Raw genomic sequence first — 72,089 nt, 5'->3', positions numbered from 1 at the left:
TCCCAAGCGCAACGACCAGGGCTACGGCCGAGGAGGTGGACGTGGTGGAGGACGTTGGGATGATCATGGGCCCCGCCAAGAGTGGCGTGACCAGCCTCGCGAGGATCGTTGGCAGGACCAGCCTCGTGAGGGTGCATGGAGGGACCAGCCTCGTGAGGACCGTCCTCAGGGAAACCCTGGTCTCCCTTTGCTGCCGCCACCAAGAAGGAACGACAACCATCAACAGGACGAGGGGGTTGGGGGCTTCCAAGAGCCATGAGCTATCGCCTGCATCTTGGGTGGAGCTCAAGCCCCAGCCTCTCAACGAGTCTTCAAGAAGTTTGCTCAGTCCTCCCCAGGCTCGAGGTCACACGCCCGCTCAGATGATCCAAGTACGCCATCACCTTTAGCTCGACGGACCAGCTCAAGTGCGCGGCAACGGCCGGCATTCTCCCGATGCTTTGTTCACCCGTCATCAACAATGCCCAAGTCACCAAGACCCTCATCGACGGCGGCGCAGGGCTCAATGTCCTGTCCGTCGAGACATTTGACAGCCTTTATGTGCCATACGATCAGCTCCAGCCTACCAAGCCTTTCTCAAGAGTGACTGACAGCTCTACCACCCCGATAGGGCAGGTTCGCCTCCCTGTCACCTTCGGTCAGCGCGACAAGTACCACACCGAGCTCATCAACTTCGACGTCACCCACATCCGTTTGCCGTACAATGCCATCCTCGGGTACCCAGCGCTGGCCAAATTCATGGCAGTCACCCACCATGGCTACAATGTCCTCAAGATGCCCGGAAGTGGTGGAATCAACACCGTCCCTGCGAAGAAAGAGACGTGGTGTGCTTCCTTGAGCGCGCCTTCCAAGTTGCATCAATCGAAGACCCCGACAGCAATGCAGCATAGTACCCTCCTGAGGCCAACCCCAAGAATAAGAAGCAGCTGCTCCACACTGGACCTCAAGGGAGCAGCACCTCCGGCGGCACCACTTCAGGATCTACGCCCGCGCCTAGGGCGCCTCTCTCCCTCGCATAGGGAGGAGCGCCCGATGCCGTCCTCGGGCAGGGCTCAGGGGCTCTCTTCTGGAGGGCCTCAAACCTGGCCAGCATCGTGAGGGAGGCGCTCAGACACCACGTGGAGGTGTGCTTCGCGGCATGTTTCCCTCAGGAGGACACCGGGCGAGGAGCGCCCGGCGCTCTGGAGTTCACCACCAAGGCATCTCAGGAGCTTCAGGAAGCAAGAACAATACACGGTGACCGCCGCCCACCTGGCGTTGCTCTCCACCCAGACGAGGGTGGTGAGCTGCGCATCTGCATCGACATCCCAGGGCTCAACCAGGTTGCATCTCAGGAGCGCTTCTGGCCTTCGCGTACAGGCCGGTGTGAGGGCCCGCCTCACAGCTATGTTCGCATGCTGCTCGGCCTGCCGAGCGTGGCTGCCGCCTTCCAGCGCAACCTGCGGAGCGTCATGGCAGGTCAGGAGGACATGCATCACGCAGTCCTGGCAGAGATGGAGACGGTCCTCCAGAGGCCGCCCAAGCCTCCCGAAGCTCAGGGCCTCGACTACTCATGAGGAGCGACTTCTTCGCTATGCGTCTTCAGCTACCCCAACACTCCTTCGGCAACCAAACCAGGTGACATCTTTCCAGGTTCATTTAGCTGGGAGTGCCCCCTAGGCTGCATCATCCCCAGGCCACGTGGGTCTGTCCCTGCGGCATGTATCTGCTTGCATCTTCAGTTCACTCTGCTCGGAGCGCCCCACAGGCAATATTAACCCCAGGCCGCTCGGGTCCAACCCAGTGGCATGTATCATTCTCGCATTTACCTAAGCTAGTTGCTTTTCATGCGTAATCTACCTATGGATATCACCTGCTCGATTGTCACCTACCATGGGAGTCGTGCACCGATTGTCTTTCTTCAGGATCCTTCGCATTAGAAGGCTAGGCACGGCGTCTGTGCTCGGGCCCGTCCCTGCAGCGTCGATAAATCCAACAGATGAGCTCTGTCTGGCGGGCCGACCCCGTTCATGTCACCTCCTGGGGTCGTTGGTGCTTGGCCTTCTCGTGCGATAGCCTCAGGAAATCCTTTCGGCACAGGTTGTCTAACCATCTCGCAGGAACACCACCGCCATCAAGAATCAATACCAGGCGCAACCCGCCTTGAGGTAGGGCCTCGTGAGTCCCGTGCTGGCTCACGAGCACCCAAATACACCTTGCCTAACCCTGCCGTGCAAGCCACATGCCAGGGCGGGGCTGTACACGCCCCGGGGGCTCTCTGCATTAGGGAGTCCCCTCCCACAAGCCAGCAACAGACGGGCGATCACCGCGGCGATTTGTTCCCCTCCTCGCGCTGACCTGCAGGAACTTCCTGAGGACTACAACGGGCGGTATCGCGGACTCTCTCTCTCTTCTCCCATGCAATTCGCTTGCACATTAAAAGGGGGGCTCCTGAGCATCGCGCCTCAGTAGCTCTTACTGGCTCTCCAGCCCTCACCCCCTGGCCTTGACCATGGCATCGCGACCTGGCATACCAGCGGCGGCTGAGCTCGCTCGAGGGCCGGGACCTAAGGACGTAGAGCACCAGGAAGAACATGGAGAAGAGGGGGAGGCCCACACGGGCCTAACCTAGCTACCTAGCAGCAGCCGACACCCAAGTCTGGTGTGGCACGGGAAGCCGGCTCCAGAATGCCAAGATAAGTCTTGTACCTGGACCGACCCAGCGCCACGACATAAGATTCTCGCCTTTTCACTGCCCTGTTGTGGCAACATCGCATCCCTTTCCCATCCTCGGGTAGCTGCTTGCACGCTAAAAGGGACCTCTTGAGCATCGCGCCTCAGGAGCTCTTACTGGACCTTGGGCCGCTCACCTCCTAGCCTTGACCACGGCATCACGACCTGGCATACCAGCGACGGCTGTAGCCTACCTGGGGACCGGGATCTGTCAGCATAGAGCACCAAGCTACTGCGGGATTGGAAAGGGAGAGACCGAGCCTCAGCAGGACATGTGCTCGCAAATTTTCACAATAAGGATGATATCAACAAAAGGCATTACGGACGCTTTACACACCCCCGCGGGGTCTGTTTCGATTCCTCGCAGGGAACAAAAGGAAGGGAATTCCTAGGAGCTCTGTCTACATGCGTCGGTGACGCCATCATCAACAGTGGGCCACGGAAGGCCGGTGCCAACCCCATCCAGATCAATGGCGGCGGCGGCCAGACGCGGCAACCTTGCTCCAGGCCTGACGAGAGCTCGGGGGCACGTAGTTGTCGTCGCTTGTCTTCGGAGACTCCACGATCTCGGGAGAGTCGCTGGACCACTAGGAGTCACCGTTGTCGCTGGAGGAGCTGCGGGCGAGGCCAGCAGCAGGCCCGGCGCCCGGCGCTACGCCGTTGTCACACCCTAGCTAGTCATGCATTAGAGTGTTGCATCATGTTTACTCATTCATCAGAAACTTGAAATGGGGATGACAGAACCCCCAGTCCCCTCTGAAACTAACTAGGGTTTACTAAAATAATTTTCAATGAACCTGAAATGCCCTTCTAAAATGCCCATCATTTTTGTCTTGGTTCAGAACCTCTGCCAAAAGTGGTGCACATTTTCCTAGGCCATCCTAGGGTTTTTGAATTAAATCATAACTATTTGAATTTGGGCATTTAAAATTATATAAAATATTTAAATGCTCAAATATCTCCAAACTAAAATGTTTCATGTTGGAAATAATCCAACTATGGACCAGGAATAGTTTGGTGATTTTTGAAGTGGCCTAGGTATTTTATTTAATTCAACAAAGTTGCAGATATATTAAATAAAAACAGAAAACAGAAAAGAAAGGGGAAGACTTACCTGTGCGGCCCAGCCAGCTGGCCGGCCCAGCCAGCAACCGACCTAGCCCAGCACTGTAGCTCCCCGTCGTCTTCCTCCCCTCGCCCCGAAGCTGCTGCGTGCTCGCGCGCGCACGGCCGCGCGGCCACCTCCTGCTTGCCGACGCCCTCCTGGCCGCGTGGACGACGCCCGCAGCCCGTCCCGATCCCCCCTGCTCTCTCTCACTCTCCCCGGCTCTCTCTTCCTCTCCCTCGCTCTCTCTCTCACACGGCCGAACACCACCGTCGCCACCGTTCGCCATAGCAGTCGTCTCCGACCACCCCTCGCTCCCCCGACTAGCTCAGAAGCTCCGCCACAACTCCCTCTTCCTCCCCACCGCTCCACAGCTCCCCGGAAGCCCTGCATCGCCGCCACGTCGCCGTTCCCCTCTTCGGACTCCGACCACCGTCGCCGTCAAATTCGTCGTCTCCGGCGCGTCCCCGAGCCCGCTTCGACGCCCACTGCAACCGCGGTGAGCCCCCGGAGCGTTTCCCCCTTCTTCCCTGGTCTCTCCCGACCTCTAGGCCCTAGCTCCACCTCGACCGAGAGCTCCACGCCGCCGGCGATGTCGCCGTCGTGGCCACGGTCGCCGTAGCGCCCAACTGAGCACACCAGCGTGCTCCACACATCACCAGGAGCACGTAGAACACGCCAACGCCTCCCCAAACCCCCTGCAACACTGATCCCGACCGCACCCGAACTCCGGCCGCCGCAGCCGAGCTCGCCGCCGTCAACTCCGGCCACCCCGAGCCCAACCACCACCACCAATAGACGCGGCTCAACCTCAGCAACACGTAGATGCCTTCCGCCGTCCATTTGGTCGCCGGAATGGCAAAAAGCACTCTCGCCGCCGTCTCGGATCTCGCCGGCGTCATGTCGCCGGTGGGGTTTGACTTGACCGACCTGGGGTTTGACCCCCCAGGGTCACTGACGCGTGGGCCCTGTCGGCCAGATGGTTAGGTTAGCGCTAACTACTGTTAGTCAACCCCCCTGACACTGACAGTGGGCCCCAGCGCCACTAATTAGTAATTAGAATTAATTTAAATCTGTTTAACCCCCCCTGTCACTGACGTGTGCCCCCCACACGTCAGGTTTGACTTCAGCCAGCCGCAGTTGACCTGCTGACGTCACACTGACGTCAGGCTGACGCAGTAATTGAATTTCTGGATTTAATTTAAATCAGGAAATTCCAGAATATTAATTAAACTTCAAAAATTCATAACTTTTATTCTGTAACTCCAAATTGGACAAATTATATATGAAAAATGATCAGAAAAATCCAATCTATCCATCTGTACCATTTCCATGCATGATCAAACAAGTTAAGTTGATGTTTTAATCAGAACAAGAAAAGGCACTTTAAAAGGCCATATTTGAATTTGAAATTTGAATCCTTGATTCAAATTTGTTCAAACCCTTCTGGTTTTAGTTGCATTAGCCCAACACACTCATATTGCCATGTTTCATGCATGCATCATATTTTTGCATATTGTTTGGTGATGTTTGTGTATCGATGTCCTTTGCGACAGGATCTGTCCCCGAGGAGTACCGTGATTACCCTAACGAAGAACCGTATCCGTGCAACGAACCATCAGGCAAGCAACCAACCATTTGATCATATCGATACAATCCCATGTTCTCGCTCCTGCTCTCTTTTACTGCATTAAGACAACGCGATTCAAACTGCTGTGTGCTACGGTAGTTGAACCCATTTCCTCTGCATGACCTGTCATTGCCACAGTAACTAGATGAAACCCACTAGCATGTGTAGGAGTTGATTGAGCCATATGTATGTGTTGTTCCTACCTTGCTATGCCTGCTATGCTTAGAGTCGTGTCAGGTCTGGTTCATCTGGGTGATGGGCTAGAGTGAAATGATTATGTCGGTAATGAGAGTGGTGTGGTGAACACGATTTGGTAAAGGTATCGATGAGAGGCCATGTAGGAGTACATGGTGGGTTGTTTCATTGAGGCCGACCTTAAGCACTGAGATCTGTATGTGTGATTTAAGAATCAGCTACTACCATGCATTGGGCCCGAAACCAATGGACCCTCTCGACTTCTTATTCACCCTAGTTCTCCGTCCAGGAGTTGCAAGTAGTTTCTGGTGTTTGTAGCCTACTGGAGGCCGTGGACAGCGCTGACCGTAGGGGTGGGCTGTGATGCGGTAGGTACGTGGCACGGTGTACCGAATACCCGTTAGGTATCTCGGGAACCCTGTTCACATCGTTCGGGGCCGTATGGGAAACCTCGGCCGGACTCCCTGCGGATGGAACCTGAATAGGCGATAAACCTGGACCGGAGGCTTAGGTGATTAGGTAGGTCGTGGCCGACACCCACGTTGGGCTTCCGCTTGAAGGTTGCCGAGTACATGTCGTGTAAGCGACGGTAAGAGGTGAGAGCGTGTATGAAGAAGTACACCCCTGCAGGGTTATCATGATCTATTCGAATAGCCGCGTTCGCGGTAAAGGACTACTTGGTTGCCTATACAGTTCATAGACAAGTAAATGGAAACTGTTAAAAGCCTCAAGATAAGTGTGAGTGCTGAGGATGGCTCTTCCGTAGGAAGACGGAGGTGGATCCTCGGTAGTGTATTGAAGTGGTGAGTAGTGGACTCGTGTGCGCAAAACTATTTCAAGTTGGAGTATCGTAGGATAGTCTAGCCAAGAGTCAAAGCTGGCTTGCTGCAATAACTCCACCGACCCTTCTTGATACTATGCATGTATGTAGGATCTGATGTAAGTCTTGCTGAGTACCTTTGTACTCATGTTGCTATAATCTACATTTTTACAGAAGACGCTGCAACCCCTTCTGATGGGTTCTATGTAGACGTTGACATCAACGAGTAGGCTAAAGACCCAGGTGGTGACCCTGAGCTTGTGATGGACCACGTAGTATAGTTAGGCTTCCAAGCCTCTTTTATTTTACTAGTTGTCTGTACCCGGACAAAGTACTTCCGCTGTTGGCTTGTATGACTGTATGACTTGTATGTTGGGTCGTGAGATCCGTACCTTTGTGTATGATATGTATGGCTCCCTGAGCCTTAAATAAAGTACTTGTGTCATAGAGTCATGTTGTGATGCTTCGTTGTATTTGCACATATCGAGCATATTGTGTGTATGATTGAAATGCTTGGTATGTGTGGGATCTGACTATCTAGTTGTTTATCTTTAGTAGCCTCTCTTACCGGGAAATGTCTCCTAGTGTTACCGCTGAGCCATGGTAGCTTGCTACTGCTCTGGAACACTTAGGCTGGCCGGCATGTGTCCTTCTTCGTTCCTGTGTCTGTCCCTTCGGGGAAATGTCACGCTTTGAGTACCGGAGTCCTGTTAGCCCGCTACAGCCCGGTTTACCGGAGTCCTGCTAGCCCAGTGCTACAGCCCGGACCCACTTGCGGATGACCGACACGTTCGAAGCTGGGTCATGGATGCCTGTCCCTGTAAGTCTGTGCCACTTTGGGTTTACGACTAGTCATGTCAGCCCGGGCTCTTTATCATATGGATGCTAGCGACACTATCATATACGTGAGCCAAAAGGCGCAAACGGTCCCGGGAAAAGGTAAGACGACACCCGTGGGGATACCGTGCGTGAGGCCACAAAGTGATATGAGGTGTTACCAGCTAGATCGATGTGACATCGAGTCGGGGTCCTGACAGCGTTGGCATCAGAGCCGGACTGCCTGTAGGTTCTCCAAGCCAAACTGGTCGATGTTGAGTCTAGAAATTCTTTAGTTATATGTAGGGGAATTGTTTGTGGGATGGAACGTAAGGCTCTTTTTACTCCTTATACCTAATGACTTTCTGATCTGAGTCAGTCCATTCTTCCATCGGGGGTTAAGGAATTAGGATCTGTTCTCTCTATCAGGATCACGTGTTACTAATCAGTAGTACCTTATAAGTTTGATGGTTACAAGCCTAGTTCAGTTCTACTACCACATTATGTTGTTAGAATGGTTCCAGAACTTTGATGTGATGATGTTGAGTGTGTACGAAATCCTTTGTCAAATGTCTCAATATCCTTTTTGAGCATTTACAGCTGTTATGCTGCCGAAATTTTGCTAGAAATTCTAATGCCTTTGCATTATAACTGTGCTTTCAGATGGCCACCCGCGACCTTAATCAAGTGGTTCGCCTGACTCGATGCCTAGATGTACCCGGCCATACTGCTAAGTTGGTCAGGGTAATGACTGAGGCTGGATATCGCTGGTATCCCGAGTACACGGTCGAAGAGCAATTCCGGGACTTCAATCAAAGCCAGTATCTCTGCACTGTCAGGATATTTCCATCTTATCCTGGATCCACTGAGCCTCTTCACTGCTCCTATGGACTCGGGGTTACTATTGAGATGGCTGTGCAGGATGCCGCCTACTCTATGATGACCATTATGCGAGTCAGATCTGGTTTATTTCGGGACTCTGATTTCCGGTATATGCCAGGATCACTTCCGGGAGCACAAGGGTATCTCCAGGCTATCTATGCTGACTCCACTCAGGAGGATTCACGGACTCGCACCACTGCTGAGATGCTCGAGGATAAGGACCGTGAAAATCGGGCCTGAAGGTTAGAGCTCTTCAATACCCGTGCTGACCACTGGGCCACTTTGACTCGGTTCGCACCGGCGGTGCAAGCTGGATATTCAGATATGCGCGATCTCTATCCTGTGAGATCTGCTCTGCCAGACGTGATGGTTTGGCGTGATGTAGGAGGCATCACCCCACCTCGCGGTCCCCGCAGGCCACCGTTTGTTGGTCCAAGGCCTCATCCTAGCCCCTATGGTCCACAAGCTCCGCGAGATCGTCTGTTTCCGGATGAACATGTTGAGCTTCCAGGCTATGGAGGTGACTTCTACGAGGACTACTATGGATCGGTCTGAGTTAGTGATAGTATCCCTAGTTCGCACTAGCTGTGTCGTCTATCATTCCGCGTGACTCGTGGGATATGACCTAGTTTGTACTCCTTCCGGAGATGTAGAAAAATAATGTATAGGAGCTTGGAATGCCTCCGATGAGATGTAATCCTTTTCTCACCGTAATAGTACTTTGTTTGGTCTTGTACTAAACCTTGTATGGTGTGTATGACGATGGAATAAAGAAGCAGTTTCTGTATCTACCATGTCATACGGATGATCATCTTGCATTCCGAGTTATTCCTTACCTTATGTATCCTATGTCGGAATTTTATCATTCTGACTAAATCATTGTCTTGTTTACCTAGGATGGTCAACACGCGCGCCAACCCTGCTTCCCAAGAGCAGGCCGAAGGCAGTGAAGCCAGGAATGAAAATCTGCCTCATCCTCCTTCACTAGCCGAGGTGATGATGGAAGCTGAGAGAAACAAGCGGGAGACAAACCGTTTGTTGGAACATATTGAACAGAATACAGCACACCATCAGAGGGCTAACGTGGTGTCACTCAGTGATTTTATCAAATTACATCCACCCACGTTCCACCACTCCGTCGAGCCTCTCGACGTTGATGACTGGCTTCGCAGTATCTCTCACAAGCTGCGTTCCGCGCTGGTAGCGGAGGCTGACAAGGTCACCTTTGCCGCATATCATCTTGAAGGCCCCGCCAGTCTATGGTGGGAGAATTATGGAGCTATGCGCCCAGCGGGCCATGTCACTACTTGGGCTGAGTTCAGCGAGGCTTTCCGTGAACATCACATTCCGGAGGGTCTCATGGACCGTAAACGTGAGGAATTCTGCAACTTCACCCAAGGCCGACTCTCTGTGGATGTCTATAGCAGAGAGTTTGGTAATCTCGCCCGATATGCAACTGAGGAAGTGTCTACTGACGCCAAGAAGCAAGCAAGGTTCCGTAAGGGCCTTAGTCCTGAGCTTCGCCGCGACCTCCGTCTGCATGAGTGCACATCTTTTTCGAAACTTGTCAACAAAGCCATCAGTGCTGAAACTGGTCAGACTGACTATGACGCAACACGCAAGCATGGACGTGACATGGGTTCCTCATCCGGTGCTGGTCCTCAGAAGCGCCGCGTGTGGGTACCCAACACCGCCCTGCCACCCAGGTTCACACCGAGGCCATCCTTCCAGGCGCCTCGCCCTGTTCAACAGTCTGCACCAACCAAGCCCTATGGGGGTCCAACCAATAATGCTCCTCCACGTACCAGTTCCGTGACTTGTTTCAAGTGTGGGGAATCTGGTCACTATATGCGTGAATGCCCCCAGACCAACCCCAATCAATCTGCTAAAGCTGTTGGGCGTGGCAAGCCGACAGGGAAAGTATTCCACGCTAAACCGGTCACCGCTTCACGTGGCCATGTCAACTGTATCTCTGCCGAAGAAGCTCAAGAGGACCCCAACGTCGTTCTCGGTACGCTTCTTGTTAATTGCCACCCGGCATCTGTTCTTTTCGATAGAGGAGCCTCTCATTCTTTTATATCTGAAAATTATGCTCGTTTGCATAACGTTGCATTCTGTGACTTGCCATCCTCTATGGTAATTCAAACTCCGGGATCCAAATGGCAAACTTCTAGAGTAAGCCATGGAAATGAAATCCAAGTCGATAGACTTGTTTTTCTCGCATCTTTGATAGCCCTTAAATCTTCAGATATTAATATCATTTTGGGTATGGACTGGATGTCAGCTCATCAAGCCAAAATTGATTGCTTCTCTAGGACTGTTCAACTCACCCATCCTTCGGGAAAGATAGTCAATGTCTTGACCCGAATAGCCAAGCGACAATTATATTCTCTTAACGCCAGCCCCTTGCCAGACCTTGAGGACGTGCCGGTAGTCTGTGACTTCCCGGATGTCTTTCCAGAGGAATTGCCAGGTGTTCCACCTGACAGGGATGTTGAGTTCGTAATAGACCTCATTCCAGGAACCGTTCCGATTGCTAGAAGACCTTATAAGATGGCACCCCTAGAACTAGCCGAGCTTAAGAAGCAACTCGATGAATCCTTGAAAAAGGGTTTCATCCGCCCTAGTTCATCTCCATGGGCTTGCCCCGTCCTATTCGTCAAGAAGAAGGATGGTACGGACCGAATGGTTGTAGATTACCGACCTGTCAATTTGGTCACAATCAAGAACAAATACCCGCTTCCCAGGATCAATGACCTGTATGATCAGCTCGCTGGATCCTCAGTCTTCTCCAAGATGGATTTGAGGTTGGGCTACCATCAAATCAAAATCAGAAACGGGGACATTCCTAAAACGGCCTTTGTTACTCGTTATGGCCAATACGAGTACACCGTCATGTCCTTCGGTTTAACCAACGCTCCAGCCACCTTTTCTCGGTTAATGAACTCAATCTTCATGGAGTATTTGGATAAATTCGTCGTAGTTTATCTCGATGATATACTCATCTACTCCAAGAACAAGGAAGAACATGCCGAACATCTAAGGCTAGTGTTGAAGAAACTTCGAGAGCATCGCCTTTATGCCAAATTTTCAAAATGTGAATTCTGGTTGTCAGAAGTGACCTATCTGGGTCATGTAATATCTGGTAAAGGTATTGCTGTTAACCCTGAGCGAGTTCAAGCCGTCCTTGATTGGACTCCACCCGAATCGGTCAAGCAAGTTCGGAGTTTTCTAGGCCTAGCGAGCTATTGCCGTCGCTTTGTCGAGAACTTCTCCAAAGTTGCTAAACCTCTAACTGAACTCCTCAAGAAAGCTAAGAAGTTCAAATGGACTCCACAATGTGAGCACAGCTTTCAGGAACTGAAAAGACGCCTGACCTCTGCTCCCGTGCTGGTACCGCCAGACTTCTCCAAGGACTTTGTTATCTACTGCGACGCCTCGCGACAAGCACTAGGTTGCATTCTCATGCAAGATCGACACGTAATTGCTTACGCTTCACGGCAATTGCACCCACATGAGGAGAATTATCCTACTCATGATCTAGAGCTTGCAGCCGTAGTCTATGCACTTAAGACCTGGCGACATTACCTCCTCGGTAATCGTTGCGAAATATTCACTGATCACCAAAGTCTGAAGTACATCTTCACCCAACCGGATTTGAATCTCAGGCAGAGACGTTGGGTTGAGTTGATCACAGACTTCGACTTAGGAATAACCTATACCCCAGGGAAAGCCAACGTCATGGCTGATGCGCTAAGTCGTAAATCTTATTGTAACAACCTGATGTTACAACAAAGTCAACCGCTTCTCCATGAGGAATTTCGGAAGCTTAACCTTCACATTGTACCTCAAGGTTTTCTCTCCACCTTGGTGGCAAAACCTACCCTTACGGATCAAATTATCAAAGCACAGAAGGTAGATCCGGGAATCTCCCGCATCAAGAGAAACATTCAGAAAGGAATTGCGAATTGTTTCTCCGTTAATGATCAAGGAGTCGTATACTTCGGGGATCGACTAGTGGTTCCCAAAGTACGCAACCTAAGGCGTTTAATCCTTAAGGAAGCTCATGAATCTCCTCTCACCATTCATCCCGGTAGTACTAAGATGTATCAGGACCTACGCCAGAGGTTCTGGTGGACTAGGATGAAAAGAGAAATTGCTCAGTATATTGCTAATTGCGACGTCTGTCGTCGTGTAAAAGCAGAGCATCAACGGCCTGCTGGCACCCTTCAACCCTTAGCTATTCCTGAATGGAAATGGGATAAAATTGGTATGGATTTCATTACCGGGTTTCCCAGGACCAAGAGAGGGAATAATGCTATTTTCGTCGTGGTCGATCGTCTTTCCAAAGTAGCTCATTTCTTACCTGTTCGTGAGAGTATAACCGCTAGTCAACTGGCAGACTTATACATCTCCCGGATAGTGTCCCTCCATGGTGTCCCTTTGGAAATCAATTCGGATCGAGGAAGTATTTTCACCTCTCGATTTTGGGAAAGCTTCCAAAATGCTATGGGAACCCGTCTCTTCTTTAGCACCGCTTTCCACCCTCAGTCAAGTGGTCAAGTGGAACGCGTCAACCAAATTCTAGAAGACATGCTTCGAGCCTCTGTCATTTCATTCGGAATGGACTGGGAGAAGTGCCTTCCATTTGCCGAATTCGCTTACAACAACAGCTATCAATCTAGCTTGGGTAAAGCCCCTTTTGAAGTTCTCTATGGACGACGATGTCGAACACCCCTTAACTGGTCAGAGACCGGGGAAAGACAATTCTTTGGCCCGGACATGATTCAGGAAGCGGAAGATCAAGTTCGTATCGTTCGTGAAAAGTTGAAAGCAGCCCAATCCCGTCAAAAGAGTCAATATGACCGAAAACATAAGGCTATGACTTTCGAGGTTGACGAGAAGGCTTACCTTCGGGTCACCCCTCTGAAGGGAACCCATCGTTTCGGTATCAAAGGCAAATTGGCTCCTCGTTACATTGGACCTTTTCGCATTCTTGCCAAACGAGGAGAAGTTGCCTACCAGTTGGAACTACCTCCGCACCTCTCCAGAGTTCACGATGTCTTCCACGTTTCTCAACTCAGGCGTTGCTTCTCGGATCCTATCCGTGAAGTGGACCACGAAACGCTTGATCTCCAAGATGATCTTACATATCGAGAGTACCCCATTCGTATCTTCGATCAAGCCGAACGTACCACGCGACGTCATAACATCAAGTTTCTCAAAGTTCAATGGTCGCACCATTCTGAAGATGAAGCAACTTGGGAAAGGGAGGATCGTCTTTGACTCGAGTATCCCGCCTTCTTCTCGGAGGAACCCAAATCTCGGGACGAGATTCTTTTGAGTGGGGGTGAGTTGTCACACCCTAGCTAGTCATGCATTAGAGTGTTGCATCATGTTTACTCATTCATCAGAAACTTGAAATGGGGATGACAGAACCCCCAGTCCCCTCTGAAACTAACTAGGGTTTACTAAAATAATTTTCAATGAACCTGAAATGCCCTTCTAAAATGCCCATCATTTTTGTCTTGGTTCAGAACCTCTGCCAAAAGTGGTGCACATTTTCCTAGGCCATCCTAGGGTTTTTGAATTAAATCATAACTATTTGAATTTGGGCATTTAAAATTATATAAAATATTTAAATGCTCAAATATCTCCAAACTAAAATGTTTCATGTTGGAAATAATCCAACTATGGACCAGGAATAGTTTGGTGATTTTTGAAGTGGCCTAGGTATTTTATTTAATTCAACAAAGTTGCAGATATATTAAATAAAAACAGAAAACAGAAAAGAAAGGGGAAGACTTACCTGTGCGGCCCAGCCAGCTGGCCGGCCCAGCCAGCAACCGACCCAGCCCAGCACTGTAGCTCCCCGTCGTCTTCCTCCCCTCGCCCCGAAGCTGCTGCGTGCTCGCGCGCGCACGGCCGCGCGGCCACCTCCTGCTTGCCGACGCCCTCCTGGCCGCGTGGACGACGCCCGCAGCCCGTCCCGATCCCCCCTGCTCTCTCTCACTCTCCCCGGCTCTCTCTTCCTCTCCCTCGCTCTCTCTCTCACACGGCCGAACACCACCGTCGCCACCGTTCGCCATAGCAGTCGTCTCCGACCACCCCTCGCTCCCCCGACTAGCTCAGAAGCTCCGCCACAACTCCCTCTTCCTCCCCACCGCTCCACAGCTCCCCGGAAGCCCTGCATCGCCGCCACGTCACCGTTCCCCTCTTCGGACTCCGACCACCGTCGCCGTCAAATTCGTCGTCTCCGGCGCGTCCCCGAGCCCGCTTCGACGCCCACTGCAACCGCGGTGAGCCCCCGGAGCGTTTCCCCCTTCTTCCCTGGTCTCTCCCGACCTCTAGGCCCTAGCTCCACCTCGACCGAGAGCTCCACGCCGCCGGCGATGTCGCCGTCGTGGCCACGGTCGCCGTAGCGCCCAACCGAGCACACCAGCGTGCTCCACACATCACCAGGAGCACGTAGAACGCACCAACGCCTCCCCAAACCCCCTGCAACACTGATCCCGACCGCACCCGAACTCCGGCCGCCGCAGCCGAGCTCGCCGCCGTCAACTCCGGCCACCCCGAGCCCAACCACCACCACCAATAGACGCGGCTCAACCTCAGCAACACGTAGATGCCTTCCGCCGTCCATTTGGTCGCCGGAATGGCAAAAAGCACTCTCGCCGCCGTCTCGGATCTCGCCGGCGTCATGTCGCCGGTGGGGTTTGACTTGACCGACCTGGGGTTTGACCCCCCAGGGTCACTGACGCGTGGGCCCTGTCGGCCAGATGGTTAGGTTAGCGCTAACTACTGTTAGTCAACCCCCCTGACACTGACAGTGGGCCCCAGCGCCACTAATTAGTAATTAGAATTAATTTAAATCTGTTTAACCCCCCCTGTCACTGACGTGTGCCCCCCACACGTCAGGTTTGACTTCAGCCAGCCGCAGTTGACCTGCTGACGTCACACTGACGTCAGGCTGACGCAGTAATTGAATTTCTGGATTTAATTTAAATCAGGAAATTCCAGAATATTAATTAAACTTCAAAAATTCATAACTTTTATTCTGTAACTCCAAATTGGACAAATTATATATGAAAAATGATCAGAAAAATCCAATCTATCCATCTGTACCATTTCCATGCATGATCAAACAAGTTAAGTTGATGTTTTAATCAGAACAAGAAAAGGCACTTTAAAAGGCCATATTTGAATTTGAAATTTGAATCCTTGATTCAAATTTGTTCAAACCCTTCTGGTTTTAGTTGCATTAGCCCAACACACTCATATTGCCATGTTTCATGCATGCATCATATTTTTGCATATTGTTTGGTGATGTTTGTGTATCGATGTCCTTTGCGACAGGATCTGTCCCCGAGGAGTACCGTGATTACCCTAACGAAGAACCGTATCCGTGCAACGAACCATCAGGCAAGCAACCAACCATTTGATCATATCGATACAATCCCATGTTCTCGCTCCTGCTCTCTTTTACTGCATTAAGACAACGCGATTCAAACTGCTGTGTGCTACGGTAGTTGAACCCATTTCCTCTGCATGACCTGTCATTGCCACAGTAACTAGATGAAACCCACTAGCATGTGTAGGAGTTGATTGAGCCATATGTATGTGTTGTTCCTACCTTGCTATGCCTGCTATGCTTAGAGTCGTGTCAGGTCTGGTTCATCTGGGTGATGGGCTAGAGTGAAATGATTATGTCGGTAATGAGAGTGGTGTGGTGAACACGATTTGGTAAAGGTATCGATGAGAGGCCATGTAGGAGTGCATGGTGGGTTGTTTCATTGAAGCCGACCTTAAGCACTGAGATCTGTATGTGTGATTTAAGAATCAGCTACTACCATGCATTGGGCCCGAAACCAATGGACCCTCTCGACTTCTTATTCACCCTAGTTCTCCGTCCAGGAGTTGCAAGTAGTTTCTGGTGTTTGTAGCCTACTGGAGGCCGTGGACAGCGCTGACCGTAGGGGTGGGCTGTGATGCGGTAGGTACGTGGCCGGGTGTACCGAATACCCGTTAGGTATCTCGGGAACCCTGTTCACATCGTTCGGGGCCGTATGGGAAACCTCGGCCGGACTCCCTGCGGATGGAACCTGAATAGGCGATAAACCTGGACTGGAGGCTTAGGTGATTAGGTAGGTCGTGGCCGACACCCACGTTGGGCTTCCGCTTGAAGGTTGCCGAGTACATGTCGTGTAAACGACGGTAAGTGGTGAGAGCGTGTATGAAGAAGTACACCCTTGCAGGGTTAACATGATCTATTCGAATAGCCGCGTCCGCGGTAAAGGACTACTTGGTTGCCTATACAGTTCATAGACAAGTAAATGGAAACTGATAAAAGCCTCAAGATAAGTGTGAGTGCCGAGGATGGCTCTTCCGTAGGAAGACGGAGGTGGATCCCCGGTAGTGTATTGAAGTGGTGAATAGTGGACTCGTGTGCGCAAAACCATTTCAAGTTGGAGTATCGTAGGATAGCCTAGCCAAGAGTCAAAGCTGGCTTGCTGCAATAGCTCCACCAACCCTTCTTGATACTATGCATGTATGTAGGATCTGATGTAAGTCTTGCTGAGTACCTTTGTACTCATGTTGCTATAATCTACATTTTTACAGAAGACGCTGCAACCCCTTCTGATGGGTTCTATGTAGACGTTGACATCAATGAGTAGGCTAAAGACCCAGGTGGTAACCCTGAGCTTGTGAAGGACCACGTAGTATAGCTAGGCTTTCCAAGCCTCTTTTATTTTACTAGTTGTCTGTACCCAGACAAGTTATTTCCGCTGCTGGTTTGTATGACTGTATGACTTGTATGTGGGGTCGTGAGACCCGTACCTTTGTGTATGTTATGTATGGCTCCCTGAGCCTTAAATAAAGTACTTGTGTCATAGAGTCATGTTGTGATGCTTCGTTGTATTTGCACATATCGAGCATATTGTGTGTATGATTGAAATGCTTGGTATGTGTGGGATCTGACCATCTAGTTGTTTATCTTTAGTAGCCTCTCTTACCGGGAAATGTCTCCTAGTGTTACCGCTGAGCCATGGTAGCTTGCTACTGCTCTGGAACACTTAGGCTGGCCGGCATGTGTCCTTCTTCGTTCCTGTGTCTGTCCCTTCGGGGAAATGTCACGCTTTGAGTACCGGAGTCCTGTTAGCCCGCTACAGCCCGGTTTACCGGAGTCCTGCTAGCCCAGTGCTACAGCCCGGACCCACTTGCTGATGACCGACACGTTCGAAGCTGGGTCATGGATGCCTGTCCCTGTAAGTCTATGCCACTTTGGGTTTACGACTAGTCATGTCAGCCCGGGCTCTTTATCATATGGATGCTAGCGACACTATCATATACGTGAGCCAAAAGGCGCAAACGGTCCCGGGAAAAGGTAAGACGACACCCGTGGGGATACCGTGCGTGAGGCCACAAAGTGATATGAGGTGTTACCAGCTAGATCGATGTGACATCGAGTCGGGGTCCTGACAGCCGTCCTGGCGACCCCCTTCAGGGCAGCACTCCAAGCGGCGGCCTTCCTCATCGAAGACCTTGAAGAACAACGTGGAGGCGCTGTCATACTCGAAGTGGATGGCGAGGGCGCCGTTCGCGCGGCAGGCTCGGGCGACCTCTCCCCAGCCTCGAGTCATGAAGATCCTCCCGGAGGTGACGGCTTCAACTTCCGCTCTAGTTGCTGGGGCATCGCAGTCGGCGTGCTGCAGCCAAAGCTCGAGGGGGCCCCTCGACGGCATCTCGGCGGCGAAGAACTGCGGGAAGCGAATCCAAGTGCTTGGAGGCATCGTCGCCCACAGCACAAATTCACGCGATGAGTCCACGACGTGCACTCCTCGGGCAATGGCGTGTGGCACCATGGCACGGCAACCATGGCCCTGGCGCGGGCAGCGACGCTCATCGCCCCTTCCTCCGGGGCCCTCGACGCGAGCGTACAAGGGCAATGGGTACCCAGGAGGTGGCCTCTCATACCACGGCCACGACACCACCGGCCTCATGGCCATCTCGCGACGATGGGACCTCCTCTTCTTCGGTGGGAGCAGCTCGGGCTCGTTGAGGGAAGTCTTGCCCTTCTCTGCGGTTGAGAACCTCCGTATCGGCGCCATGACCGCACCAGCAAGGAGTGGAGCAAGGAAGGAGAAGAAGCAGGAGAAGCAAGGAAGAGATGGGTGATGGGGGCTCCACCCCCACTTCCCATTTATAGCCAAGGGGAGGCCAACCGCCGGCCTCCACGATCCAAGGTAATAATGATCTTTTCTGCATGCAGCAAGGACCCGTCAAGTTGGGCAGTTGTTGAGGCTGTATGGGGAAGCGGAGACGCCCAAGTCTAATCAGTCGCCACGCGTCGACCAGGGCCGCAGGCTGTTGGGGCATGCGGTGCTCCGCACTTGCCCTTTGGCTTCGCCTCGAAGCCAAGCCCGGGCGCGCCTTGGGCCCGGGGGCTACTGTCGGCATTCTGGGAACGGGGGTCCCCAGAATTGCCTGCCTGCGGCCCGCAACGTGGCTCCTCCAGTGGCCTCGTACGACCCATCTTCACCAGCAAACACCCAAGACCCTCGCGAGGGGCCAAGCCTCATGAGGCGGACGAGGCAAGACCTCCTCAGGGGCGGCCTCGCCAGGCTGGCTCATGAGGGGCGGAGAGATCAAGGCAAGGCGAACCTCGCGAGGTTCCAGTGACGTAAACCATGACGATCAAGACTAGGCAGGCGCCAGCGAGCACAGTGTCCTCGTTCCCTCTTTGGTGTTAAGGAGGCAAGCGCAGGCGAGGAGTTCTGAGGCATCGGTCAAAGATTTCCATATCGGTGCAACAAGACCAAGATCAGCAGGACGGCAGGACGGAGGTCACCATGGAGCCCAAGACGACGTCACCACCAGAGCCTTTAGCAGGCGAAGACTACTTTTGTTAGGATAGCTTGTACTAGTTGTCCCCTTCAAATTGGCCATTGTGGGATCTCTTCCCACTCAATATTTGGAAAGAGGACCAGGTCCTCTATAAATATGACTAGCCACCACCATAGCTAGGCATCTCATCTTGGATCTCATCTTGAATCGGAGCCATTCCATCCATAGCCTCGCACAAGTTCATCAAGCACAAGAACACCTCTCCTCAGGAGGCTGTTTTTCCTTGTAACTGTTCATTCTCAGCCCAAGAGGCAATCCACCACACCACACTGAAGTAGGGTATTACACCACAACGGTGGCCCAAACCAGTATAAATCTTGTGTCTTATGTTCGTTGGGTCCATCAAACTAGGCTGTGAGATTGTTGAGTGTGCGAGCTAAAGAGGGGGGAAATCTTCGTGCGCATCCCAGTGTTCGCCTCAAGGGTTTGCCGGAATCCGAAATCTGACAGCTCTACTAGAGATTCTCTTATAGTAGTAGGGATTGAGATTACCGTTGCAGAGAAACGACTGAATTGAGGGGACTCAAAATCATACTCTCATTCTGTTTAGGTTTCGACAGAGGGGGGCAAAACAACAAAGAAATACAATACCCCATGCCCAACTGCATGTGGCAAAAAAAGCTTGGGGAGCGGCCATCAACGTCCCCTGCTTGCTAACGCTGCCGAAGCTGGCGCTGAGCCCGTGCCTGAGATTTGGTGCTTTAATTTTTTCTCATTTGTCCTTTTGCCAACAATAAAGCTTCCTTCCGGTAAAAAAAACAAAACCAAGATAGCCTTCTTCAAGTGAGCCGTATATTCGACTTATAACAAGATCAACACATGACAGGGAGCTAGTAGCTCTCTCAATTTGGTCGTCCCAACTTGTTTCCTTCAACTAGTACTGTATAAGAGAAATCATAATGACAGTCATGCATAGTTCAGAACAATTGCGCCGGAACTGCAGAAGCGGAACCAACATAGTACTACAACCAGGCGAGAGGTGGACAACACGCGGCTTCTCCTGTCCAACCACACAAATATATAAACTACACTGTACACTACTCCTGCCCCCTGCCACTGCTACAGCTACAGGCCTTTGTAGACTGGCAACTGCTGCTGCACCTGACATTGCGTGCAGCATGGAGGACACCGGACTCGTCCAACTATCTTTTGGGTTCAACGGTCAAGGCATGTCTGGTTGCCACATCTTCTTTTCCGATGCCAACTTGCCAAGACTTGTGAGTTGTGACCCGTGTTGCTCTAGCCTCTACGCATTGTGTACGTTATCTATTCAAACACGAAAACGAATATCAGGAATAATTTTTGTTTTTTGGACACATTCAGGTATAACATACAGCGACCATGTTCAACACTTGGATTACTTCAAGTGAGCCTTATCATCACAACCTACACATGACCATCCAACCACAATACCACATCTTGTTGCGCATTCCACCTTCTTCATGCATCCGGTATATTGTCAAGAGTATACATTTTCCTTCCCATCCTACTGAGGTGGTTTCTTTGAGATCGATCGTGACCTCATTATTGGACTGGTTTCTCCATGGACTTTGACAACACCAATATTCGCAACTGGGCATGGTGCTTTGGCTCTCGGGAGAATTTTGCTCCTGCATGAATAATAAATTTAAAAACTCTGTATTTTCTAGATGTTCATGTTAGTGTTTGAAGCGTGTTTGAAGCGTGCTTGAAGATAAATTTAAAATCTAGTGCATAAGAATCAATATGGTTTTCTGAACAACAGCTGCATTCAAGATTGCTTGGCCTGGGCTTATGAGTATGTGCATTGGTGTTTCCAAAGCAGAGAAGAGCTTTTCCTTTTAAAATTGGATTTTGAGAAGGCTTTTGATATGCTAAGCCATGATACTATTATTCAAGTCCTTCAGGCTAAAGGTTTTGGACACAAATGGATACAATGGATTAAGATGATTTATGGTTCTGGTTTTTCTTCAGTCCTGCTCAATGGGATCCCTGGCAAACAATTTGTCTGTAAAAAAGGTGTGAGACAAGGAGATCCTCTCTCTCCATTGATATTTGTCCTTGTTGCTGATATTCTATAGTCAATGCTTAATGAAGCCATGCGCAATTCTATTATCAGCTCACCATTAAGGCACACCTCAAGCCTAGACTTCCCTGTTATTCAGTATGCAGATGACACCATTCTGCTGGCTCAGGCAGACATTAGACAAGCTCAACAAATCAAACATTTACTCAACTTTTATGCTGAATACACTGGGCTCAAGATTAACTACTCTAAATCCACTTTGATATCCATCAACACTCCTCTTGAGAAGATGCAACAGTTATCCACTCTGCTGGGTTGTAATATTGGTACTCTCCCTCACAAATACCTTGGTCTGCCCCTCTGCACTGCCAAACCAAGAATTGAAGATTTTGTGCCTCTACTAAAGAGAATTGAAACCAGACTGTTAGGCTGCTCCATCTTGCTTTCCTCTGGTGACAAACTTACTCTCATTAAGTCAGTGTTCACCAGTATGCCTACTTTCTTCATGTGCACACTCATGATTCCTAAGACTGTGATCAAGCAAATCAACTCCTACCTCATGAACTGTTTCTGGAGGAACTATGCTACTCGGGACAGAGGTGCTACACTTATATCATGGGAACAAGTCTGCAAGCCTAAATCACATGGAGGGCTAGGTGTTCTTGACTTGCACACCCATAATAAAACGATGATGATGAAGTCCTTATACAAGTTCTTCAATAGAGCTGACATTCCATGGGTGAATATTATCTGGGAGTCTTATTATCAACACTCTTTGCCCAATGAGAGAATGATTGGATCTTTCTGGTGGAAAGCAATACTCAAACTTCTTCCACTTTCAGGCTCCTTCATACTTGTAAAGCTGGGACTGGGGATACAATTAAGCTTTGGGCAGACAATTGGCAAAACACCCCTTTGCAAACACAATATCCAGAACTATTCTCTTTTGCAATCAACAAAGAAATCACACTTGGAAATGTTTACCAGCTTGATGACCTCATCCAGTTGTTCCACCGTCCTTTATCCCTAGAAGCTTTTAATCAGTTCAATGTCATTGAAGGGATCATCATGAATAGATCAGACTCAGCTGAAAGAGACTACTGGTTTTCTGGTACTACCTCTACCAAGTTTTCATCTATGAAATTATACAAAGTGATCATGGGACCAAGCACAACTCACATCATTTTCAAGAAGCTCTGGAGTTCGGCGTGTAGACTCAGACATAAAATCTTCTTCTGGCTCCTTCTTCATGATAGGATCAGTACCAGAAACATGCTACAACGCAGAAGCATGTATCTCGAGAGTTACAATTGTGCCCTATGCGGGGATGGCACTAAGGAGACTTCTCTGCACCTTTTTTGGGATTACCCATTTGCATGGACATGTTGGAATATTCTTACTCCCTCCAAAGTCAAAGGCATTTCTACATATGATGAAATACTTCTCACGCTGGATCAGCTACCGACAAATATTGCTATGGAAATTGTGATTTTAGGTTGTTGGAGCATCTGGCTTACCAGGAATGATAAGATCTTTAGGCAGGCACCAATCCATCTAGGTACTTGGAAATTCTACCTCAAGGAAAGTCTAGAGATCACTACTCTTAGAGCAAAGCATGAAAAGGCCACGATGATCAGTAATTGGATACCTCTCTATTTGTAATATCTGCGATGTTTCATAAAACCGGCCTTGGTTGAGGGTCTAGGATGGACTTGTATTTTTTTGTAAATTTATGATATATTAATGAAAATTACCGTAGAACTATTGTTCTACGGTTTCGGCTCAAAAAAGCGTGCTTGAAGATTTTCAGACGAAATAGAATGGCAACGTAATGTTTTGTCCATTAAAAAATATCTAGTGGTAAGAAAATGCCAAAAATCAATGCTCTCTGGTCGCAGGGTCGGCGTGCTGCTATCTGCCTCATGTGGGGCTGATGGCGGAGTGGGTGAAGGGAAAGGCTGCGGCGCAGGAGGGGACATCGGCGACCATGGCTTTGAAGTTCGCGGCGGCGGCGGCTGTCACGCCGACGAAGAAGACGGCTGGTTCTGCTAGCCGGGGGCTATCTAAGTCTCCGGTGGAGAGCAAGACCCCGGATCCTGCAGCGATTCTCCCAACAAGGCTTGGGGGGATGGTTCTCTTGGATAAAGAAGCTGATGGCATCGTTTTTGAGGAAGAGGATCAGGCTCACCCTATGGAATCCAGGTGGTCTGCGGTTGGGAAGGTATGCTCATCAAAACCTCTGAAAAAGTCTGCTCTTGAGCGTATTCTACTGCGAGCCTGGGGACTGCATAAGGAGGCAAAGTTTCAGGACATGGGATCCAACATATTTGTAGTCCACTTCGGATGTGAGGGAGATTGGAGGCACGTTCTTCAAAATGCACCGTGGCAATTTGATTTCAACATGCTAATCATGAAAGATTACGAAGGGAAAGTGAGGCCGTCTAAGATGGTGTTCGACCGGATTGATATGTGGGTTAGGGTCAGTGATCTGCCTCCGAACAAAAGGACAGAAGTGTTTGGCAAGGCGCTAGGTAACTAGCTGGGATCAACTGTGAAGGTGGATACTGATAGAGATGGGATTGCTAGAGGCCAGAATATGCGTATCAGAGTTTCAATATCTGTTTTTGAGCCTCTGATCAGATGTTTCAATTTGAAGAAGTCGAAGGATGATACAGAAGGCGTTTGGTTTGATTTCCACTATGAAAAGATTCCTCATTTTTGCTTCGACTGGGGCAGGCTTGTGCATGTTGGTGGAGTGTGTGACCCTCTAGTGGACTCCTCGATTCAATGGGGAGAGTGGTTGCGTGCTTCGCCAGGAAGGAACATGACAGGGAAAGAGGGTTCGACTAGTGCAGCGGCTAGTAGTTCAAACAGTCAAACTAGCTCGTTTGGAGCTGATCGTCCGAAGACCAGAGATATACCCACAAAGAGAAACCTAGCCAAAGACTTTGGGGGTTTTGCTGAGTACCACACTGGTGGGGGCTCAGGTAAAAACTCGGATACCATAGTGGATGAATTTGCTCCTAGTCGTTTCAGGGGTGACCTGAGGCAAGGGTTGGAGCTGAGGAGAGAAGATAGATTGCGTGACAAGCTGGTTGAGCAGAGTCACCAGAGGCACTGGCCTACTAGTCGCGATGCATATGAGGACAGATGGGAAAAAGGACATAATAGAGAGTATGCTGATGGCTATGGGGATGCTAGGGTTTCGGGCCACAGGGCGCCGGAGAAAGAAACAAGAAACGATGGACCCGTTATGCATGGGCGACCCGATATGCATGAGAATTATCCTATGCATGAGGATAGACAGAGGCGCAAGGGCTACTATGTCAGGAAGTATCGCAATGAGGGGGAGCCTCAGATTGGCGGCTCCTCTAGTTCTCATGTTGGATCTGATAGTCGCAAAAGTGGGACCAAGCAGGTATGGGTTGCAAAAGGGGATCAGGACAGGTATGCAGCTAATGATACTTTCGTTCGCGAGACAAGACGCAAAACAGCGTCCGTGTTTGACCGTATCTCAGAACACTATGATGAAGCGGCGGACCCAGCGAGACGGGGCCGCCGAGAGCAATGAATATCCTAGCCTGGAACTGTCGAGGACTGGGGTTGGACTCGACAGTAGGCAAACTCAGAGACCTGATTAGGTCATACAACCCAGCGGTGGTGTTTTTGTGTGAGACAAAGAAGAGAGCGCGGGCAATGGAGAAGATCAAGTGGAGTCTTGGTTGCAGAGATGGGGTTGCGGTTGATTGTTGTGGTAAAAGTGGGGGCATAACTCTTTGGTGGCGTGACAATGTTCAAGTTGCTGTTAGACCCTGGTGTTAGTATTTTATTGATGCAACTGTTGTTTTTGACGGCAAGGCGTTCAGAATCACTGGATTCTACGGCGAGCCGCACACGGAGCTAAGAGAGAAATCTTGGGAGGCCCTTCAGTATCTGAGAAGACAAGATGACCAACCATGGATCTGTCTTGGGGATTTCAATGAAGCGCTTCTCCTGACTGAACAACAAGGGGGTAATTTGCGAAGCTTTACACAAATGGACAAGTTCAGGGACTGCCTGGCTGATTGTGGTCTAGCTGACCTAGGCTTCTTTGGGTATCCTTATACTTAGGACAACAAAAGGGATGGCTCGGCTAACATCCAGGTTCACTTGGACAGGGCAATGTGCAATGATGGCTTCCTTCAAATGTTTCCTGACACGAGAATTGAACATATAATTACAGAAGAGTCGGACCACAATGCAATTGTTGCTAGAGCTCAGGAGACGGCTCTTGATGCTAATTTGGGTACCCCAAGGAGGTTTATGTATGAAGAGATGTGGGCTAGACATGAGAGCTATGAAGCGATGGTCACCCCTGCAAGGAATAATGCGGCCTCTGGGGAGCAGGGAGCGATGAGGATGGGTGAAAAGCTGCAAGTGATGACTACTGAAATTCAACACTGGGGCCGGACGGTCTTTGGGTCGGTCCGGCGTCAAATAAAAAAGTTGAAGCTAGATCTTGAAGATGTTAAACAAAGGGCTCTTGTCTCTGGTACCTCACTAGAGGTGCGGGATTTGGAGGGTCAGCTCCAAGAACTGTACGAGCATGAGGAGATTATGTACAAGCAACGCTCTCGTGTAGGGTGGCTGCATGAAGGGGATCAAAATACAAGGTATTTTCAGAACCAAGCTACGCATCGGAAGAGGAAGAACACTGTCCGTGCTCTTAAACGGACGGATGGCAGCAGGTGTACTACTGATGTGGAGATGAGGGCTATGGCTGTGGCCTTCTATGCCAACCTGTCCAGCTCAGAGGGCTCATCGGGAGCTGACGCGGTTCTAGGGCTGATGGAGGAAGTGGTTACTACTGAGATGAACACTAAGCTGACTGCGCCAATAACTGATGAGGAGATTGAGTGTGCTCTTTTCCAGATGGGAGCTACCAAAGCCCCGGGGCCAGACGGCTTGCCCGCTATGTTCTATCAGAGACACTGGTCTTTGCAGAAAGGAGATGTTTGTGCTGCTGTTCGTGACTTCCTTGCAGGTGGTGTAACCCCGGAGACCTTTAATGATACTGTCATTGTCATGATCCCCAAGGTGAGTTCTCCGGAGTTGTTAACCCAGTTTCGTCCTATTAGCCTATGTAACGTGCTTTATAAGATTGCAGCGAAGGTGTTGGCAAATCGGCTTAAGGGTATTTTACCAGTCATGATTTCTGAGGAGCAAAGCATGTTTGTCCCGGGGAGGCTTATCACGGACAATGTCTTAGTGGCGTATGAATGTGTACATGCAATCAGAGACCGGAAGAGGGAAAAATCTCTTTGTGCTGTAAAGTTAGACATGATGAAAGCGTATGATCATGTGGAGTGGACCTTCTTGGAACAAGTTATGCAGAAGTTTGGTTTTGACCAGGTTTGGGTTGACATGATCATGAGGTGTGTTCGTACCGCCAGATTTTCTGTTAAGCTCAATGGGGGTCTCTCTGATCTATTTTTGCCATCAAGAGGGCTTAGGCAGGGGGACCCTTTGTCTCCCTACCTCTTTCTTTTCTGTGTTGAAGGTTTTTCTGTACTCTTGAAGAAAGCTCAACAGGAAAGGAGGATTAGAGGAGTGTCATTTGGGAGCACTGCCCCCCATGTGACTCACCTATTATTTGCGGATGACAACATTGTTTTCTTGGAGGGATCACATGATAATTTGGAGACTCTTAGAGATATCCTTTAGTGCTATGAGTAAGCTTCTGGGCAACGGGTCAACTTACAAAAGTCATCTATCTTCTTTGGTAAAGGATGTGCTGAGAATAAAAAGGCCATGTTAAAGGGGATCATTGGTATTACATCTGAAGCACTCAGTGAGAAGTATTTGGGCCTACCAACTGTGGTGGGAAGATCAAAAGATGGTACTTTCAAGCCTGTGAGGGAGAGTGCTCGGGCAAGATCTTGGGATGGAAAGGACAAGGGCTCTCGAAAGCGGCCAAAGAAGTTCTTGCGAAGTCTGGGCTGCAAGCTACACCAACTTTCACCATGAGTTGTTTTCAACTCTCAAAGAAAATGTGTCGGAACCTGACTACGATCTCTTCTAACTTCTGGTGGGGGTCAACTCATGGTGAGAACAAAGTTCATTGGGTAGCATGGGATAAGATGTGTCTTCCAAAATGAGATGGTGGCATGGGCTTCAGGAATTTTGAGGCTTTCAACCAAGCTTTGTTAGCTAAGAAAGCATGGAGGCTTCTGCAAGAGCTTGACTCGCTCGTCACCAGGCTTCTACGAGCATGATACTATAAGGATTCCTCCATCATGCAGGCTACGTGCCCCTCAAATGGATCATACACCTTTCGGAGTATCCTTTTTTGTCGTGACTTGTTGAAAGAGGGGCTGGTTTGGCGTGTTGGAGATGGGGCTGATATCTTAATTCACCACGATAACTGGATTCCTCGAAAGGGTTCCATGCGGCCACTAGGACAAATATTCATGCATGGAATCACTAGGGTGGCGGACCTGCTCTCGGAAGGTGGTGATGGCTGGGATCATGCAACTGTTGATGCAATGTTTTCTGCTGATGATGTTGAGGATATTAAGCAAATTTCGGTGGCTGGCATGGGGCTCGTGATCTCCTAGCTTGGAACTTTACAAAATCCGGGGAGTTCACCGTTTGTTTTGCCTACCATCTTGCTATGAATATACGGCGTGCGAGAGCTGGCCGACCAGGAGGTTCGTCGTCGGTACACACTCACAGGAATTGGCTGGCTTTGTGGAATACCCGTGTCTCATATAAAGTTAAAATTCATGTATGGAGACTCCTGTCTAATGGGCTGGCCACTTGGTCAGAGTTGCATCGCCGGCGCATTAAGCCGGGCGTTTTCTACACGGCGTGTGGGAGGGAAGAGGCACTGGTCCACCGCTTCCGGGGCTGTCCACACTCGAAGGTTTTCTGGCAAGAACTAGCTAAGAAAAGGAGCATTCATGCTTTGGTCCCGCATGAAGAGATTGAATCAAACCATGCACTGGGACGGTGGCTTCGGTCCTGGATAGGTGAGGCGCAGGAGGAGCAGAAAGAGATGTTTTTTCAGGGAGCTTATGATCTGTGGCTGGCTAGCAATGCTACGAGGGATGGCGTCCAGATCCAAGATGCAATTGAGGTTGCTGCGTCGGTCTCCCGCTTCATGGACGAGTGGAGTAATGCGGTGCCAAAGAAGCTTCGGTCCTCATCAGCGCCTCCTGTGGATAGTGGTGTCCGCCGGAGCAAGGATGGACCAAGGCGAATGTGGATGGAGCGGTGGGCAGGAGCTCGGGTGATGGAGGTGGCGGGGTTGTCTTTCGCGACCACGCAGGAGCCTTTCATGGTGCCCTCGCTCATCTCTTTCCTCAAGTGACAAAACCTGAAGTGGCAGAGCTTATGGCATGTGGAAAAGCCTTGCAGGTTGGGCGGGAACTTCACTTTCAGAGGCTACATGTGGAGATGGATAGCAAAGAGGTCGTGTGCATGATCAACGACGCGAAGAGAAACCTTTCGATGGTGGGCACTATTGTGGAGGACATTAAGTCACTAATGTGTTGCTGGCAGGATTGCAAGGTTACTTGGAGAAGAAGATCAGCAAATAAGGCTGCTCACACCCTAGCTAGACTAGCTGTAGGTGATGGAGTGTGTATGGTTTGGCAGTCGTCACCTCCGGATTGTATTCTAAGTGTAATCATGGACGAAGTCTCAGACTTTGCTTAAATAAAGTAGATGCTTACCCTAAAAAATCTTGTTTTTTTTCTTTGCACATGTTGAAATATTTATGTTTCCTCCCAAAAAGTTTAGGGATAAAATTTAGGTCTAAAAGTTTTTGTATTTTCCCCACATTTGGAAAAATAAAATTGGCGCTTGGGGACAAATGCTCCCTAGAGCCGAACTGATTTTTTGTAACTTGAGTGCATAATTTTAGAGTTGGGGGTACAACTACCCTTGACAAAATATGACCCCCCTATAAGTCCATGGATAGGACCCAATCACCCCTCATTTGTCCACCATTGCAACCACACTTTCATTTTAAAACCCCCATTTTCGTACTACTCCATGCAATGCCCGTTATATCTAGGTAATCGTAATGCATGAAGCAAACTACTCTAATCCTACTCATCGTCGGAGATATCAAATACCCCATTACCGAGGCCACTAGCGATGCTCCGGGGCCTCCTCCTCATCGTCCTCGTCCGTGAAGAGAAGCTTCCGCTCCACATCAGCGAGGTAGGTAAGGCGGCGGTTCTCCACCATCTTCTGCTCATACTGGACCGAGTCTAGGTTCTCGGCTATGAGTTTGCAATCGGCGACCAACGTCACGTACGAGGCATTCCCCGCTTGCTCGACCACCCCATCACACCTCCGCCCAAAATCGTCGGGCTCAACCTCCATGCCGCCTCATCCTTGTCTTCCGGCACCTCGACCTCTCACTGCGCCTGTGCCTCGTCCTTCTCTGCACGCTAATCAACATGTTTGCCTTCGTCTTGTGGTGTGCCTCAGTGGCATGACATTCCTCGACGGCACACATCTCCCACACGATCTCCGCCCGGCCCTAGGACGTTAGCATTTTGTAGCAGGATTATCTTCTCTCTGACCATGGCAGTCAGGGAGGCCCGAGCAGAAGGGGAAAGAGACTGGTGATTCGGTGGCGGCGCAGGCGCGAAGAAAAGGAGGGAAATGTGGACGACCAGGGTTTGCCCTCGCCGTTTGGTTAAATAAATAGTTGGGTTCTTGCCAGAGTGGCACCATGAATGCAGTCACCAAACCAGTGACCTCCTCCGACGGATCAAAGCTTTTTCGTGCGGGTCTCACATGTTGATCCGACGTGATGGACGTGTTCGAGAGTCCCTCTATCCACCCCACATATGGACCGGATATGAATGGTAATGTACATCCCAAACAAGGCGATCAAGGAGGCGACTAGGGATCCCTTGCGCGGCGCCGGTGACGCCGCCGGTTCCCTCTCTCTCCGTCGGCCGCTCCGGCGGCGGGAGGGAGTGGAAACCTCAGGTCTGTTCACTAGGTGGGTGTGTGGTAGGGTTAGGGTTGAGAGAGACGCTGCCGAGGCCGTTGCGGTGGTGTCGCGTCAAAATAAGTTTCTCCGGGCTCCGCTCGCGGTCAGGCGAGGCTTTTGCCTTCGTCCAGGAGCCAACGGTGTTGGGGATCCCCGGATCTCGTCGAGGTCGCGAGCTATGGTGGTTGGAGGTCCATCGGCACTGGCCTTTTGGATCCTCAGATGAGCGATGGAGGCAGGGAGACGAAGACCCTTCTTCTTCCTTGTTGGTATGATTTGCTGTTGCTGTTCTTCTCCTTCCTCTGCGCTGATGTTGGTGGGAGATCCTGCTTTGTCCGGGCGGATGACCCGGCCGCGGTGCTGGACCGGTCGGATGACTCGAGTTCTCTTTCTTCCGGAAGGGACACTTTTCGCGGTACTCAAAGCCAAAGATGGCGACGACTGTTGCAGGTGTGTTGGATTGATGTACATGCCCTCTCAGTGCTGGTGTCAAGAAAGGAGGAAGCAGCGTGGCGGCAATTGTACCGTTGTCGAAGATGATGACCTGTTTGCGACTGGTTGCAGATCTTTCTGCTGCAGGGGTCTTCTCTCAAGATTCAGGGACGATAACACAGGGCTCCGGAGATCTTCTTGTGTTATGGTTGTCTTAGGGTATTCTAGGTGTTCATGGTCCTTCATGTTTGCGTTTCAGTGTGCTTGTAAGGGTCAACTACTTTGTACTGATTCGTGATATGAATGAAAAATTCTAAAAAAAAACATATGAGGCTTGGTTTGCGGGTCTTGGTTAGGCGAAAAAATACCATAGGTGAATATATCTAGAGAATATGATTGGATGGCCGGCTGGACCGGACTCGTGGGCGGGAGCTGCGGAACACCTGCAACTGTTGTTTTCCGATAATCCACGATTGAATACAGGTTGTTCACCGTTCACCCAGTCAACAGAAGCTGACCCCCCCTGTCCCGCTTGACAGTGTCCTTCTCGTGCGGACTTCTCGTGCTCGCCAGCTGTGGAAAATATCGCGATGGGTCAACAGAGGTCGTGTGCAGGAGACACGACCCAGGCGTGGACCTGGTGTTGATGCACCGCGGAATCACGCGCCGCCCCCGTGCTCTCCTCGGGGCCGGTCCATGCGCCGTGCCGCTGCCTCCGGACTTGTCGTGTCTTCAAAAGGGAAACTCAACCCCCCACTACTGGTACGGAGGGCGGGCGCGAGCCTTGCAGTGCAAGAAGGGAAGGCAGCGCCGCCCGCCGCCGTCTCTCTCTCGAGGAGGAGGGGGAGACCTCCCCGCCGCCTCCGTCATGCAGGGCGTCGAGCAGGAGGACGCGCCGCGGCGGCGGCGGCCGCCGGTCGCCACGGAGGCTCTCCGCGACAGGATCGTCGAGAAGGTCAAGGAGAACCGCGTCACCCTGATCGTTGGGGACACCGGATGCGGTAACAATCGAGTCGCTTTTCCTTCGACATACGTTCCTTCCTGCCTCGATCGCTCGCATTTGGGTGATTCGATTTTTTTGGTGGCATTTGGGGTTTGGGGGAGGTTTATCCCTTTTTTTAACCGAAAACCACGGATTTTTGGCCTGGATTTCCGCAAATTCCCTTGTTTGCTTCCTGCCGCTCTGTTTGTTCATCTGCTTTTTCCGGCCTTTTTTTTTGCATCTACTGTTTAATGGGGTTTTGGGTCTATTGTGGGTGGCGGCATTGGGGGTTTGTTGGAGCAGGGGTTTCTGCCAGATTGGGAACTGCGTGTTTCAACTCTGATTGGATGGCGGCATTGGGGATCTCTGCCTTGCTTTCTCTCTTTTTAGGGGAAAGGGCAAGAGATGGACGACGGAGGAAGGGTTTTTGGGAGAGTGGTGGTTCTTGAATTTTTCTCCCGAACTTTTCTTCCTTTTACTTATTTTGATTTCTTCTGAGTTCTGACGCGAGTGTGGATCTGCCTTCTAATAACCAACCTTCTGGATTTGGGGTTTTACTAAAAAAAGGCTCGCAATTTAGATCTGTTATATTCATCGCTACCTTTTCGGAGACTCTTCTTTTCTGAATTTCCTTGCATTTTTATGTAACAGCTTTTGTTTGGTTTTAGGCTTTTCTGAATGCACGCATGCTCATCCGACATACAATGGAGGAATGATGTAGAAATCATACTTCTGTATGATTGGACTATGTTACTCGCATACATTATCCTGCTTTAGGATGTTAACTTTATTTTTAGTCACACTAATGGATTTAACCCGTTAAATTGCTGTAGGAAAGAGCTCCATGGTTCCCCAGTTCCTCCTAGAAGGAAATTTGGAACCAATTATGTGCACACAGCCAAGGAGGTTTGCTGTAGTAGCTATTGCTCAAATGGTGGCTGAATCTCGCAACTGTCAGGTTGGAGAAGAGGTTGGATATCATATTGGTCACTCCAATGTGTCAAATCTCAATTCAAAAAGGTAATTTCTCACTGAATTCGCGAGCCAATGGCTCCTTAGTCCCTGATATTAGGCAGATGAATGAATCGTTATATTCATTTTCTTCTTCATTCTGCATTCTCCATGGGCATTACTGCGCAGGATATCCACATTGAGTGTATTTTCAGTGCTTGCCTACTTAACTCCTTCCAGTATATGTAGCATTATATTTAATTGATGTATCTTGCACACCTGAACCTCATGATTTTCTCACCAGTTCGTTGATTTTGTGATATATCATTTGTGCTATATCAGGTCAAAAATTGTTTTCAAAACAGCTGGTGTTGTACTGGAGCAAATGCGTGATAAGGGCCTTGCTGCATTGAAATATAAGGTTATTATTCTTGATGAAATACATGAAAGGTCTGTCGAATCTGATCTTGTACTTGCTTGTGTTAAGCAGTTCATGATGAAAAAAAATGACTTAAGGTAAGAACTCTGATAACATGCATTGGCACATTTCATTTCTGTCCACCTTACAAAATTATCTTACTTCCTTCTTATTGCTAAGATATGTCATGTCACTCTTGACATAGGTTGGTTTTAATGTCTGCTACTGCTGATATCACAAGATACAAGGAATACTTTAGAGATCTTGGAAGGGGTGAAAGGGTTGAAGTGATTGCCATTCCAACCAGTCCTCGTACGCGCATTTTTCAGAGAGAAGTCCTATACCTTGAGCAGGTATGTATTGTAGCTGACTTCAGCGTTTAACTGGGCTCTCAATGTTTGGCTTACTAATATACCATGAAATGTCGATATTATCTTACCTAAATTTCTTCTGGAAGTTTAATAATGTACCTTCTAGTATCTACAGTGCCTTGTTACTGAAGATGCTGCAGTTTGTTTCCTATTTGCTCTTGTCTTATACTCCCCTTCTAGTATCTAGAACTAGATACATCCCCTTTTATTCATTTTGATGACAAGTATTTCCGGACGGAGGGGGTATTTAGGAATGGAGGGAGTATATGTATGTACATTGGATTTTACAAAAGGAGTATTATTTAACGAATGTAGCATTGCATCATTCTCATTAATGAATTATGTTACAATTGTGAGTTATTTAATTAGATTGGGTTCATTTAACTATTATTAGAATTTGGGTTAAATCCTTACCCCCTCCCCTCCATTGAAGACCCCCTGTCTGACATGCAGGCCACCTTGTGTCTGACATGTTAATCTATGCCCTAGTGGCTTAAGGGTTTGATCTCTTTGTAAGGGTGTAAGAGCTTTCGCCTTGAAATTGTCACCTTCCATTGTCTAGTTTGTGATTTGCCTTATTTGATACGATCAGTACTTTACATGGATCTCTTCTAGTCTGTTATTTACTGTTGTCACCTGATGCAATGTCAGATTGCTGATATTCTCAAGATGAATTCTGAATCACTTTCAACAAAGTACTGCTCTGGGGAGGATGCTGACGCTGATGCTGGTCTAAACTCGGATGTGTATCAACTTATCCACGAGTTACTGTTGCACATACACCGAAGTGATCCAGACCTTGAAAATAGCATTTTGGTTTTCCTTCCTACATACTATGCATTGGAGCAGCAGTGGATCCGTCTGTCATCTGTTAGATCAGTTTCCAAGGTGCACATTCTTCATCGCAGCATTGACACTGATGAAGCACTTCAAACTATGAAGGTCTCAAAGTCTTGCCGAAAGGTATTCGTTGTTTTATTGCAATTACCTTGGTTCAGTTAAACATTTTTTACCTGTTAAGATAATCTCGCAAGTTATGTGGTGCCAGTAGTGGGACATGGTGACAAAATTGAAATATTATGCAGATGTTGTACTTGTGGAGTTGTTTCCTATATATATCACTATCATTATTTGCTTATTCTTAATTTTATTCATCTTGTAACATGATGACTTTGATTGGCTGTGTCCGTTCACAGTATATGTGGCCCACCGAAGTGCCCCCTGCCAGAAAAAGTTCTGTGTTTCCACGTCTGAAAACAAATGAGTTCAGCTTATTTTTCTCTCCACCACTCCCCTTGCACGTTTTAGTGACCAGGGCACAATTCCAACTTATCGGTATAGCTGTAGGCCTGGGATTTGATCCTTGGCCCTAGTAACCATAAATGTTGCAATTAAACAATAATGTGTAGGTAAAACTTAGCATGGATGTATGCATGCTTACATGATTGGAACAATTTCATCTTGTCAACCGATTTCTCTGAGTCGTTTGTACTTCACATTGCAGGTTATACTGGCGACAAACATTGCCGAATCATCTGTCACTATTCCTGGAGTGGCTTATGTTATTGATTCCTGTAGATCATTGCAAGTCTATTGGGATCCAATCAGGAAAACAGACTCAGCTGGGCTTGTATGGGCTTCCAAGTCTCAGGTTAATCTCACAAATATACTGGTGTTATCCATTTTAAAAACTTATTTTAACCCTGACGCTTACAACTACTTTAACCTCTTCTAGGCTGAGCAGCGGAAAGGCAGAACAGGCCGAACCTGTGATGGTCAAATTTATCGCTTGGTAACTGGACCATTTTACAACAGTTTAGATGATCATGAACATCCTGCCATTTTAAGGTTATCGTTAAGAGAGCAAGTGCTCATGGTTTGCTGTGCAGAGTCAAGAGCTATGAATGATCCTAATGGTATTTGTTTTACTGAAATTCAACTAATACTGGTTGATGTTTCTTCTCACATGACCAGTTTCTGTTATATAAATATTTATATATTTGGTTGTCCACATGTTAGTCACTGCACCATCTGTCCTTAAGTGCCTATTTTTTTACACTTTGCACAGCCTTAAGTTTGACCATTTAATTCCATAACACTATTCTGTCAACTTATAGAAAAATCACCAAATTCTTCTATGTATATTAGCGATCCAAGGTTTAAAAGTTCTGACTACATGCATTTGAAAACAAACTTTATCTGGGTATATGTGGGTGGGGTGGGGGGGGGGGGGGTATATACTGCATTTCTTGTTATTTGGCTTAGATTAAGCATTAAGGTAATATTCTCACTAACAGTTCACTTTTTCCAGTCGTGCTGCAAAAAGTTCTCGACCCTCCAAATTTGGATGTTATTCAAGATGCACTAGACTCACTTGTTCAAATCCATGCATTGGTTAAGCCAACTTCTCCTAGAGGGCGTTATGAGCCCACTTTTTATGGCTGTTTGCTCAATAGCTTGCCATTATCGTTTGATGCTTCTGTTCTTGCCCTGAAATTTGCGGAGATTGGCTTTCTCCATGAAGGAATTCTAATAGGCATTATGTTGGACATCCAACCACTTCCTATCCTGCAACCTTTTGGCTATCAAGCATTGGTATGTTTCAGTTGCCTCTTGCAAAATGCTTAGATCCCTGTGTTGTATTTTAGTTATATATTATATTATATATGTATCCAACTGCCTGTTTTCCAGTGTAAGATGTTTAGAGACAATTACTTCGACGAGGATAGCAACCTGAAAATTGGCAAGAAGGAAGCTACATTAATTGGAAACCTTTGTGCATTCCAATTTTGGCAGCGAATGTTTAAGGTACGCCTTCACTTTTTCTAGTAATCACTGTGCATATTTTCAGGACCTGTTGCATCTGATAGTTGGTTATTAGTAGTAAGTTTCAAAACCCACATTATGTTAAACATTTACTGTTTTGTTTTGAGAATTGTGCAATTGTCTTGCCCATGAACTAAAACTCTTCCATAGCTTGCTTCGATGTGCAAATGCTGTTTGCACGTTCTTAAAAAAGTACTACATTTACTAATGCATTGCTCATTTCTCTTTCCAAGATTCCATCAACAGCGACACAGTTTACTCTCTCAGGCCCATTCCCAGTGAATGACTGTTGCTAGAAAGCTACGGTCTTGGCCTTCATGAGAATGATTATTGATGAATCAAAATGCACTTATCATGGTCTTCTGTTTGAAACATTAGTTACTTTATCACTACATTTTCATATGTTTCAGGACAAGTATCGTCAAGAGTATCTGAAAATGGTGGCGGACGCACAAGAGCCAACAGCATATCATGCCTTTATCTCTAAACAGGAAGAAGTGTGGTGTGCATTTCATAACCTCTTGCCAGCAGCACTTAACAATATCTCTGAAATTTGTAAGTTCTTCCTACTTGTGATAAAAAAAAGATAAAATGAATGTTGTGCTCATCTATGAGTTACTCTCACTATATGCATAATTTGATCACACATTGTTCATGTTTGTAGTGTTTGTTGGGCACATTTTTCACACTTATTATGTACCGATGTTTGGATAAAATTCCTATTCTATTCTTGTTCATGAATCTAATTGATAGATCAGATGTTGTTTTTCACAATCCATTCAGTATCACCGGGATGGAAAAGTCATCTTGTTGAATTTACAAAAGTCAAAATTTTATGTCATCGCGATTACATCCTGATAAAATAAAACGAATAATCCGATTATGGAAGCCAATACTATTGCATTTATTGCTACTGCACAATTCACTGTAGTTTGATCGCACATTGTTCATGTTTGTAGTGTGTGCCCTGGGCACATTTTTCACACTTATTATGTATCATTATAAATGAGATGTTTGGATAAAATTCCTATTATATTCTTGTTGATGAATCGAATTAATAGATCGGATGAAGTTATTCACAATGTCGATCCTATTCAGTATCACCGCAATGGAAAAGTCATCTTGTTAATTTACAGAAATCAAAATTTTATATCATCGTGATTACATCCTGACAAAATAAAATGAATAATTCGATTATGGAAGCCAATACTATTGCATTTATTGCTACTGCACTATTCACTGTATTTTACTGCTTTATTACTTTGAATATATGTAAAGATTCTCAGCCAGATGATGAATTCAAATCAAACCTGAATTATTACTTCTTTTAAATCATTGAACAAATGAACTATGTACGTAAAATATAGAAATGGTAGCCTAGTGGGTTATGCAGAAGTTCCTTCCAAAAAAAAAATCTGTATGATGAACTTGTACCAAAATTGCGCACTGCAAATACTTTCCAATAAATAATGTAAGCAATACTGATATTGGTTAACTCTTTCTTTTCAACAGACGATGATGTTATGTGCACACTGCACCGTTTTAGGCCTAGTTTTCTTGTGGAAATCGATCCTCCTAAGTACCTTCTGCCTTCTGAATTCCACCATGTGTGTCTTCACCATAAAGTACTAGAGCCAGAGGATATGAATTCACTCTCCCTGGAATCTGAGAGTTCCCACTTGGGTTCACAGAGGAAGTGTGCTGCAACCCCTTATGTTTCTGCAACTGATTTTGGGGTCACTCTCACTGTTGTCGTACTGAAGGCGCTTATTAAGGAGGTGTGTTGTAACTTCATGCTTCGTCAAAATTTCCTTATTCAATAGAAAAATTAGTATAAATATTTATTCACCATGTTGCAAACATAATGATTCTTGGTTGGCTTCCAGATGAAGACACAACTTGCAGAGGACAATGTAGTTTCTTGTAGGGAACGAGTTAGTGGTTATGCTCAACAAACCGTTGAAAGTGAGATGTGTGTGTTCTTTATACGTGGATCCTGTACTCGAGGCAACACATGCCCTTTTTCTCATTCCTCTCGTGCCCCCAAACCAGTATGCAAGTTCTTCCTTACATTACAGGTACCATATTTTCAGCAGTTTGTTTTTCCCATTTTCTTTTGGTCATGTCACTAACGTTCCAGCTTATAATTGGTAGGGTTATGTTATTAGTATTGCAGTGTGTGTGTGTGTGTGTGTGTGTGTGTGTTTGTGTGTGTGTCTGTCTAGCGAGTTTAATGTTTTGACATACTATTACTGTATGAAGTAATTCAAGGAAACTCATTGGTGAGACTATGAACAAAATAGTGATTTAACTGGTAAATGAATTTTTTAGAACACAGTAAATGCCATTAACAACAGTTCGATAGTATGCCAGCTTGAAGCTCATTAAAAAATTATTTATTGAGCTTGCCTGTGTTTATTTAACTGCACGTCTATTTTAAAAATTATCTATTGAGCTGCCCGAGTTTAATGTTTTGACTACTAGTACTATTATTCATTGAGCTGTAATCTTTTTATCTGATGTGCTATTCCTTATGATCAGGGTTGTAGAAATGGTAGCTCTTGTTCATTTTCACATGATTGTGGCTCCTCGAACATGAAAACTTCATCTATTACATCTGGAATATGCTCTCAAGAAGACATGCCTACCGCAGTATGTTGTGCGAAGTTGCTGCCTGCAGGTGGAGATGGGCATGTTCTTATCATGAATGACAAAAATCTGCAGTTCTCCTATAAAATTTGCCACTATTATGACCCCACTAAGATAGTTACATGTACACCTGGTCTGCATTCAGTGGAATCTGATTCAGTGACAAACGGCATCATGATACTCCAGAATGTGGCTGATCCTTGTCGTCTGATTCTTGGTGGTGAACGTAAACTACCCGTTCCTTGGGCAAAGTTACAGCGGGTTTTCTGGTTTGCTGATTTTGATTCTGATGAATCAATGAATGAGAGAGTTCTCCTGCAGAAATTCTTTGAGCATATTGCCATCAAGACCTTGTCAGAGACATTGCCCAATTTGCAGGTTGTCTTGATCATGAACAACACAAAATTTGTTCACTTACAGGTATGCCAATTTCTTAGAAGCAAAATATACAGCTAAAAACTACTGTTGTGCCTGATTAATGATAGATATTTTCTTATTTGCTTGTACCTTTTGCCTGAATAACTTAATCCAGGTTATCTGAGTATGACCTTGCTGCCATTTTTACAGGCTGAAAGATTGGCGAGGGAATGCTTCTATTTTCTGCGTGAATCATTTATGTTCGATGAAGGGACTCTGGGATGGTTTTCGGACGCCCCAAGTTATCCAAATGGGATGCAAGTATCAGCACCAGTCGCTTACGTTTTCAACATGCATCCTCCTACTGGCATTCAGTTTGGTGACTATCAAACAGAGCTACGCAAAGCCTTACGGAGAGCCTAGTTAGGCCAGTAGAGGTTTCTCAGATGTGAATAGCTAGGTCGAATCATTTTACGAGCTGTAATTTTTTTGCTATGGTCAGATCAGACTACGAGTGCCATCTCAAGTGAACCCACGCTCGCTAGGAATTCTTATTGGTGGAGACAGAGTAGGCCCTGCTGCAGTGACTAATGTTGGTTTCAGCTAACTGCTTTAACTTTATTCTCGTTAGGTTGAGAACTGAAGTGTTGATGGGTAAACCTTGATATCCCTTTTTTGGGGTAAACCTTGATATCTTGAGAAGGTCAGATGTTGGTTTGGAATTGTTTTTCGCCTTTTGAAATTTGAAAGTATCCTCTGGGTACAATGTTTTGGGCGCAAGTGCTGCAAAAAGATTCCCTCATACTCGTGTGGAAAGTTTGAACTATGTGGAGAAGAAGTCGGTTTTTAGAGAAAACTGGATGTATTAACTATCACAATTGGTGCGGAATAACACATATGCCCAGCCATGGCATTCCGCTTGCATCAAGTTGACAACATCAATACTCATTGAGCAACTTAGCAACCTATTCCCAATTTGCTTTCGCCAATAGCAATAGCTGTTTGGCATGCGCTGGAGCTGGCCGCCACTCCGCGCCTGCATATTGGCGAGGATTTGGAGGCCCCGTCTCAGTCAACAAAGAAGCGTGGAAAATGAACACGGACCAACGTCGAATCTGGCTCACCGCAGTTTCTTGTCCATGGAAACAGCTTCCCAAGGCAGCATCGCGCATATTTTTGACGGTGCAATAGGGTGCGGGACTGACAGCCTGAGCGAGAAGATGGCATCCATTTTCATGACCAGGTTCATGATTCCAGGTTCGTGGCAACTAAATTGCATTCAGCACTGAATGGATTTGCTTCTGGCTCTTTGCTGTGATCACTCTCCTCTATGGCCACGATTTATGACACACCAGCCACCATGATTATTCTATAACCAAATATCTCACACACCACACACAATAAAACCATCACACTAGCTTTGCGCAGTCTCGCGTCGTTCTCCATGAACAGAGGTGAAGTGATTTGAATTGAAACATCACGCAAGCCGCTAGATGTTATCTTCCACCATGTGCTAGCCAATCTCACACCATCAAGATGAAAGCGACCGAATACTGGGATGATTTGCCATATGCGTCATTCAGATCCAGAGCCCATGAGCATGCTTTACCGACTCTTGCAGGATGAGCTGCATATGTGGCAGATAGGCCACATCGGTCTCGGCATATTGCACCACCTGTCGATTAACAACCACTCAGCAGCAGCAATAGAAATTAAAAAAATCCAACTTCGTGGAAATAACGCACAGCAGCACCGAAGTGCTTTCAGCATGGAACGCATCATCCACGTTCAAGCGTTTTTGCAAAGCCTCACTAATGATAGTTAAAGCTTAACAAAATTCGTACTGTTCAACCCAGCCTGAAGCATTAGCAAGATCTCAATCTTACAGAGAACCTGTAGTGACTTACAAACACCACTACAGCTGCAGAAATTCAATTTTGATAGATCACAAAAATTCCCAATGCATAGAACAAAATATATTTGAACTAGAAAACATGCTTCAGATTCAGCAATAAATACTAGAACACCATCTGTATTATACAACAGGGACGTTAGGGCTTGAACACCGCCATAAAGGAGGTGAACACTCAACCAAAGGGTAGAATTTGGGTGGTCGAAACAAATCTTGTAACTTATGTGGCAATCAATATCTCCGGATGTCTTTTGGTGGCTTGAAGTTGACAGGGTGGGTTTCTGGTGTTGCTGTTAAATCTTCTTTCCACATCTTTATTGTTTTATCTGCCTCGCATGTCACAAGCCTTGATCCACTATTATCATAAGAAAGGGCATATATACATGCTTCACTCTCCAATGATCCTGAAATTCAAGACAACATGGATGCAGATAATCAGTGATTCCAGCTGTAAACAAACATCAAGGTTAGACCAGTTTTGCCAGTGTCACTAGCATTTCTGATACATCATTATTCAGAACCCCTCATAAGAGGAAGAACTTCGTCAAAAAACGGAGAACTCATACTTGTGAGCCTGTCAACCAATGCGGAATGCGTAGTACTACGTACCAGGCTGGACAATAGTCTGTTCTTGCTGAAAATTGTGGCCGCTCTTCCAATCCCAAAACCACATGCTTCCATTATCCCCTGCAAAAGAAACGTAAGATTTTGTTCTACATAAATGGTCTGAACTCCACGAACATGCTAGAGATTGTAAAATGTGGTTCTTCTACACAATGTCCCATAACATCTTACTAGAAATGAACAGGATTCATGCAATAGATAAGGCATAAAGAACACAGCTGTGACTGTAGATCACCAAATAAAACATCTACACTTGAGAAAGCATGATGGGGAGCCCAAAAGGTTGGAAGAATATGGCACTCTGTCAATGCATTTACCTGCAGTTGCCAGGACACCATCCTCATTAACAGCCATTGCATTTAGAATTGTTTTTTGCTGGGACCTGAAGGTGATAACAGATGAGAAGTTTAGTGCACGATCCACTATCAATATGTTGGACTGAGAAAAAGAAGAAAAAAAAATCAAGTCCAGATGTTGAACCCGTGACTAGAGGGACCAATTGCAATATACTCCTCCGTTCCTAATATAAGTCTATTTAGAGATTGCACTACAAACTAGCATATGCGATGTTATTAGAGTTATATTTAGAGTGTAGAATTCATTCATTTTTAATCCGTTATGTAGTCCATAAGTGGAATCTCGAAAAAACACTTATATTCTAGGAAGGGGAGTATTTGGGATTCTGAAAATGGAATGCAACGCTTATCGCCATAAACTGCATAAGTCTCCTTCTTGACAGTAGCAAATTTAGAGGCATGCTCAGGAATAATGTCTGAGGCAAGATGAGGACGAGACCATCGGATTGTCAATTATCTAGGGCAAATAGCTAGTCTTATGGTATTATTAATAGGAATAATAATAATATACTTTTTAAGAATCGCTAAAACAATAGCAAAAATGCCTCTTAAAGTTTGCCCATAATCTGAGAAAGAGGAAGTTGACTTTGGTAATGTCTGTAGGTAGATCTAGGGCATCAGAATTCAAACTTACAATAACAAAAACACCAGCAAATTCATATCCATTAGTCAACCTTTTGAACGCACACAAATGAAGACAAAAAAGACATCCTGATCAGCATATATGGCACACACTCATTTACCAAAAAAGGTTATAAAGCAGACCTAAATGTATTTTATTACAAATGGTGGAATCTGAGTTGCATTGACATATAGTGCTGTACTTAATTGTTTCAAATTACAGTTAGCTAAATAACAAACTGTGTCACTTATAGACAAGGTGAAAAAGTATGGATACAAATAAGTGAACTCACAGCATGTTGTGCAGAAATTCGCCTTTGGGCAGACTCCACTTTTTTATGTTGTCGGCAGATGCTGAAGCAAATGATTTCCTACATAAGAGAAGTTACTGTAAAGGTTCCAGCAATGTACATAATGGAAAATATGGATCCACGGGTACCAAATAATTTAAAAAATGAACCCCTGGGTACTGACTCTTTTGGATGTAGTGCCATGGCCCGAACAGACTTCTTATGGTGTGTAAGAGTACACATAGTTTTCCCTGGAGAAACAAACAACTGTAACAGATACAGATAAACGGAACCATTTGGTGGACAATGTCAAGTTTAATAGTTGAATTACCAGCTACAAGATCCCAGAACTTGATAGTTGTATCATGTGAGCCAGTGACAACTTGTGGATCCTGAGAAAGAAAGAAAAAAGGTAATTAACAGTAGCTACCACAATAGACAAGAAAATACTATCACAAGCAAGCTCCAAGCCTAGTCCAAATAATAACATGGTGAACAAATCAAAGGTTTTATGCATGTATTCTTTAACTGCTTTTTATTTAACTTTAAGAAGACTAAGAATCAGAAGACTCCAATTAGAAACTTGAGACGCCAATAGATGAAGAGTATTGAAGCAGCAAAACTCGGTATTTCAGTGAGTTGCGACAAGTAAAGATGCTTTCTTACCGTTGGCCGAGCAAACACTGAACAAACTGTGTTATCATGTCCAGTTAAAGCAGAAACATGAGCCTTTGTTCGGATATCCCACACCTGTGCATGGAACAAGAACAGCTTAGTGCATAGTGTGCTGCCAAATTTTGCATAATGTGCACGGTAAGGAGTAATTTCTTACCCTGCAAACTGAATCTCGACCACCTGTCAGCAAGACATCAATTGTTGGATGGAGAGCTAAGCAGTAAACCCCACTCAGATGCCCATGATAAGACCGAATAACCTTTACAGAGAATACAGACAAAATATCAAGAATGCCGATATGCCACATGCTAAACACGAGTAAATAATAAAACAGACCTTATTTTGTTCAAGATCCCAACATTTTACTTGTTTGTCATCACCAGCAGAAAATAAATATGTGTGCCGCTGACTGACAGCAAGTCCTACATAAATGCACATTACACCCCTCAGTTACAAACTTTCAGATTGAGGCAAAAGCAAAAGAAATCTGAAAGGGGGCTGAGTGCCTGAAGGCCCTGCAATCCAAAACCAAGAACAACTTACCACGGACTTGTTCAATATGACCAGTTAGTGTCAGCTTCAACATTCCTGATGCCAGGTCCCATATCTACACAACCCAGTTGTCAGAAGATCAATCAATGAACTACACAGGAAAGTAGTATGACATGTTGGGCAGTTGGATTGCTAGCTTAATGTACAAATGCAAAATAAGGGAAGAGGGAGATAGTTTAGTGACCCTTATAGTAGCGGTTGGCCTTGCACAAAGCAAAAAAATGCAAATGGAAGATTGATGTCAAAATAAAACCCACCAGAAGCATAAACAGATAATAAATTGTACATGCACTATTTTCTGTTTCTCATGAGAATTCGCCAACAGAATAGCAATATAATTATTATATTAGTTCAAACAAGATTCCGGAAACTGGGAATAACTGCATCATGCAAATAGAAGTATAAAACATTAGAAAAGTGAGGACACCTGTAATCAAGCCTCTGAGCCACTAACAGTGCCAATGCATGTTATGATATAACTAGTTGCACGCATACATGAATTCAACTTAATTTCCAAATTCCAAGACAGGAGTGCAGGCTGTAGGGCTCACCTTTATTGTTCTATCAGCAGAACCAGTACAGAACCATTCATTGCCTGGATCAAATGCTATAGATCGCACCCAGCCCAAGTGGCCACTGATAACCTGCATACGTTTAGAACTACCATCAACAATAATTCTGGAAAAGAAATGATGTAATTTATCAATTAGTGAGAACCAAGATGCTCCCATATACCAGTTTAATTCCAACCAAATATGCAGAAGAACATGAGAGGGTTTAACGATTTTAACCAATTTAAATATTCACAGATGGATAGTAGAATTGCATGGATGCTCAAAAGGTCAAAATAAATCTTTTTTCCAGTCCAAATACGGCACCGATATGCCAAGAACCTGTCCCTGGGGTGCCAAACAAGCTATAACACACAATATGGAAGTGACACTTGAATGAAAGATAATTACCCGATAGTTCTTCCAGGGAGCATGCCATACAGGTTTAGGCCATCTACTTGGCAACCTTTCCATCAGTGCAGATGTCGAGAATCTAAAAGACATATCAAGACATGAGCAATTTAAAGTAACAGCCAGGAACTGCACATTACAAATATTTCACAGTTGACACACTTGATAGAATATCAGAAATAATATGGAAGCCATGTTGTATGATGACCAGACAGCCATAGAGGGAAATGCAAGTGAACAAACCTATCAGATGACCCAGGAACCGACAATACGGTTGTATTTTTGCCAGGCACTGCAGATTCACTGATGAAAAATCAAAGAGGAAACTTCAGTAGCAATAAAAAGGAACATCAACATATTAACAACAGACAAGAGAACATGGATGCACTTACGGTGCTTTAGGAAGCATAAGCGGTGCAGGGATAATGGCATTACTAGTGCCTTCCCTAGGAGCATCTTTTGTGTCTTGTGTGCCTGACAAAGATAATTTTTATCATCCTGTAAACAATCTACAATGAAATTCGCTAGAATTTCAGCCGTTATTCCTGTTCTTGAAATCCCCATTGTTTCTTTTGCCTAGCGGTCATTACTAACGAGCATCAAAAGTCCTGATATAGCTAGTGAATTTCTGTTGTTCAATTTGAAAAGCGGCAGGGACTTCTCATTCAAGAAGGGCAGCAAAAAAATACCTAGAAGCGCCAATGCATTGGAAGGAGCGGCGGCGCCCTTCCCCTGCGCTCGGTCCTGGTCGGTCGGCAGGTTCTTGACCGCGCCGTACTCCGCATTCACCTGCGAGAAACCACCCGACCACCAAATTCTCAGGGCCGCCGCTTATGTGCAGACAAAGGTAGGAACATAACCAGTAGAGAGCCGAGACGAGGCCACGAACCTTGCAGCTGACGCGAATCCGTTTGCTGCCGCGAGATAGAGAGCAAGCGAAGAGAAGAGGTTAGCACAAGTGGGCTAGGGTTTGGGGGGGTTAAGGAAGGGGGGCGAGCGAGCTGGCTTACCTCTCGGCGTCGGGAGCGAAGGGGAGGGAGTGGGTGGGCGCGAAGAGGTCGAGGGAGCGTCTCAGCGACTTGAGACTCAGCTTCTTCAACGACTGCGGCTCTACCGGCTCGCCGCCCGCTGATGCCGCCGCCATCGCCATAGCCGCCGCCCGCCGATCTCCGAGCTACTACTCACTTCTCCTTTCTTGTCCCGGTACTGGAGGCGGTTCACAATGTGGGCCTGGATAAGAAACGAGCTGGGCTCACCCCCAAACAACGACCATATTCCTGGGCCTAACCGGGCCGTTACTAGTCTAATCGCATCGCATCGCGTCCATTCCTCCTCTAACCCTGCAGCCGCCGCCCCGTCCATGTTCTGATCGGCTTCGCCACCCACGTCGCGCCGCGCGCCGCCGCCGCCGCCCTGCGCTGTCCGCTGCATCCCCGGCTCGCCGCGCGGTACGACTCCGGCCCCACGTGCTCTCCGAGGTAGGCCACCTCTCTCATAAAGTCGTAATACAGATATAGTCAGGCTGCACTTCTCGTGAGATCCGTATCGGTTTACCTATGCGTTGATTCACCAGTGGTATTCTGCCATTCCGTGGTAGAGCTCAACTCATTTTGAAACACATCTTCACCAGATGGGTTCGATAATTTGGTTCTGTGGCTGTTAATTTGATATGGCCCGAGAATTAAGTGTCGCTAATTCTTATGTTTAGGTCTGCACGCAGCACGCTTGATCCAGTTTCTGCATACTTAACTGCCATGTTTTTATTTGAAAAATCTTGAGCTGGAATTCATTAGGTGCCATGTGTACTGGTAAACTGAAATGTGTAGAGCCCTATTCGGTACTGATGTTTATTGGAGCCTAGCATTGCTGGGGCATATTAAGGTCTTGGCTTCACTCAGTGACAATCCTTTCCGGCTTCGGGTTACTGGCTCAGTGTAGTGAGTCACTCTGAAAGTCTTTTAGTTCTTTTGGGACAAATCACTCTGTTTCTGCCTCATGAATGCATAAATTTTCCTTCTTAGCCATTAGATATTGCCACTCTAGATAATTTGGCTGAAATCTAAATTTCATGGTGTAATATCCTATTCATTTTGCTGAAGTTGACATGTCTGGTCATCATACCTCAAAAGACAGTGTGATTAAGCTTCCTCTCAATGAACCTGCTAAATTCTGCCTTGGTTTGTTTGGCGCTAAGTATTCTGATATCAATGTTGGCAACTTCATTTAGAGTTTTATGTCTGTCAATTAAGTTACTGCTGCTGCATTATATTAAAAAAAATGCATATCAACTAGAACACTATTCTCATAGCTACATTGTTCAGGCTATGTTTGGCCTATGCCTAAATTAACCGCATCAATTTCTTGCTCATGATGTCACAGTGTCCAAATTAATACCTCTCATAGGCATCTACATGGTTTGCCAAACTCTCCATATACTCATGCTCCTTAGGCGACTCCCAGTGAACTTCCTTGCCAACATAGGCCAGAACTTTGACAACCAAAACCATATCCAATATTTTGCCTAGCCAACATTTTTGTATCTCTTGGCTTGGACCAATGTTCAGGCTATCGGTAACTGGTACCATATCAGTTGGGTGCTGAGTAGGGATTAATGGGCGAATAGGCCATTTTTACTGAATTTATCGGTAACCCATTTATCGGGAGGTATAACTAGGGCCATATCTATATATCCTAGGCTATACAGCGACGTGCAATGTACTGAGTGTCTAAATACGCAATCCTAGGCTACATAGCAACAAGGAAAATTGTTGCCTTGATGTTCTAATGATGTTGCAGCTGATCTGGAAGTTTATAAACCTGAACATTGAAAAGTAGGAAGGGAATGGCCTAGTTTTGGGCTAAAAACTGCCTAGTAGTTAATTAGCCCAGCCAATAATTCGGCCTGACAGCTGATAAATCGGCTTGTCAGACAAATTAACTGGACCTACCAGTTAATGGCTCGAATAGCACGTTCTCGTATCTGAGGGGTCCGAATAACAGTTAACTACTCTACAGTTAACTGACCGGTATTTGGAGCAGTGGCTTGGACTCAAACCAAACACACCTAAGGTGCAACTGTGCAAATCAAGATTCTTACCTATTAGCTATTGTGTATGAGCAAAAAGGTTGTGCGAGTTTCCTGGTATAGCTCCTTGTCACAATGGTTCAAACACTGGAGCTAAGTACTAGATTCAGTATCAGGTTATCTACTTAGCAGGCAACTTTACTTGGATTTTGCACCTGCTATTGATTTCATTCTCTTTCTTTTAAGATCGTCAATTTATCATGCACTGCCGCTCCCTGTCTACACCAGTGGCAAGAATTTGTTTTATGAATTGTTTAGCAATTGCATTAATACTGTATTCCTCAGTGTGTTCTGATATCCTGATTTTTAACATCGACCGCTGATAATTTAAAACTGGTTTATAGATTGGGTAATTGAAATGTATTCACATTGTCAATTGACTAATACGTGCTGCTTGTTACCTTGCTACAGAGAAACCAGTAACAATGGTCGTCCCTCCACCAGACAGGGCCGCTAGGATCGTCGGTTTTCTCAAGCCCTACCTTTTGAGGATGCATTTCTCGAACAAGTATGTAACTGCCCAGGTCATCCATACCCCAACAGCAACCGTCGCGTGTTCTGCAAGCTCGCAGGAGAAGCTGCTGAGACCGAACTTGGAGTCGACCCGCGACGTATCTGCCGCCGCAAAGATTGGGAAGTTGCTGGGGGAGCGCCTGCTGCTCAAGGGGATACCTGCCGTGTCCATCCACATGAAGAGAGAGCAGAAGTACCACGGGAAAGTCAAGGCTGTTATAGATTCTGTCAGAGAATCTGGTGTCAAGCTGTTGTGATGGTGAAAACATAGAGCTCGGCTTAGCATTTGCGCAGTCTTGAGCTGCATTTCTGATTTTTGGACTGATTGCAACTTTTGTGTTCATGAATTTGGCAATGAACGAACGTTTGTCCGGGACTCCAGGTCAATAAAAGGACTCTGTTGTAGGAGCTCGACCTGATAATCTGCAGTAGCACTTTTTATTTGAAACAAATCTGCTGTAGCACTTGATGACTTGAGGATCAACAGCCTGTTATGTTTCTCCTCTCCGAAATGCAACGGAGATTATTGGGCTGGAGATATTCTGGACTTGCTTGCCTGTGATGCTAAATTTGCTATTCAAGACTGTTTGATGGAGCATGGTGTGACTTCTTTTGCGTGTGGATTAATGCGTGATCGCGACTGCCGAGTGTATCTTGCCGTTAAGCTTTCTCAGCTATCCATAGCGTAGCACCATGTGCCTACGAAGATTCTTCTTGATTTTTTCTATTATCTTGGAGAGCACGTTGATATTTTTCTGGCAAACTGTTTGCTGGCAGTAGTACATGCTAAACCTCAAGATCGTATTGTATTATTTTTAGAAGATACTAGTACCTTTTTGAGGGATTATTAGTATTGATGATCGTTTCTTTTAGGAGATGCTAATCTTGAAGGTAGTATAATTGCATTTGCGGTGTTCATTGTCATGTCCCTGGCAAGAAACAGTATTAAGAAGATACATGGTGTGTGACTTTGTGTGCATGACTCTTTTTTCCCCCTCCACATCTATATATAGGAGTATACTGCTCCCTCCGTAAAGAAATATAACAGCGTTTAGATTCCTTTACAGAGGAAGTACTGATTCCTTTACAGAGGAAGTACTATATAGCTAAAATTAAATCAATTTTTCTTTTGCAACATAAAAGAGTTTTATTGCTTACTTAAGCAGGCATACAGTCACGATACAACGTGTTCATTAGGAAAACATGAGTGTAATTAAGCCATAAACATCTTCTTCTAACACTTGTCGCCTGCGTCGCACATAAATGAGCCGCTTCACTAGCTTCTCTACGTACAAATTTCAGCCTAAAACTCTCAAATTGATAAAGCTCCCTGATCTCTTGAAGAATGCCAGCTATCTCCGAACGATCAAAGGTATCCGACTCCCACAACTTAACAATAGCTTGAGCATCAGTTTCCACCTCAACTTTGCTGAAACCTCTCTCAATAGCCATTCGATCCTCATCTCGAATTGCTTCTGCTTCCATGGACTGTGAGCTAGCTGCAAAATTATACCAAAGGGCTTGTGCACGAAGTAATGCACCCTCCCTATCCCGAATAACCAGCCCAGTCGAACCTTGACAGGAAACATCATCAAAGGATGCATCTACATTAATCTTCATCACGCCTTCATCAGGTGTATTCCATTTTATTTGTTTTGATTGCTTCGGCTTGCTTACTTTTCCAGCACTTGTTGAGTCCATTACCGAGTCTATCACCCATCTTATTGATTGCATTGGGTCCGCTGGACCACGCTCCCGGTGCCAAATAAAGCAAGATGATTCCATCCGACCAGTTTTCTTTTCTACGTTCCGTGCTCGCCATGATCGAAGGTAGGTGACACCGACACGCTCACCATGATTGAGATGATTGCTCGATGCTGTTATAATAAATAAATAAGAGGTAATAGCACCCCAGATCCATGAACTTGCACGAGATGTGATGATTTAGTCCAAAACTTGCAAAATGTCACTGAGGGCTCCCAGAACTTGACACCCTATGTGATGATTTGGTCCAGAGCGAATCACAGCACGACAAGTGGCAGTCCAGAGCTTGGACTGGTCAGCACTGGCATTTTTGCAATAAACTCCCTGTCGTTCCGTTGATTTACATCTCGGATGGCTCTAGTCTATGATCGGTCAGCCGCGCGCCCCCCATTAGAGCTAAGTCCGAGAATTTTTTGCCCCCTGCTGTTGTTGCGTAGGACGATGGTGACGGTTCGGTTCGGTTCGGTTGACAGAGAGATCCTCCATTTCGGCCTGGAATTTAAGTTATAGAATTGGGTTTCCTCCTTCTGTTACTTCTCCAAGTTTGTTGATATTTCAGTTGTGTTATTCAAATTTGAACCCGCACGGCATATTAGTTTGGTTGTTTCGACGGCACTGGGTGTCTGATTCCAACCTTCGTTGTTTGCCTATTTTCTTCTTCTTCTGGGTGAACTAGAGGGAGATAGAGAGAGGAAGAGGTAGGTGCATGCTTTGAAGTCTGAACTCACGATGAAGACATGGCAAAAATTTGTGCAGCGTCAGCCTGTCAGGAGTGGTTAGGTGCAGGACTAACAAACCTTGTGCTGCACGCACGTACAGGATGATCGCAATGTCCACACGATATTTTGAAAATAAAAGACCGTTTCTCCCGAGGAACTAAACATTCTTCAGTTCAGGTAGAATGCCCTCCTCTAGCCTGTGCGGAATGACGGCTTATACTCTGATTATTACTCCTGATGCAAACAAGGGGAAGATTTTAGATACAATGGCCGTAGGTCACCGGTCCGAAAATGCAGTACAATGCGGCCGCTGGCATGTGGCCCCATGATCCACATTTCATCTTCCTACTGGATGTTTGTATTTGAGATATTATACCGAGCTAACTTACTTCGGTGTCATTTGCACTGATGCATAACTTGCACTACTAAGGAAAAGCCTATACACAGATTTTTAACAGTAGCGCTGTACAAAATCAAGCGCTGCTGCTACTTAGTAGCAGCGCGCGTAAATAAACCACGCTACTGTTATGACTTTAGCAGTAGCGTGTACTAGCGAAAAGCGCTGCTGCTACGTTTGAACTGGGCGCACATGGCTAACCCAACCTAGCAGTAGCGCGTATAATGGCCCGGCACTACTGCTAATCTCCTTAGCTGCAGCGTGTATTCCAGAATGCGCTGTAGCTAACGTAGCAGTAGCGCCTTTTCTGAAACGCGCTACTGGTACTTCTGACTTAACCACGCGGTTCGTCCTTCCCCACGTCCACTTCATCCCCCAAATCAACTACACTCTTGCCGCCGCTGTCGCCTCTCGGCCGCCGCGCGCTCTCCCCAGGCCGCCCCCGACCCCAAATTCAACGTCGGCCCCGCCGCCGACCTCAACGCCGCCCGGGACGCCGCCCCCGACCCCGACCTCAACGCCGCCCCCGCCCCCCCCCCCCCCCCGACCTCATCGCCGCCCCGGAGCCCCGACCACGACCTCGACGCCGCCTGCCCCTCCCTCGTCGCAGGCACCCGAGGTGAGCACGCCTGCTCCTCCCTCTCCCCTACCTCTGCCTAGGGTTTCTACCTCCATCAAATTAGTTAGGGTTTCTACCACTTTCCACCCCTATAGGTTCATCAAATTAGATGGTAATTAGGGCAGTAATTCTTAGGTACTAATTAGTTAGTAAGAACTAGGTACTAATTAGGTACTAGAATATTTTTATTTATAGTAAGTTTATTTTTAGTAAGAACTAGTTGAATTAATAAAACTAGTTAGTAAGAACTTGTTGCTATTTTTTTAGTTAAAACAATTTTCCCGCATCGACGTGGACGATGCCTATCCCGCATCCTTGTCGTCGAGTCGGCGGAGGACGACACCTGCTTGACCAGATGGGTCATGTCCGGGACTGGGCTCCGCCGGGGTGGTACTGCGAGGCGCTACCTACCGGGGGGCATAGGTTGGTGAGGAGCCAGCTTGTCGTTGACCCGAACCTTCTTTGATGGCGGTCGCGTGGGCCAGTGACGGTCCAGAGGCTCGAGGACTCCGCGGAGGTGGTGCGTCACCGTGTCAGTGAGGAGGACGCGCACGTCCGTCGCTACTTGTTTGCGTTGGAGCACAGGTTCTCCAATACCTAGCAGGTTCTCCAGGGATCTCACTGGAGCTATGATCCCGTGATGGTTCCTTCTCTGTGGGTGTCCATCGCTCGCGCCGATACCCGTCGTATGCTAGGGTTTTAGTTGTACTAGTGATGTTATATGTATGACACTATTCGGGATGTATTAGTGATAATATTCAACGATGTACGGACGCATGAGATGATTCACTTTTGCTTATTGAATGCATGCTAATTTGAGTCTTATAAGATATTTTGAAATGTATATCTTGTGTTGCTCAATATCCAAGTGGCCGATCATGTTTGCAGGTTACACCTCCGAGTGGCCTATATTTTGCTGAAGTGTTGATTCATTTCCTTTCCGGCAAATTTCAGGCGCTCGATATATCCTATTTTAGCAAAGGTCATGCCGGATTTTTCCGTGAATTTTGGCATGACTTTTGCCAGAATATGTAGGAAATATCGAGTGCCCCGGATTTGTGTGTTGAGTATCTGGTAGTTGTCTTTTATCGATTTTCAATTAATGTTTTAACTATGAACATAGGAAATGTCTGACGACAAAAAGGATTTCGGTATTTGCAAATACTGCGAAGACGAGCGCGGCCTGTGCGACGGAATCTTCCTAGATGATGATAGGCGCTTCAGCATCAAGCTGGACGAGAACTTTGAAGTGGATACAGTAAGTCACAACGACAAGTCTTTTTTCGTAATTAAGCATGACATCTGCTTCATTTGCTTCAACTTATATTTTCTTTACTATTCTACTAGCGTATCCCCTGCCATGCAAGAGTTTTTGTATTGGATAAGATAGGTTTCAGTCATACTATGGAGGTGAAGAAAGTTTATTTAAAGACCGAGCATGGTTATATTTTCCACGCAAAATTATACAATTCAGACGACTACACCTATTTTGGATGCAAAACATGGCGAGCACTATGCAAGACTTATGCATTTGAGCCTGATATGGTTATCACCTTTGATATTCGTCCGGAAGATGATATTGAAGGTAATACCGACATCTGGATCGATGTGCAGACGCCTCCAGTTACACCAAAATGTAAGTTTCTCAACCATATTTATGTCTTTGATATTGTTTATTCAAAAATAGTTGACAACTAATTTGTATTGTCAGCTTATTTCGGTGCAAGCAAACATGTCCAGCGCTTGGTAGACAGGACCTACTACTGTCCTGGGGCTGAACTAAACTGCGAGGAGCTAAGTCATTATGTTTCATGGCTTGAGGATCTTGATACCGTCAAGACAAATTTTCTTCCTGGACTTAGAAATCTTAGTACTGAAAACGTGCGACCAATAGTGTTCGTCATGAACTACGGTCACATCTATTTAGGAAGGATGGTAAGATTTTTACTATTTATCCTCAGTGCATCTTTTCCATACATTATTTGTGAAGCTAAACTTTATTGCTAAGTATGTGACCATACGATGTTCTTCAACAGGGACTCCCGATGAATGTTGTGCCTTACCTTATGGGATCGAGACTAAATGTACCATGAGTATTATTAGCTTACGGCCAAGATATCCTACATGTTACTTTAGTGCATTCAAGATCAGCGATGAATGCTTAATAGTGTAAGACTGGACCAGATATGTGATGGGGGAGCACAGACAAGTACTAGGGGGCAGCAAACAGATGCGCTACCCAAAATTAGAAGACAGGTTCATCTGCATGCTCCAACTTGATCAAGGAGGAGAGCTACACATGTTTTATGTTGTTTTACCTAAGAGAGAGCAGCAGGAGTGATTAGCTAGAAATGAGTTTGAGGATAATGATGTGCTACACTATTACTATGATGATAAAATAGCTAGTGTTGGTGGTAATGACTGATGATTATTATTAGCTAGTGTTAGTGATGATTAAATAAATATTGTTGATGCTAATGATTATGATGATGATTAAATAGCTTGTGTTGGCGGATTAGATTCAAGTGGAGGCAACATGTGGTGCACATCGAAAGTACTACTAGTCCAAACTAGATCAAGTTTGGATTAGTAGTATACTTTTGACATGCACCACATACTGCCTCCACTTGAACCTAATCCACCTTCATTTGACATACTGTTATGGACATAATGATGTAAACCTCATAACTGGTATTGTACCAATATTTGTACGATGGCGCATAAATACATTAAAAATAAAAAAATAAAAAAATAAAAAAACAATACTAGTAGCGATGGAAAGAAAACACGTTGTTAGTAGTTACATTAGCAGCAGCGTGGGAGTGAACAAGCGCTGCAGCTATTTATCCTAGCAATAGCGCGTGCGGCACGCGTTACTGCTAAGCAATAGCTATAGCGCCTTATTAGTAGCGCGCGCCTACCCACGCTACTAGTGAGCACAAAACCAGCGCTACTGCTAGGGTTTTCCCTAATAGTGTTGGTGCTGAAATTATTTGGAAGAAAACAAATTACAGTAAAGAGTTATTTACTGCCCATTTTGCATATCTAATTTTTCATCGCATCTGAGTGCTCAAGTATTGCTCAACTCCAGGATAGCAGTAACTACTCTAGCCAGCAGCAAAAAGGAGCTTGAGTTTACACACTCAAGTGACTGCTATCTCAAATGATTATTCTGACGTGCACAATCAGCCCATACAAGAATGCTGCTTCCAGTACTCTACCTGCAGTAGATAATCAAACTGTAAGATAGCCATGCAAAATATTTATAAACAATAATTCTGTGTTTTTAATCTTCTTACTACATGTGTCTGCAAATACTAGTAAATTGTCCATACTTATGATGCAAGTAAGCAACAGAGTAAATGATCTGCAAGAGAGGCAACCTCTATCTCTTTCTCGTAGTCTGCGGGCTGGTAGGCCCGCCAACTAACTCTTCAAATGAAGCCCTTTATCTTGATAATGAAAAAGAGAATGATGATGATGGCTACCATTCAAATAAAGCAAGCAAACCATTTGCCTGACAACTTTCACTTCACAAACTAGATTATGAAGCTGAATGTCTGTCAAAATGCATCGAGTCAAGCAAGTGAAGAAACAGGACAGAAGACACTGTAATGACACCATTAAGACATTAATCAAAAGAAAACCTGAATTTTGAAGCAAAGGTACTTTAACAGTTGAGCACCAAGTACTGATATCTTTCAAGGAAAAACATCAGACAGGTACAAAGGAGACTAGAACTATGTATAAGAATTAAGAAGCAAATTATTTGGTATATGTGGTTTTGCAAAAGTGATAGAAATCTAGTATGGTTTTCTTGGATTATGGGTACACCTTCCTTCTTCTGAGAGTTTTTGTTTGTGTGTGGGATTTTTCTGATGTTACCATCATGTATTTCAGTGCATAAGCAACACCCAACTTTGTAAAATGCAGTCTGCCAAAATTTTGTTTCTAAATCCATTGGTCCAATAAGTTAAATACCCCTTGTATAAAAGGTTAAGTTCGACTACTTCACAAAAATAAGCTAAATAGTGGGATTGATCATCCAACAGACAGGCAATTGATTGGTGAACAAAAACTTAAGAAAGGACTAAACGGAAGATACTTTACAGACTAAACATAATGAACTAAATGTGTGGAGCATCATCGCAACTTTCAGACCAATTATATACCTACTAAAATTTGAAGAGAAATATTCCTAGTTTTGACAAGTAAGAATTAGCATATCACACAACTGCAAAATATTCAAAGCTAGCAGTTCATAAAGGTAGCTATCACTGAACAGACATAAAAAAAGGATGCAGAGCTTACACCCTTCATCAAGCAGATGAGGATCCAGAGCATGGCGGCGCAGATGATGGGCTCGCAGTTCCCTTTGGTGCCGATGGTGAAGGTGAAGGGGTTGAACAACCAGGCGACAACGCACCAGATCCGCGTCCTCGCTGGGACCCCCCGCAGCTCGAGAATGGCATCGATGAACACCCCGACGAGCAAATCTGCACCGCAAAAGCATCAACACCGCAAGAACTCGACAGAGACTGTAGTACTGTATTGTGTGGACGAGCGGGGGCGGGGCACCTGCGGTGGAGAAGATGAGCACTAACCAGTGCGGGTTAAATCGACGGAATGGCAGGAGGTTTATTGCAAAAATGCCAGTGCTAACCGGTCCAAGCTCTGGACTGCCACTTGTCGCGCTGTGATTCGCTCTGGACCAAATCACCACATAGGATGTCAAGTTCTGGAAGCCCTTAGTGAAATTTTGCAAGTTTTGGACTAAATCATCACATCTTGTGCAAGTTCATGGATCTGGGATGCTATTACCTCAATAAATAAATAAACTCATCCGCATCTACTTCCTCTGTTTTCTAATGCATCCGCATCTCGTCCCTGCCCTTTCTTTTCGCCGCTAACTGGCCAAACTACGAGGTGCATGTAGGCGTCACGAGAGAATCTCCTTTCCGCTGCTACAAAATGGCCAAACCACGGGATGCATCCATGTAGGTTCCAGCCGCGCCACGTGCGCGCGGTGCGCCGACGACCGACCGAGACGCCGACCGCGTCAAGTCTCCTCATCATCAGGGGGCCCTGTGCCCTTTGCTTTGGGGTGTTGATGCCCGTCGGCGCGCGACCCGGTCGGCCCGGGAGCCGCTATACCTAGCGAGCGACGGCCGCACGCCGGGCCGGGTACGACCCGTCCAGATGTGGCTCACTCGCTCCCTCGCGCTGCCGACCGCGCCCCCCGCCTCCACCAGACGCCGCCTCCTCGGCTCACGACGAGCCTGGGTCCCCGGTCCACGCTTGCTCGCTCGCTCGCCAAAAGATCTCCACGACCCCTCAAAAAAAAAATCTCCTCCACGTCCCAGGAGGCGACACGTAGACCCCTTCCATGTGCCCCCACCCAAATACTCAAAGCGAGGCAAGAGAGGATAATGTTTTTGTTTTCGCATCGTGTTCTACTGCCTCGAATACGTGGATAACCGTTACTAGTGCAACGTGTAACCGACGCACCCTGAAAAATTAATTGTGGTAAACTAAAAATCAAATACTCAAATCATACAAGACGCTCCAAGCAAAACACATATCATGTGGTGAATGAAAATATAGCCTCAAGTAAAGTTACCGATGGAAGAAGACGAAAGAGGGGATGCCTTCCGGGGCATCCCCAAGCTTAGGCTTTTGGTTGTCCTTGAATTTTACCTTGGGGTGCCTTGATCATCCCCAAGCTTAGGCTCTTTCCACTCCTTATTCCATAATCCATCAAATCTTTACCCAAAAATTGAAAACTTCACAACACAAAACTTAAACAGAAAATCTCATGAGTTCCGTTAGTATAAGAAAACAAACCACCACTTAAGGTACTGTAATGAAATAATTATTTATTTATTCTGGTGTTAAACCTACTATATTCCAACTTCTCTATGGTTTATAACCTCCGATACTAGCCATAGATTCATCAAAATAAGCAAACAACACGCGAAAACAGAATCTGACAAAAACAGAACAGTCTGTAGTAATATGTAGGTTTCGAATACTTCCGTAATCCCCAAAATTCTAAAATAAATTGCTAGACGTGAGTAATTTATCTATTAATCATATTCCAAAGGAATCAACCTAATCGCACTCTCCAGTAAAAAATGGCAGCAAATCTCGTGAGCGCTAAAGTTTCTGTTTTTTACAGCAAGATCGCAAAGACTTTCCCCAAGTTCTCCCAACGGTTCTACTTGGCACAAACACTAATTAAAAGCATAAAACCACCTCTAAACAGAGGACAGATGAATTATTTATTACTAAACAGAACCAAAAAGCCAGGAAAAAATAAAATAAAATTGGGTTGCCTCCCAACAAGCGGTATCGTTTAACGCCCCTAGCTAGGCATAAAAGCAAGGATAGATCTAGGTATTATCATCTTTGGTATGCAATCCATATGTGGCTCTCATAATAGATTCATAAGGTAATTTAATTTTATTTCTGGGAAAGTGTTCCATGCCTTTCCTTAGCGGAAATTGGAATCTAATATTTCCTTCTTTCATATCAATAATTGCACCAATCGTTCTAAGGAAAGGTCTACCAAGAATAATGGGACATGTAGGATTGCAATCTATATCAAGAACAATGAAATCTACGGGCACATAATTCCTATTTGCAACAATAAGAACATCATTAATTCTTCCCATAGGTTTCTTAATAGTGGAATCCGCGAGGTGCAAATTTAAAGAACAATCATCAAATTCACGGAAACCTAACACATCACACAAAGTTTTTGGAATCATGGAAATGCTAGCACCCAAATCACATAAAGCATAGCATTCATGATCTTTAATTTTAATTTTAATAGTGGGTTCCCCCTCATCATAAAGTTTTCTAGGGATAGAAACTTCCAATTCAAGCTTTTCTTCATAAGATTGCATTAAAGCATCAACAATATGTTTAGTAAAAGCTTTATTTTGATTATAAGTATGCGGAGAATTTAGCACGGATTGCAACAAGGAAATACAATCTATTAAAGAACAATTATCATAATTAAGTTCCTTGAAATCCAAAATAGTAGGTTCATTGCTATGTAAAGTTTTGACCTCTCCAATCCCACTTTTACCAATTTTAGCATCAAGATCTAAAAACTCCGAATCATTGGGACACCTTTTAACTAAAGTTGACTCATATCCAATCCCATAATTATCAAGATTCATATTGCAAAACAAAGATTTAATAGGAGACACATCAATCACTTTCAGATCTTCATCCTTATTATCATGAAAACTAGAAGAACACACTTTCACAAAGCAATCTTTTTTAGCACGCATCCTAGCGGTTCTTTCTTTGCACTCATCAATGGAAATTCTCATAGCTTTGAGAGACTCATTGATATCATGCTTAGGTGGAATAGATCTAATTTTCAAAGAATCGACATCAAGAGAAATTCTATCCACATTTCTAGCCAACTCATCAATCTTAGATAGTTTTTCTTCTATCAAAGCATTGAAACTCTTTTGCAAACTAATAAATTATTTAATATTAGATTCAAAATCAGAGGGCATATTATTATAATTTCCATAAGAATTGTTGTAGAAAATACCATAATTATTAGAGGAATTACTAGGAAAAGGCCTAGGATTAAAATTACCTCTATATGAATTGTTACCAAAATTGTTCCTACCAACAAAATTCACATCCACAGATTCATTATTATTCTCAATCAAAGTAGACAAAGGCATATCATCAGGATCAGAAGAAACACTCTTATTAGCAAACAATTTCATAAGTTCATCCATCTTTCCACTCAAAACATTAATTTCTTCTATTGCATGCACCTTTTTACTAGTAGATCTTTCAGTGTGCCATTGAGAATAATTAACCATAATATTATATAGGAGTTTAGTAGCTTCTCCTAAAATGATTTCCATAAAAGTGCCTCCCGCGGCCGAATCTAAAAGATTTCTAGAAGCAAAATTCAATCCAGCATAAAAAATTTGTATAATCATCCAAAGATTCAAACCATGTGTAGGGCAATTACGTATCATTAATTTCATCCTCTCCCAAGCTTGTGAAACATGTTCATGATAAAGTTGCTTGAAATTCATAATATCGTTTCTAAGAGAGATGATCTTAGCGGGAGTAAAATACTTAGAGATAAAAGCATCTTTGCACTTATTCCATGAATCGATACTATTTTTAGGAAAAGAAGAAAACCAAGTTTTAGCACGATCTCTAAGTGAAAACGGAAATAGCTTCAATTTAACAATATCATTATCCACATATTTCTTATTTTGCATATCACACAAATCAACAAAGCTATTTAGATGGGTAGCGGCATCTTCACTAGGAAGGCCGAAAAATGGATCTTTCATGACAAGATTCAGCAAAGGGGCATTAATTTCACAAGATTCAACATCGGTAAGAGGAGCAATCGGAGTGCTAATAAATTCATTATTGTTGGTACTGGAAAAATCACACAATTTAGTATTATCTTGAGCCATCGTGACAAACAATCCAACACACAAGCACACAAGAAGCAAGCGAAAAGATACGAACTAGAAAAGAGAAGGGGAATGGAAAAAGAGGGCGAATAAAACGGCAAGGGTGAAGTGGGAGAGAGGAAAATGAGAGGCGAATGGAAAATAATGTAATGCGAGGGATAAGAGTTTGTGATGGGTACTTGGTATGTCTTGACTTGTGCGTAGATCTCCCTAGCAAAGGTGCCAGAAATTCTTCTTGCTACCTCTTGAGCACTGCATTGGTTTTCCCTTCAAGAGGAAAGGGTGATGCAGTAAAGTAGCGTAAGTATTTCCCTTAGTGTTTGAGAACCAAGGTATCAATCCAGTAGGAGACTACGTGAAAGTCCCTCGTACCAACACAAACAAATAAGAACCACGCAACCAACGCGATAAAGGGGTTGTCAATCCCTTCACGGTCACCTACGAGAGTGAGATCTGATAGAGATAATAATAATAAGATAAATATTTTTGGTATTTTTATGATAAAGATTGAAAGTAAAGATTGCAAAATAAACGGCGCCAGAAATAGCTAGTTGACGGGAGATTAATATAATAGAGAATAGACCCGGGGGCCATAGGTTTCACTAGTGGCTTCTCTCAAGATAGCATAAGTATTATGGTGGGTGAACAAATTACTGTCGAGCAATTGATAGAAAAGTGCATAATCATGAGAATATCTAGGCATGATCATGTATATAGGCATCACGTCCAGGACAAGTAGACTGAAACGATTCTGCATCTACTACTATTACTCCACACATCGACCGCTATCTAGCATGCATCTAGAGTATTAAGTTCATAAGAACAGAGTAACGCATTAGGCAAGATGACACGATGTAGAGGGATAAACTCAAGCAATATGATATAAACCCCATATTTTTATCCTCGATGGCAACAATATAATACGTGCCTTGCTGCCCCTGCTGTCACTGGGAAAGGACACCGCAAGATTGAACCCAAAGCTAAGCACTTCTCCCATTGCAAGAAAGATCAATCTAGTAGGCCAAACCAAACTGGTAATTCAAAGAGACTTGCAAAGATAACCAATCATACATAAAAGATTTCAGAGAAGAATCAAATATTGTTCATAGATAAACTTGATCATAAACCCACAATTCATCGGATCTCGATAAACACACCACAAAAAGAGTTACATTGAATAGATCTCCAAGAAGATCGAGGAGAACTTTGTATTGAGATCCAAAGAGAGAGAAGAAGCCATCTAGCTAATAACTATGGACCCGAAGGTCTGAGGTAAACTACTCACACATCATGGGAGAGGCTATGGTGTTGATGTAGAAGCCCTCCATGATTGATTCCCCCTCCGGCGGAGCTCCGGAAAAGGCCCCAAGATGGGATCTCTTGGGTACAGAAGGTTGCGGCGGTGGAAATAGGGTTTCGTGGTGCTCCTGGATGTTTTCGGGGTATATGGGTATATATAGGAGGAAGAAGTAGGTCGGTGGAGCTACGAGGGGCCCACGAGGGTGGGGGGCGCGCCCAGGGGGGCAGGCGCGCCTCCCTGCCTCGTGGCCTCCTCGTTGATTTCTTGACATCCACTCCAAGTCCCCTGGATCATGCTTGTTCCAAAAATAACTCTCCCGAAGGTTTTATTCCGTTTGATATTCCTTTTCTGCGAAACACTGAAATAGATAAAAAAACAGCAATTTGCACTGGGCCTTGGGCTAGTAGGTTAGTCCCAAAAATAATATAAAAGTGTATAAATAAGCCCATTAACATCCAAAACAGATAATATAATAGAATGGAACAATCAAAAATTATAGATACGTTAGAGACGCATCACCCATATACCTCCCGGGGGTTCCAGTAACCTCCCGGTACATCGGTAAATGCCCGATCTCACCCGGAACCATTCCGATGTCCAAATATAGTCGTCCAATATATCGATCTTTATGTCTCGACCATTTCGAGACTCCTTGTCATGTCCGTGATCATATCCAGGACTCTGAACTACCTTCGGTACATCAAAACACATAAACTCATAATACGATCGTCACCGAATGTTCAGCGTGCGGACCCTACGGGTTCGAGAACTATGTAGACATAACCGATACACATCTCTGGTCAATAACCAATGCGGAACCTGGATGTTCATATTGGTTCCTACATATTCTTCGAAGATCTTTATCGGTCAAACCGCATAACAACATACGTTGTTCCCTTTGTCATCGGTATGTTACTTGCCCGAGATTTGATCGTTCGTATATCAATACCTAGTTCAATCTCGTTACCGGCAAGTCTCTTTACTCGTTCCGTGATACATCATCCCACAACTAACTCATTAGTCACAATGCTTGCAAGGATTATAGTGATGTGCATTATCGAGAGGGCCCAGAGATACCTCTCCGATACTCGGAGTGACAAATCCTAATCTCGATCTATGACAACTCAACAAACAACATTGGAGACACTTGTAGAGCACCTTTATAATCACCCAGTTACGTTGTGACATTTGGTAGCACACAAAGTGTTCCTCCGGTATTCGGGAGTTGCATGATCTCATAGTCATAGGAACATGTATAAGTTATGGAGAAAGCAATAGCAACAAACTAAATGATCATCATGCTAAGCTAACGGATGGGTCAAGTCAATCACATCATTCTCTAATGATGTGATCCCGTTAATCAAATGACAACTCATGTCTATGGTTAGGAAACATAACCATCATTGATTCAACGAGCTAGTCAAGTAGAGGAAAACTAGTGATACTCTGTTTGTCTATGTATTCACACATGTACTAAGTTTTTGGGTAATACAATTCTAGCATGAATAATAAACATTCATCATGATATAAGGAAATAAATAATAACTTTATTATTGCCTCTAGGGCATATTTCCTTCAGTCTCCCACTTGCACTAGAGTCAATAATCTAGTCCATATCATCATGTGATTTAACACCAGTAGTTCACATCTTCATGTGATGACTAATACCCCAAGGGTTTACTAGAGTCAATAATCTAGTTCACATCGCTATGTGATTAACACCCAAAGAGTGATCATGTTTTGCTTGTGAGAGAAGTTTAGTCTACAGGTCTGCAACATTCAGATCCGTATGTATTTAGCAAATTTCCATATCTACAATACTCTACATGGAGCTAGTCTAGCTAATTGCTCCCACTTTCGATATGTATCTAGATCGAGACTTAGAGTCATCTAGATCGGTGTCAAAAGGTTGCATCGACGTAACTCTTTACGGTGAACTCTTTTATCACCTCCATAACCGAGAAATATTTCCTTAGTCCTCTAAGGATAATGTTGGCCGCTGTCCAGTGATCTACTGCTAGATCACTATCGTACTCCCTTGCCAAAATCATGCTAAGGTATACAATAGGACTGGTACACAACATGTCATACTTTATAGAACCTATGGCTGAGGCATAGGGAATGACTTTTCATTCTCTTTCTATTTTTTGCCGTGGTTGGGTTTTGAGTCTTTACTCAAATTCACACCTTGCAGCACAGGCAAGAACTCCTTCTTTGAATGTTCCATTTTGAACTACTTCAAAATCTTGTCAAGGTATGTACTCATTGAAAAATATATCAAGCATCTTGATCTATCTCTATAGATCTTGATGCTCAATATGTAAGTAGCTTTACCGAGGTATTTCTTTGAAGAACTCCTTTCAAACACTCCTTTATGCTTTCCAGAAAAATTCTACATCATTTCCGATCAACAATATGTCATCCACATATACTTATCAGAAAGGCTGTAGTGCTCCCACTCACTTTCTTGTAAATACAGGCTTCACCACAAGTATGTATAAAACCATATGCTTTGATCACACTATCAAAGCGTATATTCGAACTCCGAGAGGCTTGCACCAGTCCATAAATGGATCCCTGGAGCTTGCACACTTTGTTAGCACCTTTAGGATTGACAAAACCTTCTTGTTACATCATATACAACTCTTCTTTAAGAAATCCATTAAGGAATGTTGTTTTGATATCCATTTGCCAGATTTCATAAAATGTGGCAACTGCTAACATGATTCGGACATACTTTTAAGCATCGATACGAGTGAGAAAATCTCATCGTAGTCAACATCTTGAACTTGTCAAAAACCTTTTTGCGACAATTCGAGCTTTGTAGATAGTAACACTACTATCAGCGTCCGTCTTCCTCTTGAAGATCCATTTATTCTCAATGGCTCGCCAATCATTGGGAAAGTCAATCAAAGCCCATACTTTGTTCCTTATACATGGATCCCATCTCAGATTTCATGGCCTTAAGCCATTTCACGGAATCTGGGCTCATAATCGCTTCCTCATAGTTTGTAGGTTTGTCATGGTCTAGTAACATGACTTCCAAAAAGGATTGCCGTACCACTCTGGTGCGGACCATACTCTGGTTGTCCTACGAGGTTCAGTAGTAACTTGATCTAAAGTTTCATGATCATCATCATTAGCTTCCTCACTAATTGGCGTAGAAATCACTAGAACTGATTTCTGTGATGAACTACTTTCCAATTCGGGAGAAGGTACAATTACCTCATCAAGTTCTACATTCCTCCCACTCACTTCTTTCGAGAAAAACTTCTTCTCTAGAAAGGATCCACTCTTAGCAACAAAGATCTTGCCTTTCGGATCTGTGATAGAAGGTGTGCCCAACAATTTCTTTTGGGTATCCTATGAAGACGCACTTTTCCGATTTGGGTTTGCGCTTATCAGGCTGAAACTTTTTCACATAAGCATCACAACCCCAAACTTTAAGAAACGACAGCTTAGCTTTCTAGCCAAACCATAGTTCATACGACATCGTCTCAACGGATTAGACGGTGCCCTATTTAACGTGAATGTAGCTGTCTCTAATGCATAACCCCAAAACGATAGTGGTAATCGGTAAGAGACATCATAGATTGCACTATATCCAATAAAGTACGGTTATGACGTTCGGACACACCATTATGGTGTGGTGTTCTAGGTGGCATGAATTTGTGAAACTATTCCACATTGTTTTAGTTGAATACCAAACTCGTAACTCAAATATTCGTCTCGATGATCAGATCGTAGAAACTTTATTTTCTGTTTACGATGAATTTCCACTTTACTCTGAAATTCTTTGAACTTTTCAAATGTTTTAGACTTATGTTTCCTAAAGTAGATATACCCATATCTGCTCAAATCATCTGTGAAGGTCAGAAAATAATGATACCTGCCGCGAGCCTCAACACTCATTGGACCGCATACATCAGTATGTATTATTTCCAATAAGTCAGTTGCTCGCTCCATTGTTCCGGAGGACAGAGTCTTAGTCATCTTACCCATGAGGCATGGTTCGCAAGCATCAAGTGATTCATAATCAAGTGATTCCAAAATCCCATCAACATGGAGTTTCTTCATGTGCTTTACACCAATATGACCTAAATGGCAGTGCCACAAATAGGTTACACTATCATTATTAACTTTGCATCTTTTGGCTTCAATATTATGAATATGTGTATCACTACAATCGAGATTCAATAAACCATTCACCTTGGGTGTATGACCACAGAAGGTTTGTTCATGTAAACAGAATAACAATTATTCTTTGACTTAAATGAATAACCGTATTGCAATAAACATGATCCAATCATATTATGCTCAATGCAAACACCAAATACCATTTATTTTAGGTTCAACACTAATCCCGAAGGTAAAGGGAGTGTGTGATGGTGATCTTATCAACCTTGGAATCATTTCCAACACACATCGTTACCTCGTCCTCAACTAGTCTTTGTTTATTTTGCAGCTCCCGTTTTGAGTTACTACTCTTAGCAACTGAACTAGTATCAAATACCGAGGGGTTTGCTATAAACACTAGTAAAGTACACATCAATAACATGTATATCAAATATACCTTTGTTCACTTTGCCATCCTTCTTATCCGCCAAGTATCTAGGATAGTTCCACTTCCAGTGACCATTTCCTTTGCAGTAGAAGCACTCAGTTTCAGGCTTGGGTCTAGCTTTGGGTTTCTTCACAGGAGTGGCAACTTGCTTGCCATTCTTCTTGAAGTTCCCTTTCTTTCCCTTGCCCTTGAGACTAGTGGTTTTGTCAACCATCAAAATTTGATTCTTTCTTGATTTCTACCTTCGTCGATTTCAGCATCACGAAGAGCTCGGGAATCATTTTTGTCATCCCTTGCATATTATAGTTCATCACTAAGTTCTAGTAACTTGGTGATAGTGACTAGAGAACTTTATCAATTACTATCTTATCTGGAAGATTAACTCCCACTTGATTCAAGCAATTGTAGTACTCAGACAATCTGACCACATGCTCATTGGTTGAGCTATTCTCCTCCATCTTGTAGGCAAAGTACTGTGAGAGGTCTCATACCTATCAACACGGGCATGAGTCTGAAATACTAGTTTCAACTCTTGGAACATCTTATATGTTCCATGGCGTTTAAAACGTTTTTGAAGTCCCAGTTCTAAGCTGCAAAGCATGGTGCACTAAACTATCAAGTAGTCATCATACCGAGCATTGTCAAACGTTCATAATGTCTGCATCTGCTCCTACAATAGGTATGTCACCTAGCGGTGCATCAAGGACATAATATTTCTGTGCAGCAATGAGGATAATCCTCAGATCACGGAGCTAGTCCGCATCATTGCTACTAACATTTTCAACTTATTTTATCTCTAGGAACATATCGAAAATAACCAGGGAGCTACATCGCGAGCTATTGATCTACAGCATAGTTATGCAAATACTATCAGGACTAAGTTCATGATAAATTAAATTTCAATAATCATATTACTTAAGAACTCCCACTTGGATAGACATCCCTCTAGCCATCTAAATGATCACGTGATCCAAATCAACTAAACCATGTCCGATCATCACGTGAGATGGAGTAGTTTTCAATGGTGAATATCACTATGTTGATCATATCTACTATATGATTCACGCTCGACCTTCTGGTCTCCAGTGTTCCGAGGCCATATCTACATATGCTAGGCTCGTCAAGTTTAACCCGAGTATTCTGCGTGTGCAAAACTGGCTTGCACCCGTTGCATGTGAACGTAGAGCTTATCACACCCGATCATCACGTGGTGTCTCGGCACGACGAACTGTAGCAACGGTGCATACTCAGGGAGAACACTTATACCTTGAAATTTAGTGAGAGATCATCTTATAATGCTACCGATGAACTAAGCAAAATAAGATGCATAAAGGATAAACATCACATGCAATCAATATAAGTGATATGATATGGCCATCATCATCTTGTGCCTTTATCTCCATCTCCAAAGCACCGTCATGATCACCATCATCACCGGCTTGACACCTTGATCTCCATCGAAGCATCATTGTCATCTCGCCAACTATTGCTTCTAGGACTATCGCTACCATTTAGTGATAAAGTAAAGCAATTACATGGCGATTGCATTTCATACAATAAAGCGACAACCATATGGCTCCTGCCAGTTACCAATAACTGTGTTACAAAACATGATCATCTCATACAATAAAATTTAGCATCATGTCTTGACCATATCACATCACAACATGACCTGCAAAAACAAGTTAGATGTCCTCTACTTTCTTGTTGCAAGTTTTATGTAGCTGCTACGGGCTGAGCAAGAACCGATCTTACCTACGCATCAAAAACCACAACGCAGTATAGTGATTGTTTTTTGATCTTCAGGAAGTACCCTGTTCATTGAATCCGATTCAACTAAAGTTAGAGAAACTGACACCCAGCAGCCACCTGTGTGCGAAGCATGTCGGTAGAACCAGTCTCGCGCAAGCGTACGCATAATGTCGATCTAGGCCGCTTCATCCAACAATACCACCAAATCAAGAATCAACTAGTGACGGCAAGCAATATGTATACAGCCACGCCCACAACTCCTTTGTGTTCTACTCGTGCATATAACATCTACGCATAAACCTAGCTCTGATACCACTGTTGGGGAACGTAGTAATTTCAAAGAAATTCCTATGCACACGCAAGATCATGGTGATGCATAACAACGAGAGGGAAGAGTGTTGTCCATGTAAGCAGAAGCGTTATGACAACGCGGTTGATGTAGTCGTACGTCTTCACGATCGACCGATCCTAGCACCGAAGGTACGACACCTCCGCCATCTACACACGTTCAGCTTGGTGACGTCCCACAAACTCATGATCTAGTAGAGTGTCGAGGGAGAGCTTCGTCAGCACGACGGCGTGATGATGGTGATGATGATGCTACCAGAACAGGGCTTTGCCTAAGCACCGCTACGATATGACCGAGGTGGATTATGGTGGAGGGGGGCATCGCAGACAGCTAAGAGATTAATGATCAACTTGTGTGTCCATGGGGTGCCCCCTCCCCCGTATATAAAGGAGTGGAGGAGGGGGAGGGGGCCGGCCTCCTAGGCGCTCCCCAAGGGGAGTCCTACTCCCACCGGGAGTAGGATTCCCCCCTTTCCTAGTTGGATTAGGAGAGAAGGAAGGGGGAGGAAGGAGGAAGTAAAGGGGGGGGGCTTCCCAATTTGGATTGGGCTTGGGGGGGGGGGGCGCCCCCTCCTTTGCTTCCTTCTCCTCTCTCTCACTATGGCCCAATAAGGCCCATATACCTCCCGGGGGGTTCCGGTAACCTCCCGATACATTAGTAAATGGCCGATCTCACCCGGAACCATTCCGATGTCCAAATATAGTCGTCCAATATATCGATCTTTATGTCTCGACCATTTCGAGACTCCTCATCATGTCCGTGATCATATCCGGGACTCCGAACTACCTTTGGTACATCAAAACACATAAACTCATAATACGATCGTCACCGAACGTTAAGCGTGCGGACCCTACGGGTTCAAGAACTATGTAGACATAACCGATACACATCTCTGGTCAATAACCAATGCGGAACCTGGATGTTCATATTGGTTCCTACATATTCTTCGAAGATCTTTATCGGTCAAACCGCATAACAACATACGTTGTTCCCTTTGTCATCGGTATGTTACTTGCCCGAGATTTGATCGTTCGTATATCAATACCTAGTTCAATCTCGTTACCGGCAAGTCTCTTTACTCGTTCCGTGATGCATCATCCCACAACTAACTCATTAGTCACAATGCTTGCAAGGATTATAGTGATGTGCATTACCGAGAGGGCCCAGAGATACCTCTCCGATACTCGGAGTGACAAATCCTAATCTCGATCTATGACAACTCAACAAACAACATTGGAGACACTTGTAGAGCACCTTTATAATCACCCAGTTACATTGTGACATTTGGTAGCACACAAAGTGTTCCTCTGGTATTCGGGAGTTGCATGATCTCATAGTCACAGGAACATGTATAAGTTATGGAGAAAGCAATAGCACCAAACTAAACGATCATCATGCTAAGCTAACGGATGGGTCAAGTCAATAACATCATTCTCTAATGATGTGATCCCGTTAATCAAATGACAACTCATGTCTATGGTTAGGAAACATAACCATCATTGATTCAACGAGCTAGTCAAGTAGAGGCAAACTAGTGATACTCTGTTTGTCTATGTATTCACACATGTACTAAGTTTTTGGATAATACAATTCTAGCATGAATAATAAACATTTATCATGATATAAGGAAATAAACAATAACTTTATTATTGCCTCTAGGGCATATTTCCTTCAAAAGGGTGATGCAGCAAAGTAGCGTAAGTATTTCCCTCAGTTTTTGAGAACCAATGTATCAATCCAGTAGGATACTACACACAAGTCACCTAGTACCTGCACAAACAAACAAGAACCTTGCAACCAACGCGATAAAGGGGTTGTCAATCCCTTCATGGTCACTTACGAAAGTGAGATCTGATAGAGATAATAAGATAAATATTTTTGGTATTTTTGTATAGATTGAAAAGTAAAGATTGCAAAATAAATAGTAAACTAGAATTGTAGATCGGAAACTTATATGATGTAAAGTAGACCCGGGGGCCATAGGTTTCACTAGTGGCTTCTCTCAAGATAGCATATATTACGGTGGATGAACAAATTACTGCCAAGCAATTGATAGAAAAGCGCGTAGTTATGATGATATCTAGGCATGATCATGAACATAGGCATCACGTCCGTGTCAAGTAGACCAAAATGATTCTGCATCTACAACTATTACTCCACACATCGACCGCTATCCAGCATGCATCTAGAGTATTAAGTTCATAAGAAGAGAGTAACGCATTAGGCAAGATGACATGATGTAGAGGGATAAACTCAAGCAATATGATATAAACCCCATCTTTTTATCCTCGATGGCAACAATACAATACGTGCCTTGCTGCCCCTGCTGTCACTAGGAAAGGACACCGCAAGATTGAACCAAAGCTAAGCACTTCTCCCATTGCAAGAAAGATCAATCTATTAGGTCAAACCAAACTGATAATTCGAAGAGACTTGCAAAGATACCGAATCATGCATATAAGAATTCAGATAAGAATCAAATATTGTTCATAGATAATCTTAATCATAAACCCGCAATTCATCGAATCTTGGCAAACACACCGCAAAAAGAATTACATCGAATAGATCTCCAAGAACATCGAGGAGAACTTTGTATTGAGATCCAAAGAGAGAGAAGAAGCCATCTAGCTAATAACTATGGACCCGAAGGTCTGTGGTAAACTACTCACACATTATCGGAGAGGCTATGGTGTTGATGTAGAAGCCCTCCGTGATCGATTCCCCCGCCGGCAAATCACCAAAAAAGGTCCCCAGATGGGGTCTCACGGGTACAGAAGGTTGTGGCGGTGGAAAAGTGGTTTCGTGGCTCCCCTGGATATTTTTAGGGTATAAGAGTATATATAGGCGAAAGAAGTAGGTCGGTGGAGCTGCGAGGGGCCCACGAGGGTGGGTTGCCCGCTTGGCCCCCCTGGGTGTGCCGCCCTACCTCGTGGCCTCCTCGCTGCTTCCTTGATGTCCACTCCAAGTCTCCTGGATCTCGTTTGTTCCATAAAAGATCCTCGCGAAGGTTTCATTCCGTTTGGATTTCGTTTGATATTCCTTTTCTGCGAAACACTGAAATAGACAAAAAAACAGCAATTTGCACTGGGCTTTCGGTTAATTGGTTAGTCGCAAAAATAATATAAAAGTGTATAATAAAGCCCGTAAACATCCAAAACAGGTAATATAGTAGCATGGAACAATAAAAAATTATAGATATGTTGGAGACGTATGAACAGACATTCCAGTTGCTGAACAAGGTGAAGTGGAATGGCCCTATTGCGCTCTCCTGGATGCAGAAGGCATGCATGACTCTAGTCGTACCTTGTGATGGCCGGACGCCAATCATGTAGTTTGAGAGGTAATCTTGAGTAAACTGCTTCAGGATCCACTGCAAAAGAAAAAAGATTCAGATATCGTCATCTAACACAACTCATTACGGGCAGTAAAAAGAAGGCTACAGGGTTCTTACTTACCATCCTGCAGTTCACTATTGTCACATCCCTAGTTCTGGCCTGTCCTATGCTTGCT

At 45.3% G+C, this 72,089-nt stretch overlaps 3 protein-coding genes across 3 annotated transcripts; 2 read left to right on the top strand and 1 right to left on the bottom strand.

Moving 5' to 3' along the window:
• The first annotated feature begins 31,128 nt into the window (after positions 1-31,128).
• Positions 31,129-39,773, top strand: LOC123060982 (zinc finger CCCH domain-containing protein 4). Its single transcript, XM_044483859.1, has 14 exons — positions 31,129-31,498; positions 32,313-32,499; positions 32,773-32,946; positions 33,054-33,201; positions 33,871-34,182; positions 34,724-34,870; positions 34,955-35,135; positions 35,531-35,814; positions 35,911-36,027; positions 36,456-36,600; positions 37,558-37,823; positions 37,932-38,123; positions 38,587-39,114; positions 39,262-39,773. Exons 1-14 carry the CDS (start codon positions 31,144-31,146, stop codon positions 39,472-39,474), a joined length of 3,249 nt encoding a protein of 1,082 aa, XP_044339794.1. The 5' UTR covers positions 31,129-31,143; the 3' UTR covers positions 39,475-39,773.
• Positions 39,774-40,950: 1,177 nt separating this feature from the next.
• Positions 40,951-46,290, bottom strand: LOC123060980 (protein pleiotropic regulatory locus 1). Its single transcript, XM_044483857.1, has 17 exons — positions 46,054-46,290; positions 45,933-45,957; positions 45,733-45,832; positions 45,436-45,517; positions 45,287-45,346; positions 45,044-45,125; positions 44,633-44,725; positions 44,073-44,136; positions 43,866-43,951; positions 43,687-43,788; positions 43,521-43,604; positions 43,186-43,246; positions 43,039-43,105; positions 42,858-42,935; positions 41,905-41,969; positions 41,573-41,650; positions 40,951-41,367 (listed from the first exon to the last, which is right to left on the bottom strand). The coding sequence occupies exons 1-17, from the start codon at positions 46,191-46,193 to the stop codon at positions 41,195-41,197; spliced, it is 1,440 nt and encodes a 479-aa protein (XP_044339792.1). The 5' UTR covers positions 46,194-46,290; the 3' UTR covers positions 40,951-41,194.
• A 59-nt stretch (positions 46,291-46,349) lies between these two features.
• Positions 46,350-49,179, top strand: LOC123060981 (50S ribosomal protein L18). Its single transcript, XM_044483858.1, has 2 exons — positions 46,350-46,521; positions 48,540-49,179. Exon 2 carries the CDS (start codon positions 48,554-48,556, stop codon positions 48,896-48,898), a length of 345 nt encoding a protein of 114 aa, XP_044339793.1. The 5' UTR covers positions 46,350-46,521; positions 48,540-48,553; the 3' UTR covers positions 48,899-49,179.
• The last annotated feature ends 22,910 nt before the right edge of the window (positions 49,180-72,089 follow it).

Source organism: Triticum aestivum, chromosome 3A (assembly GCF_018294505.1).
Source record: "Triticum aestivum cultivar Chinese Spring chromosome 3A, IWGSC CS RefSeq v2.1, whole genome shotgun sequence".
Taxonomy (NCBI): Eukaryota; Viridiplantae; Streptophyta; class Magnoliopsida; order Poales; family Poaceae; genus Triticum; species Triticum aestivum.
This window is presented reverse-complemented; position numbering and strand designations above follow the sequence as displayed.

Bases quoted from the DNA above. Each gene is read 5' to 3' on its own strand.
- LOC123060981 (XM_044483858.1), top strand. From the start codon at position 48,554: ATGGTCGTCCCTCCACCAGACAGGGCCGCTAGGATCGTCGGTTTTCTC.
- LOC123060982 (XM_044483859.1), top strand. From the start codon at position 31,144: ATGCACCGCGGAATCACGCGCCGCCCCCGTGCTCTCCTCGGGGCCGGT. The intron at 36,601-37,557 runs GTAAGTTCTTCC...TCTTTTCAACAG, and splicing joins TAACAATATCTCTGAAATTT to ACGATGATGTTATGTGCACA. The intron at 37,824-37,931 runs GTGTGTTGTAAC...GTTGGCTTCCAG, and splicing joins TGAAGGCGCTTATTAAGGAG to ATGAAGACACAACTTGCAGA.
- LOC123060980 (XM_044483857.1), bottom strand. From the start codon at position 46,193: ATGGCGATGGCGGCGGCATCAGCGGGCGGCGAGCCGGTAGAGCCGCAG. The intron at 43,247-43,520 runs GTAAGAAAGCAT...TTTCTTTCTCAG, and splicing joins CAGTGTTTGCTCGGCCAACG to GATCCACAAGTTGTCACTGG. The intron at 41,651-41,904 runs GTAAATGCATTG...TTTCTTTTGCAG, and splicing joins TGGTGTCCTGGCAACTGCAG to GGGATAATGGAAGCATGTGG.